Consider the following 72089-nt stretch of genomic DNA (forward strand, 5'->3'; position numbering starts at 1 on the left):
AGAACGCCATCACCAATCAACCACACCAGATCCAAACCCAGACCCTCTCCACAGATAAATTACAGACACCATCCAGTAGCCAAACCATGGTGGCACCTCCGGATGCTGCACCCCCCTGCAATCCCTACACAGATCTGGCTGGCACAGGCCACAAAACCACAGCTCGCCCCTATACACGAAGCCAAGCCAGAGCACAACTAATTTCAGTACAGCCATCTTCTCAGAAAAACTCTTCACAAAGTTCAAGAGGTCAAGACACAAAGGCCTTAGCAACTAATCCACACCTAATGACCCACCTAAGTGGTACTCAGGATATCACTCAAGAAATCACTCAAGATATCCCTCAAGTAATTAAGGAACAAAAGAAGAAAAGGCACACTAGCCTGGGAACTTCCTCTCTGCCCAGAACATTGGAGGCTATACACCACACCTCCTCTACAGTATTTATAGGAACTCAAACACTGAGATCCTGCTCTGTTCCAGTAACAAGAAGCCGAAAGCACCAGCCTGAAGATGACGAGTGAGACCTCGTCGAAACGTCGCCTAGACACCCCATCTTTTACACGGGAAGACACCCGAAGACACCAAAACCTGCATATATATATATATATATATATATCACATTTATACCCTGCACTCCCCGGCTCAGGTGTACAGTAGTCTAATCTGCAGGTGACTACTGCATGGATCACCATGGCTAGGTTGGAAAGGGACAGGTACGGTACCGATCGCCTAAGCTGACATAGATTCAAAAATTCCAGTTTGGCTACATTTGTGACCAATGCCTCCATAGAGAGTTAAGAGAGTTAAAATACCGCCGCTCAGACCCTGGAAATGGGCTGCTAGGAGGATCGATGGCTTTTGGAACATTCATTGACAGGTAGCGAAATAAGAGAATACATTGTTTCTACTGTTCCCGGCTGCTTTTAAAGAGGAGTAAAAGTAACTGAAAACTCAAACTAACTTTGGATTATTGGAACATTGTTTAAAAGAGGACAGTACTGACTAATACAAATAGAAACTGTTTCCCCTAGTGGAAGTTTTTGAAATTGGTTGTTCCATAGGAGCTGGGCTAGGGGAATTTCCAGCTGCAAGATAAGAAGTGTGAGACTCTGGGATTGACCTTGAGTCTCTTAAGTGATATGGCAAATGGAAAGGAAAAAATAGACGAAATGTCGACAGAAGAGGCCTTAGTAGTCGCATTATTGAAAATAAACGATTCGCTGGAACAGCTTCACAAGAAAACAGATTTGATGAATGTGAAAGTAAATGCTGCAAATATTAAAATAGACTTAATGGTAGAAAGTTTAAATAATCTGGGACAAAAGGTGAATACCAATACAGAAACCATCCAGAAATTGATACAGGAATCTACTCTGATACGGCAAACTGCGGATGAAGTTAAGGAGAAAACCCTTGCTGCTGAATTTAAAGCAATTCAACTGGAGAGAGAGAGAGTTCCATCCATACAAGGACAAATTGATGAACATAAGCTGACATTTGCTATGATTGAACTTAAAGAGAAACAGATGAATTTGAGGATCAGAGCCCTACTTGAGGAAAAGGAAAGTTTGACTGAGTTCCAGGAGGACATAGGACTAACATCGGTGGAGAAAGAGAGGTTTTGTGGGGTTAGTATGACCGCCAGAAATGTGAGTTTATTTAAGGACAACTGTGAAGGACGTTGGATTGAAGAGAAGGGGGATTTGGAAATATGGCCAAATCTGAAGCTGTTATTGTTGGGCCGAGCTGCTGTGGTGGGAATGAGGGTTGCTGTGTTCTCAGGGATGTTGCTTTTGTTTCAAACATTGCAAGCTTTGGATGGGATGGATTGTTCCAGGAGGTGGCAGAGGGACGTCTCTAGATTTGTTTGGCAGGGCAGGAAGCCACGAGTAAAATTTAAGATATTGACGGATGCCAAAGAAGGAGGTGGACCTGCCCTGCCAGACCCCTAAACTTCGTTGTGAACCATCTGCTTTTTGCTGGCTGAGAGAATGGTTGCTGCTTGAAAGCACTGAAGGGTTGGATAATGGCAGATGAAGTTGATGGACTATATGGAATTGGCGGAAATGACTGGCAAGATCCGAGACCAGGGAGAAGAGTCGGGGGAAGAAGACTGGAAAAAGTTTAAAGACTATTTATAGAAATATGGTAAAATTAATGAATGTTAGAAGAATGTTGGAATGAAGTTATATGGCTTTAGTAGAAATGTTATAAGGAATTAAGTATAAATAGATTAATAGAAAATTAAAGAAAAAAATAAGGCAAGAATGTGTTAAGATAATTATAGGATAGAAAACAGAGGAAGATGGAAAGGAATTGCTGAAACAATAAATAGAAGTGGAACACAAAAAGGGAGGTGTGAGGAGGTCGTTGGAAATAAGCGAATGAAAGATAGGATATTGAAAATGTTTGAGGTGTTTTTAAATTGTTTTTGTTTTGTTTTGTATGTAGTGTTTTTGTATTGTATTCATATTGTTCTTTTTTCTTTTTTCTTTTTTCTTGTAGTGTTGTGTTGAAGTTGTTTGAAAAGTAATAAATATCATTTAAAAAAAAAAAACAACCGTTAGGATCCATGCGGATCCGTGCTTCGAAACGACGGTTTTGGGCCATGGCGTTGCCAGATAACCGTGGATCCGAGTTTTCTGTGGTGCAGGTTGTGCCCCTGGCCATGATGTGTGATTTGACGGTGAGTTTGGGTTGGCCCAATGCAAAAAGCGTGAGGATCCATGAGGATCCGTGCTTCAAAACCACGTTTTTGGGCCACAGTATGACCAGGAAGCCGTGGATCCGTGATTTTTGTGGGGTAGGCAGTGCCCCTGGGCATGATGTGTGATTTGGCGGTGAATTTGGGGTGGCCCAATGCAAAAAGCATGAGGATCCATGAGGATTTGTGCTTCAAAACCACGTTTTTGGGCCACGGTATGACCAGGAAGCCGTGGATCTGAGTTTTTTGTGGTGCAGGCTGTGCCCCTGGACATGATGTGTGATTTGATGGTGAGTTTGGGGTGGCCCAATGCAAAAAGCGTTAGGATCCATGAGGATCCATGCTTCAAAACCACGTATTTGGGCCATGCCGTTGCCAGATAACCGTGGATCTGAGTTTTCTGTGGTGCAGGCTGTGCCCCTGGCTATGATGTGTGACTTGACGGTGACTTTGGGCTGATCAAAAATCATGAGGATCTATGCTTCAGAACCACGTTTTTGGGCCACGGTATAGCCAGGAAACCGTGGATCCATGATTTTTATGTTGCATGCTGTGCTCCTGGCCATGATATTTGATCTGATGGTGACTTTGGGCTGATCTAGTTCAAAAAGCGTGAGGGTCCATGAGGATCCGTGCTTCAAAACCACGTTTTTGGGCCACGGTATGGCCAGGAAGCCGTGGATCCGTGATTTTTGTGTTGCATGCTGTGCCCCTGGACATGATGTGTAATTTGACGGTGAGTTTGGGCTGATCTAGTGCAGAAATCATGAGGATCCACGAGGATCCGTGTTTTTTAACCATGTTTTTGCGCCATTGTGGCACCACGAAACAGTGGGTGTGTGATTTTTTTGGTTCTGCCTACAGACTAAGATGTCGTCTACAGTATCATGGTGTTTTTATTTTGTTTCAATATAAAAATCATATGAATTCATGAGGATCCGTGCCTCGGATCCATGTTTTTGTGGTGCTGCAGCGCGGCAAAGTGTTGGATCCACGTTTTTTATAGTCCAGTTTGTAGGCGTGCCTTCTAGGTGTGATTTGACACTGCATTTGTTGGAGTTATTTTTTAAAAAGTGGAGGATCCATGAGGATCCGCCTTTTACCCAGACCCCGCAAAAACACACACACACCACGTTAAGCGACAGCAATGGGGGGGGGGGGGAGAGAAAAGCCGCGCTCCTGCCGTGCACGGCTGGCTCCACGGAGCAGAATGACAGCAAGGCATATATATGTATTTCTCTCTCTCTCTCTCTCTCTCTCTCTCTCTGTGTGTGTGTGTGTGTGTGTATGTTTCAGACTAGTCAGAGCCAACAGAGGGTCACACTTTTATAGTATGTTCTGCCAGAAGTGGGTTCTGGCTTGACAACTCCCACGTCTCCTTAAAGAAATACCTTTGTGTCACTGGGATCTTCCTGCTGAAGGTTGTGCTTGTCTTATCTGTCTTCCTGCAGGTGGTGAGGGAAGCTGCCTACACTCAGACATCTCAAGCCCCGGCTAAGTGGCATCCAGTGGTGCAGCAAAACAGACATGCTGAGCAGCTAGTCTTCCCATTGCAACAAGAGAGTGTGAATGTCACGGCCATTGAAGAAGTGATAAATGGATGGCAGGTGGGTGTTGGTTGACCTCAGCAAGAAGTGAGAATTAGGCTTGAGCTGGACCCAGCTGTTGCACAGTGCTCTTGCCTCATGTTCAAGCCAAGCTATGCCCCTAGGAGTGTAGGAAGCTGCTCTTCTACTGTGTCCCATCTAACTTAATATTTTCTGCATTGACTGCCAGCAGCTCTCCAGGGTTTCAGGCACAGTTCTCTCCCAGCCCTACCTGGAGGTGTGTGGGTGTGCCAATCATCTACTGTGGCTTTTGTAGCTTGTGGTCTGGTAGACGGAATTCTGACTTAGCTATTCAACCTCTTAGCTCTGATCTCCTATTTGAGCAGAACTTACCAAGTGGCTGCATATAAGTGACAGAATTACAAGCCTGGTAGATGAAGGGAACACAGTGGATGTAGCCTACCTTAATAATAATAATAATAATAATAATAAATTTTATTTATATCCTGCCCTCCCCAGCCGAAGCCGGGCTCAGGGCAGCTAACAACACTAAAACAGTGCAACATTATAAAAACATTATAAAAATTAATTAAAATACAAATTGATGGCAACCATAAACTAAAGTTTTGTAAAGATTGCCAAAGGAGGGAGTCAGGCTGCGCCCTGACCAAAGGCCTGGTGGAACAGCTCTGTCTTACAGGCCCTGCGAAAAGATGTCAAGTCCTGCAGGGCCCTTGTCTCTTGCGACAGAGCGTTCTACCAGGTTGGAGCCGCAGCCGAAAAAGCTCTGGCTCTAGTTGAGGCCAGCCTAACCTCTCTGTGGCCTGGGACCTTCAAGATGTTTTTATTTGAAGACCGTAAGTTCCTCTGTGGGGCATACCAGGAGAGGCGGTCCCGTAGGTACGAGGGTCCTAAGCCGTATAGGGCTTTGAAGGTTAAAACCAGCACCTTAAACCTGATCCTGTACTCCACTGGGAGCCAGTGCAGCTGGTATAGCACCGGATGAATGTGATCTTGCAGCGAAGACCCCGTAAGGAGTCTCGCTGCGGCATTCTGCACCCGCTGGAGTTTCTGGGTCAGTCTCAAGGGCAGCCCCACGTAGAGCGAGTTACAATAATCCAGTCTGGAGGTGACCGTCGCGTGGATCACAGTGGCTAGGTCAGGGCGAGAGAGGTAAGGAGCCAACTGCTTAGCTTGGCGGAGATGAAAAAATGCCGCCTTTGTTATAGCTGCAATCTGCGCCTCCATGGAGAGGGAGGTATCAAAGATTACACCCAAACTCTTAACGGACGGTGCTGGCACTAATTGCACCCCCGCAAGAGATGGGAGTTGCCCCCTCAATCTCATATCGTCCCGTCCCAGCCAGAGGACCTCTGTCTTCGAAGGATTTAACTTCAACCGGCTCCCACGTAACCATCCAGCCACAGCTTCCAAGCATCTGATCAATCAGTGTGTCTGAGGCCGAGTCAGGATGGCCATCCATCAACAGATAGAGTTGGGTGTCATCAGCATACTGATGGCAGCCCAGCCCAAAACTCCGGACAAGCTGGGCAAGGGGGCGCATAAAGATGTTAAAAAGCATTGGGGAGAGTATCGCACCCTGGGGCACTCCACACACCAAGGAGTGGCGGGATGACAATTCCCCCCCAAGCGCCACCCTCTGTCCCCGACCAGAGAGAAACGAGCACAGCCATTGAAGGACTGTGCCCTGGTGTGATGGCCTGGGATTCCGATTCGGAGGATGAAACAGAGGAATCCCAGCCTGCACAGGAGTCCCCGCCTCCAGGGCCGGCTGAACTGGGGCAAGGCCTAGATGCTGAAGAGCCTGCACCTGTGGCAGTGCATCAGGAGCTGGCCCCAGGTGAAGCCCTTCTGGCCCCAGAGGGGCTTGATGACTCAGTGGCCACAGGTGAGCCTCCTCCAGGGCCCAGTAACCCTTCGGCCTCTCCTGATCTGCAGAGGCTTAGGGCAGAGAGGCGAAGGGAACTGGTTGCCCCCAGGAGGAGTGCTCGCCTTAAGGCCAGAGGAGGCGGGGCTCCTGGGGGCCGGGACCGCCCCTGGCCTTAGAAGAGGATAAAAGCCCAGTCAGCCTGGCCCCAGGTTGCGGGAGCAACGTCGTTGTTGGCTTCGGACCTTCCTGTGTTCCTGATCCCTGCTCGGCCTCCTGTTCCTGACTATCCGGTACTCCTGTTCCCTGCTCGGCTTCCTGTTCCTGACTATCCGGTACTCCTGTTCCCTGCTCGGCCTCCTGTTCCCGACCATCCGGTGTTCCTGTTACCTGCTCAGCCTTCTGTTCCAGCGTTCCTGTTCCCCGCCCGGCTCTGAGCATCGGATCTCGCCCCTCTTTGTGTGGACTCTGCTACACCCACGGTACCTTACCCCCGGGACCAGCACAGTTTGCTCCCGCCACACCCGCACTCCCCCTTCGTAGGGGTGCGTTCGGGAAGAGCCAGAGGCCATGGCTGACCAGGCGGCTGCACTGGTGGCTTTGGCCCAGGAGAACCAGGCCTTGACTCACACCGTGCAGCAGCTCAGTGACGCGGTTGTGGCACTTCAGCAACGCTTGGAAGCCCTACCGGCTCCTGGGGCCGACGCCCCGGCTCCTGGCAAGTACCCAGTGGCTTTGCCTGAGAAATTTGATGGAGCCCCGGCCAGCTTTCCCATGTTCCTGGCCCAGGCCAGGCTGTATATTCAGGGGCGAGCCCGGAACTTTCCTGACGACCGCACCAAGGTGCACTTTTTGATTAGTTTGTTAAAGGACCAGGCGGCCAAGTGGGCGTTGCCGCTACTCAGGCAAGACTCCCCCTTGCTGGCAGACTATACGGGGTTTTGCAATCGTTTGGAGGCCGCGTTCGGCAACCCCCAGAAAGGGAGTCAAGCCAACCGGGCGATTCGGCGTTTGAAACAGGGCAAGTCCACGGTGGCCGCATATACCACGGAGTTTCGGCTGTTGGCACAGGACTTGACCTGGAATGATTCAGCACTGCGGGACCAGTATCTCGAAGGGCTTTCGGACGAGGTACTGGACCAGTTGGCCACAATGGAACGCCCCACCACGCTAGACACTCTCATTCAACGGAGTCTACAAATAGACGACCGGTTGGAGGATCGTCGTCAGGCCCGGGGTCGCCGACACTTCCAGTTCACGGCATCAGCTTTTTCCGGCAGCCCCACGGTCACAACTGATTTAACGGAGGAGCCTATGCAGCTCGGGGCAGTGCGGCCACGCCTTTCCCCCGCAGAGAAGGCGCGGCGTCGGGAGGGAAATCTCTGTCTTTACTGTGGAGGAAGTGGACACTTCGCTCGGTCCTGCCCTGAGAAACGCCAGCCGCAGGGAAACCGCCAACCCCAGTAGCTGATGGCCCTAGCTACCGGGGGTCCCAAACCGCGCAGAATGGGCCTGCACCAATGGACTTGCAACATCTTATGGTTTCAGTACTTTTATACCCTCCAGGTGGGCCCTGGATCCTCACCCATGCTTTGGTAGATTCAGGGGCAACCCGCTCCTATATGGACGCTGCTTTTGCCGCCCATCATCAGGTGCCACTTCGGAACAAGCCAGTACCGGTCCAGGTGGAAGCGATTGACGGACGACTTCTGCGTTCAGGTGCCGTTACTCAGGAGACCCAGCCCCTGGTCCTGTGTTTCCAGCAGCACCGGGAGTTGCGAACTTTGGACATTGCCTCTATGCCCCGCTTCCCCCTGGTGCTCGGGATGGACTGGCTGGAAGCCCACAACGTTCAGATTGACTGGGTCAAACGGACCGTGCACTTCCCAGACCCATGTTCCCATGCTCAATCCGGGACGCTGGCGGCCGCGCCCTCAGAGGAGGCAGCACCCACGCTCCCAGCCGTGTATCAGGACTACCAGGACGTGTTCGAGGAACGGGGGGCAGACCAGCTGCCGCCGCATCGGCCTTTTGACTGCGGCATAGACCTCCAACCCGGAGCGCCTTTACCAGTGAGTCGCTTATATTCTCTAACAGAGCCAGAGCGCGAGGCTTTGCAGGACTTCTTGCGCAAGAACCTGGAGCGTGGGTTCATTAGGCCTTCCACCTCGCCTACCGCGGCACCAGTGCTTTTCGTTAAGAAGAAATGTGGGGAACTCCGCCCTTGCCATGATTACCGAGCCCTGAACAAAATTACCGTCCCAGACCGGTACCCCTTGCCCCTTATCTCGGAGCTGCTGGAGCGGGTGCAAGGGGCACAGGTGTTCACCAAGCTGGACCTCCGGGGGGCCTACAACTTGATTCGGATCCGAGCCGGGGATGAGTGGAAGACAGCGTTTGGGACCCGGTACGGGCAGTTCGAATATTTGGTTATGCCTTTCGGTTTGTGCAACGCGCCTGCTGTGTTCCAACGCTACATCAACCACGTGTTTCAGGACTTGTTAGACAAGTACGTGGTGGTGTATTTGGATGACATACTGATTTACTCCCGTGACCCGGCTCGCCATGAGGGACATGTCCGGACCGTGCTGCAGCGCTTGCGTGAGCACCGTTTATACGCAAAGCTCAGCAAGTGCGAGTTCCATCAGCGGACTGTGGACTTCCTTGGTCACCGGCTCTCTCCGGATGGGGTGCAAATGGACCCGGGGAAGGTGACAGCGGTTCAAGAATGGGCGGCACCCCGGAACCGCAAGGACCTACAACGTTTCCTGGGGTTCGCCAATTACTACCGGACCTTCATCGCTGATTATGCTCATCGCACCACCCCGTTGACCCGGCTACTGCGCCCAAAGACGCCGTTTTCCTGGGACAAGGAGGCAGAGGAGGCGTTTCAGGGGTTGAAGGCCTGTTTCCAGAGGGCACCAATCTTACAACATCCTGACCCCTCTCGACCCTTTGTGGTGGAGACCGACGCCTCCAGTACGGCTCTCGGTGCCGTCTTGTCTCAACAGATTGGTCCTGAAGCGCCACTCTTACCCTGTGCCTTCTATTCCCGCCAGCTCCTACCAGCGGAGCGTAACTATACTGTGTGGGAGCGGGAACTACTGGCCATCAAGGTAGCCTTTGAGGTCTGGCGCCACCATCTTGAGGGGGCACGACATCCGGTGGAGGTGAGAACCGACCACCGGAACCTGGAGTACCTCCAGACCACCCGCAAGCTGAACCAAAGACAGATCCGGTGGGCGTTGTTCTTTTCCCGGTTCCAGTTTCGGATCCGCTACATCCCTAGCTCTCAGAATCAGAAGGCGGATGCCCTGTCCCGGAAACCTGAAGACAACGCAGACACGGTACAGCAAGCAGAACCCACCACGATCCTACCTCCGGCTGCATTCCTGGCCACCCAGGAGGCGCAGCCACTGCAGGTTCGGGTGCGGGAACAGCAGCGGGTCGACGCTTGGGCCCAGGAACGACTCCGGGAGCTGGCTGAAGGGTCCAGCCCACAGTATCCGGGGCTGGTCCTGCATCAGGGCCTTCTGCTGCACCACGGTCATCTGTACATCCCGCCAGGGCCACTACGGCTGGAGGTTCTCCGGATGGCCCATGATGCCCCAGCAGCGGGGCACTTTGGACGGTATCGGACCACCCATCTGGTCAGTCGTGAGTTTTGGTGGCCCCGCCTGAAGGCTGACGTGGCTCGCTACGTTGCTGGTTGTGATGTCTGCCGGCGCGCCAAGGGACCTACCGGGCGACCCCCCGGCCTACTTCAGCCATTGCCAGTTCCACCGCGCCCTTGGCACACGGTTTCGTTGGACTTTGTAGTGGACTTACCCTCGTCTCGTGGTTGTACCTGCCTTCTGGTTTTCTCCGACCATTTCACCAAGATGGTGCACTGCGCTCCCTGTCCATCTGTACCCACAGCCAAGGAAACTGCTCAGCTGTACCTTCAGCACGTCTTCCGCCTGCATGGACTACCTGAGCGCGTGGTGTCCGACCGGGGCGTTCAGTTCACATCCCGGTTCTGGCGAGCATTACACCAGACCCTCGGGACAGAGGTCTGCCTCTCGTCAGCCTACCACCCACAGACCGATGGCCAGACGGAACGGGCGAACGCGGTGCTGGAGCAGTACCTCCGGTGTTACTGCAGCTACCAGCAGGATGACTGGGTCGACCACCTGGCATTGGCGGAGTTCGCCTATAACAACGCGGTGAATGCGTCCACCCAGCAGACCCCGTTCCAGGCCAGTTATGGTTATCATCCACGGCTGTTTCCTGAGGTGCTGCCGGCATCCGCGGTCCCGGCGGTGACGGAGTGGCTTCAAGAGCTCCAGTCCCAGCAACAGCTTTTGGTGGAGCAACTGCACCAGGCCAAGGAAGCGTACAAAGCCCAGGCCGACCGCCACCGCCAGGTGGGGCCGGAACTTCGCGTCGGTGACCTGGTTTGGCTCTCCACTCGCCACCTCCACCCCTCTCGACCTTCGCGGAAGTTGGACGCCCGCTTCACCGGCCCGTTCCCTATCGTAGACCAAGTCTCTCCTGTGGCATTCCGTCTCCGGTTACCCGCAACCCTGAAGGTTCACCCGGTCTTCCACAGGTCCCTTTTGAGTCCGGTGGCCCCACCCGACGAGTTCCACCCGAACCGTCCCCGACCGCAGCCAGTGTTGGTTCGGGGAGAGCCTGAGTACGAGGTGGAACGCATCCTGGACTCCCGATACCGCAGGGGAAAGCTGCAGTATCTCATTGACTGGAAGGGGTACGGACCGGAGGACCGTTCCTGGGAACCAGCGGCCAACGTCCACGCACCTGCCTGCCTCCAAGAGTTCCATGCGACGTACCCCGGCAAGCCGGGTCCGGACCCTCGGTTGAGGGGGGGGCCTGGGAGGGGGGATGGTGTGATGGCCTGGGATTCCGATTCGGAGGATGAAACAGAGGAATCCCAGCCTGCACAGGAGTCCCCGCCTCCAGGGCCGGCTGAACTGGGGCAAGGCCTAGATGCTGAAGAGCCTGCACCTGTGGCAGTGCATCAGGAGCTGGCCCCAGGTGAAGCCCTTCTGGCCCCAGAGGGGCTTGATGACTCAGTGGCCACAGGTGAGCCTCCTCCAGGGCCCAGTAACCCTTCGGCCTCTCCTGATCTGCAGAGGCTTAGGGCAGAGAGGCGAAGGGAACTGGTTGCCCCCAGGAGGAGTGCTCGCCTTAAGGCCAGAGGAGGCGGGGCTCCTGGGGGCCGGGACCGCCCCTGGCCTTAGAAGAGGATAAAAGCCCAGTCAGCCTGGCCCCAGGTTGCGGGAGCAACGTCGTTGTTGGCTTCGGACCTTCCTGTGTTCCTGATCCCTGCTCGGCCTCCTGTTCCTGACTATCCGGTACTCCTGTTCCCTGCTCGGCTTCCTGTTCCTGACTATCCGGTACTCCTGTTCCCTGCTCGGCCTCCTGTTCCCGACCATCCGGTGTTCCTGTTACCTGCTCAGCCTTCTGTTCCAGCGTTCCTGTTCCCCGCCCGGCTCTGAGCATCGGATCTCGCCCCTCTTTGTGTGGACTCTGCTACACCCACAGTACCTTACCCCCGGGACCAGCACACCTGGATCCCCACATCGGCAAGGCGGTGGTGCAGGAGTTTGTGATCGACCATGTCGAAGGCTGCTGACAGGTCTAGAAGAATCAGCAGCCCCGACCCGCCTCAATCCAGCTGCCTGTGGAGATCATCTGTTAAGGCGACCAGAGCCGTCTCAGTCCCATGACCAGCGCGGAAGCCGGACTGGAAAGGATCCAGAGCCGATGTTTCATCCAGAAACCTACCAATCTGTTCCGCAACCGCTCTCTCAATCACCTTACCCAGGAATGGAAGATTCGAAACCGGGCGGTAATTGGATAGATCTAAGGGATCTAATGATGTTTTCTTTAAAAGCGGGCGCACCACTGCCTCCTTCAGTTCCCCTGGGAATGTCCCGGTGCCAAGGGACAAATTGATGATATCCCCCAGGGGGGCCCGCACCTCGTCTGGACACGCTCTAATCAGCCAGGACGGGCACGGGTCGAGAGGACAAGTGGTGGGCTTTCCAGCTTGGAGGAGTCTGTCCACATCGGCTGGGGATATCCGGTCAAAGTGGTCCAATACTGGACCCGAGGACAGTCGAGGGGCCTCCAGTTCCTTTATTGTATCCAAATTGGCGGGGAGGTCATGGCGGAGCAACAGGACCTTCTCCGCAAAAAAGCTCGCAAATGCCTCACAGCTGTGTGTCAAATTGTTATTTAAATTTGGCTGTCCGAGGGACGTTAAAGACCGAATTATACTAAATAATTGCGCCGGGCGAGAGCTGGCGGATGCAATGGAGGCCGAGAAGTAAGACTTCTTAGCGGCCTTCACTGCCATCTCGTAAGTTTTCATAAAAACCCTATAAGATGTTCTTGAAGCTCCGTCACGGGCACCCCGCCATACTCGCTCTAGCCGTCTGAGGTCCCGCTTCATTTTCCAGAGCTCCTCGGTAAACCAGGGAGCCCGGTTTCTGCGGGGTCGCAGAGGGCGCTTAGGTGCGATCTCATTGATGGCTGCCAGGAGCTGGGCATTCCAGCCCTCAACAAGCTCAGTCAATGAGTCGCCAGGGGGAGAAAGGTCCCGCAAGGCTTGACGGAATCTATCAGGGTCCATCAGCCTCTGCGGGCGAGCCCAAATCGGCTCGCCACCTAAGCAGGGTGGGGGTGGAACGTCAATCCTGGCTTTCAGAGCGTAGTGATCAGACCATGGCACCTTCATCGAAGGAAACATGATCACATCTATACCGACGCCAAAGATCAAATCCAGCGTGTGGCCTGCTTGATGTGTGGGGCCCGAAACAAACTGGGAGAGCCCTAGTGTCGCCATGGAAGACACCAGGTCCAGAGCCTGTGAGGAGGGAGTGGCATCAGCATGGATGTTGAAGTCCCCCAATACCAGTAGGTTAGGGAACTCCAAGGCCCAGCCGGCCACCGCCTCCAGCAGGCCTGACAGGGTGGCTGCTGGTGCGCTAGGTGGCCGGTACACCAGCCAGACAGCCAAGCTCACCTCGGAGCCCCACACTAGGCCAACACATTCAATGCCGGGGATCGATGGCGATGGTAGAGCCCTGAAAGAACAATCTTCCCGGATTAATAATGCCACCCCTCCCCCCCGGCCCACAGTCCGCGACTAGTGGAGGACGGAGAAACCCGGGGGCGCCATCTCTCGTAAGGTAACAGTATCCCCTTTGCGCACCCAGGTCTCCGTCACACAAGCCAGGTCGACCCCCTGCGAGATGAAGAAATCTCGCAGGGTGGCGGTTTTGTTGCCTATAGACCTGGCATTGCACAACACCAGTAACGGAGGTGAGTAATCCTTGCTCACCCTACCCTCGTCTCTCGGGATGGGGCACAGATTGGAAGGGGTACGAGCATATCCGTATCTCGATCCCCTTCGCCTATGACATCTGCCCCCACCGCCATACCTCCCTCGCCCCTCCACAGTAGGAATCCTAAGCCTCATATTCGCCTCCATTTACAAAATATAAAAGCAAACAAACAAAAAACAATTACACCAAAACAAAACCAATCCCCACCCCACTCAACAACCAGCCCACCCCAACCCAAAATAAAACAAAACAAAATAAAAATACATGGATAAAGCCACCGTTTATGGTGGTACAACAAAATAAAAAGTAAAAACACCTTTAAAACACTTTAAAATATATAAAAACATTTAAAAAAATTTGCTGCAGCAGCACCAGTGTCCTTAAAGTTGTGGCGGTGGTGAGTGTGGGCCCCGCCCCCCGGGCCCAAGGTGGAGAATGGGCTTGCAGGGGGAAGAGCCCTCCCCACAAACTCACGGCAGAGCGGCAGCAGCCTTGATTTCAGCAAGGCATTCGACAAGGTGCCCCATGATATTCTTGTAAAGAAGCTGGTAAAATGCGGTCTTGACTATGGTACTGCTCAGTGGATTTGTAACTGGCTGACTGACTGAACCCAAAGGGTGCTCACCAATGGTTCCTCTTCATCAGGGAGAAGAGTGACTAGTGGGGTGCCACAGGGTTCTGTCTTGGGCCCGGTCTTATTCAACATCTTTATCAACGACTTGGATGATGGACTCAAGGGCATCCTGATCAAATTTGCAGATGACACCAAACTGGGAGGGGTGGCTAACACCCCAGAGGACAGGATCACACTTCAAAACGACCTTGACAGATTAGAGAACTGGGCCAAAACAAACAAGATGAACTTTAACAGGGAGAAATGTAAAGTATTGCACTTGGGCAAAAAAAGAGAGGCACAAATACAAGATGGGTGACACCTGGCTTGAGAGCAGTACATGTGAAAAGGATCTAGGAGTCTTGGTTGACCACAAACTTGACATGAGCCAACAGTGTGACGTGGCAGCTAAAAAAGCCAATGCAATTCTGGGCTGCATCAATAGGAGTATAGCATCTAGATCAAGGGAAGTAATAGTGCCACTGTATTCTGCTCTGGTCAGACCTCACCTGGAGTACTGTGTCCAGTTCTGGGCACCACAGTTCAAGAAGGACACTGACAAACTGGAATGTGTCCAGAGGAGGGCAACCAAAATGGTCAAAGGCCTGGAAACGATGCCTTATGAGGAACGGCTAAGGGAGCTGGGCATGTTTAGCCTGGAGAAGAGGAGGTTAAGGGGTGATATGATAGCCATGTTCAAATATATGAAAGGATGTCATATAGAGGAGGGAGAAAGGTTGTTTTCTGCTGCTCCAGAGAAGCGGACACGGAGCAATGGATCCAAACTACAAGAAAGAAGATTCCACCTAAACATTAGGAAGAACTTCCTGACAGTAAGAGCTGTTCGACAGTGGAATTTGCTGCCAAGGAGTGTGGTGGAGTCTCCTTCTTTGGAGGTCTTTAAGCAGAGGCTTGACAACCATATGTCAGGAGTGCTCTGATGGTGTTTCCTGCTTGGCAGGGGGTTGGACTCGATGGCCCTTGTGGTCTATTCCAACTCTATGATTCTATTCTATTCTATTCTATGATTCTATGACCCTCTCTATCTCAGTTCCTCATCTGAAAAAAAAGAAAAAAGGAAGATTAATACCATATAAGTTGTTAGGCAATCCAATGTTACTATGCAGTTACATACCCATTCAAAAACAAAGGAAACCCCAAAACCATATAACTTCTAGCATAAAATTTAATATGGTTCATACGTGTATATGAAACAGGGAAAAGAAAAACAGCCCAAACAACACTTAACTGTCAGAATATTTTCATTAAGGTTTTGTTGTGGGAAATGAATATCTATGAACTGTTTCTGTTATTGTTTTATTCATATTAGCCAATAAGCAAGCTAAATAACACTCAAAAGACCTTCCTGGATATTTTAGTCAGACAGGAATAAATCTGCTTTGCTCATATCTTTAAAAAATACAAAAATAATACCTATTAGGATTTCTATCGCTCCATCCCCACGGAGGGCAGAATTGTTCATTGTAAGAAAACCCCAATAGGCAGTTAAAGCAATTAAATTTGGACCTAGAGAAGATGAGCCAATATTTGGGAACAGTCACATTATCCATATATTTGGAACAACCCTTGAAGCAGTCAGTGGACAAATCAAGATAAATTGGGGAGCAGGTTTTATAAGCAGCAGTCACTGAGAAATTTGCATCAATATCTTTAACCTGAAGTTTAAGAATACATTTTGCCCAGTAGTGGTACTGAGTAGGAAAAAAATCAACAAAAGTCTGATAACTGTAATTTATTGATACAGGCTTTGGAATTTTCTTCTTCTTTTTTGTTGTTGCTAGAAATAATATATGGCAATTATGGGGTAACGCTATCTTATATGGGTTATCCAGTTCCAGCTGATCTTTATCCATACCTCTGAGTTACTTTTAAAAGACAGCTGAAGAAAAATCTAGAGAATTTAGCCACAGGTGCATTTTTCTGGAAGAAAAGTACCCTTCTGAAAGTTTTATAAGTGTTTACATTTTACTTAAGATGATGTGGCACTTTGAAAACTGGAAAGTGCAACAGAAAAGGAAAAGGTAGCAACCAACCACTTCCCTCTGTTTCTGTGCCCATTCACACTCTGTTGCTTTAACTGCTCTTCCTGCCTCTATCATGCTATTTGGTCTCCATGAGCCTGTTCTTTTATACAGCTTTGCCATTTCAGCCAAGGCAGCCCTCCCTCTCAACATGTTTGGAGAGCACTCATTCTTAAAACTTCCTGTCTGTATTGGAACTAAAACCTATCCTTACTAAAGACTCTGAAAGGTGTGGAATTCTCCCTCTCTTGAAAGGAGGGTCCTGTAGAAATTATTCAAGAATTGTTCTTCAGTAGGGGTAACAAATGAATAATAATAATAATACATTTTATCTAGCTATCTAGCTATCTGCCTGCTATGGTTTTTGCTCAGCCAATAACTAACATTCTCTTGGTACGATAAAAGCAGTGAAACAATAAAATAGGAAATAAGTTCTAAAAAGTAGTATTACAACAGTATGCATAGGGACAGAGAAAAGCTAAAACCATAACAACAGCATCTAATCACAAACTAAAACATTTCAGGGGTAAAATAAACAGAGTTTGAATGCCTGGGGGGGTGTTCCTCCCTTTTAAAGACTTTGCCTGGTTCTAAAACAACATTAGAGTTCAAGCAATCCTCTTTTGTGGAGGGTCTCATGCAAGTTGGGGCCACTGCAGAGAAGGCCCTTTTACCTGGTGGTCTTCTCATCATAAGTTTGCTGGCATAGGTTTTGCAGAAAAGGCCCTCCAATGATAATCTCAGGGCACTTGTGGGTACACAGTGAGATGAAGCAGTCCTTCAGATATTGCAGCCCTAACCCATGAAGGGCTTGAAATGTCAAAACCAGTCGAGCCTTGGAACTAACTTGGAGCCAGTGAATATGAGAAAGCACCTGTGTAACATGCTCATAACTTCGTTAGTTCCTATGTTGCCTCAAGTTTCCAGATAGTCTCCAGAGGCAGCAATGACAAGCATAGTCTGCGAAGGAGAGGTAGCATCCCTTCACCTAAAATCAGACTGGCAAATAAAGTGTTGTGAGGTCGGGGGGTGGGGTCCCCTGTTTTGTTAGTGACCTTTTGCAACCTTGTTGGACTAGTCTTTAGAGTAAGCTGAAACTTACCTCTCTGTGTCCATTCTTCCCTCTTCTCACCCGCTCTAAGGCACAAAAACCCCTGGAGCAAGAAATCTTTAATATTCTACGCAAAGGAAAGCAGCCAGTGAAGGACCCACTCCTGACGCCACAGAAGTCCTCACTGCAGGCCATGAGTCTGGAGGAGGTGAGTCTAGATCTAGCTGTTTCTTTCCCATTCTCCATCTCTCCCTCCCTCCTGGATCCCACACTGCCTTGCTCTGTAAGCTTTTACAGTCAGCCCTTCTCTCCGTTTTTGCGCATTTCAGGCACAGTTGCGACGTATGCAGCACCAGAGGGCTCGAGTCCTGCAGTCCTACTACAAGGCTAAGGCACAACGTCAGCGGAAGATCAAGAGCAAAAGGTAAGCAATTGTTGTAGAGCAGCAGCTGGGAACCTACAGTCCCATTAGTTCTGATAGCCGACCACAAAACTTTCCCCCAACCCCCCACAAGCACAGTTACCTGCTCCATACTTGATATTAAATTTTACATTGGGTAAAGACATGGCTGTGGAAGAACAATTGGGAAGCTGCATAGTATGCTCCCAGTTGTTCCTGTTCCAATAAAGGCTTGCTGTTAGTGCTGATCAGATGATTGGTCACGACAGCAAGGCTTGCAGGGATTGGTTGCACTGCAGAGTTCTTGAAGAACTCCTTAGTTCAACTGATCCTTGCCCAAAGCAGGCATTGCTGTAAGTGCTGATCAGCTGACTTAAGTTGGAGAAAATTTGTGAACAGCCATCCAACCCACCTTCACCCTTTTAAGTTGGCTGCCGAAAAGAAATGAGGGTAGGTGGAAAAAGTCCTCTTCTCACTTTTGTGGATGAGCCCTGTTCAGTTCCTGCATAGTTCCTTGCAGCCCAGAAAGGACTAGGCATCTTGCGACTTGCTACACTGGGCTCCTTTGGGAGGGAAGGGCAAGACATAAATGGAATTTAAAAAAAAATTAAATAATAAATAACAGGTGTGGGCTCTGTCTGTTTATTTTTTACACTTTTCTTCCAATGATCTCTCGAGAAGATGGTGTACATTGCTCTCCCTCTCTCAACGCCCCCATGCCCATTTTATCTTTATCCTGTGAGGTGGGTAAGGCAGAGACAGTGACTCAGTCAGGGTAACCTATTGAGCTAGACAGCTAGCAGGGGTTTGAAACTGAGACTTTCTGGCATTAGGCTGATACTCCAAACAAGGGGTGGGGAACTAGTAGTCCTCAATAAGTTGTTGGATTCCAACCCCTATCATCCCTGGCCATTGGTTGTACTGGCTGAAGTTGAGGGGAGGGCAGCAACATTTAGAGTCACAGTTTTCTTGTCCCTTCTCTAACCGCTTCACTGACACTGCTGCAGGCTCTGGCCCTCCAGATGTTGCTGAACTACAATTCCCATCAGCCTCAACAAGCATTGCCAATGGCCAGGGCAAACAGCTCTATTTCAGAGATGTCAGTTAGCTGTGTGTCCTTTCCCTCTGGCCTGGCTGTTCAAACCTCTGACATTGCTATCTTCCTCTTCCTGAAGGCATCACAGAATGCTTAGGAAGATCAGGAAACGCAAGGTGCTGAAAGAATTCGAAATGTTGTGGAAAAGTAACCCTGAGGCAGCTCTAGAAGAGCTAGCTAAAATTGAGAAAGTGCGTATTGAGGTGGGTGCAGCCCTCTTCCTGTGGTACTGTCACTGGGCTGCCAGGGAACGCCCCGGAACTGAGGGAGGGGGAGAAACAGGAGCCTGTAGAAGACACAGGAGAAGCAGAGGAGGAAAAGCAAGGGGGAGGGCCTCAAGCGGCGAGAATGCTCTCTGATGCTGAAGAGCAGCAACACCACTCTACCAGTTCAGGGACAGAGGGAGAGGCGGTGCCCATTCTTTCAGCACAGGACAGTTAAAGCGTAGGGAACAGAGGTGGCACTTGGGACTTCCCAGGCTCCTCTGCTGGAAGAGGAGCCGAAAGCCCCCACTTCCTGGATCTGCTACCGAGGACTCGGACGCATGAAGCATGTTCTGTACCTTGTAAATACTATGTGAATAAAGACTGTAAATATATCTCTGAGTGAGCAGAGGTATTCCTTGCCAAAGGCTTCTAAAACCATCACAGGTACCGAGATGAGGCCCCTCTGCCTAGTGGAGGGCGCTCTCTTACTGTACTCCATCATAGTGACATTTTGCCTTACTTCTCTGTGCAGGAGAGGATGAGCCTGAAACACCAGAACAAGGGCAAGTGGGCCAAATCTACAGTCCTCATGGCAAAGTACAACCTAGAGGTAAGAGATGTGTGGAGGGAGGAGGCTTTATCAGCCAAACCCCACTCTTAACATGTAATTAAACCAAGGCAGGTGCTTGAGAGATTTGATCGAGCTGAAATGTAGCTTCCAGAAAAGGGTTGGCTGAAAATATCAGGCTATTCCCATAGAAGTGCTTTTTAGAGCACCTTTAACAACATTTGCAAGTGGGTGATAAAAGACATTTCTTTTGTCCGCTTGCCTTCCTGCCATTGGGTGGATTTACATCCAAAGCCAAAAACAGATGGCAAATCATTTTCTGGCCAGTTGCAATTCATACCCTTTCTCCTGGGAAATTGACTTTCTCTGGAGAGTATTGTTTAAAATTCTTGGGAGGGGGAGGAAATAGTAGTGAATTATTGTAAGTTGGGCTGTTAAACATTTTACTTGCTTCCTGGAGGGTTATTAGAGGGGTGTATGCTTTGCTGGTCCTCTTGTGGCTGAAAATACGGGATACTGTAAGTCAGGGGAGGGCCAATGATAGATCTACAATCTACTGGTAGATTGTTGGACAATTTGCAGTAGATCAGCAAGCGTTTCTGACTTCTGATTGTTTAACAACAGCTATGTCAAAAAGAATCCTCCAGCACCAGATTGTTCAAGCTCTTATCTGAAATAATACAGAAACAGGTTTGTCTAGGCAAACCATCCCAGTATCTATGTTGGCTTTTGGGGTGCAGCAGATAACTGTCTCCTCCCCCTAAGCCTCCATTTTGCATATGGCGACACCTTCAAAGGTAGAGTTGTCATATTTCAAAAAGTGAAAATCCGGACACAAAAGTTGTTGAGATTTTGGGTGGTTGTTTTTTTGCCAGAGTTGTTGAGCTGTGTATGTATGTGTATGTGTGTGACAGACTTTTTAAAGCTATTTTATGGAAAATAGGCAAAAACGACACTGCTGACATGAGTTACCGTATGTCCAGATTTTTCTGGACATGTTGCCGATTTCCACCTGGACACGGCTTCCAACTGCAGTATTCCAGATATGTCCAGGAAATTCCAGATGTATGGCAACCCTATTCAAAGGCTCTACTCTTTGCACCTGGCTTTGGGGGTTGGATGGACCTGGGGTGGTTCTAGTGAAGAAGCAAATAATAGATTTTGTAAGCCTAAGGTCTGCAAGTAAAGGCTATTGCCTGCCTGCATTTCTAGGCTAGGCAAGCCATGCAGGAGCAGCTGGCCCAGAACAAAGAACTGACCCAGAAAGTACGCCCAGCATCTGATAGTGAGGAAGGTGGCAACGACGCTGACGCAGAGGGGGATCTCGTGCCAAGTGTTGTCAATGAGAGGCCTGCTGGGCTGGATCCAGACAACCCCTGGATGTTAGGATGGCCCCACACAGAGCCCAAGGAGGACCTTCCAGCTGCACCAGAAGACAGTGAAGAGAGTGACGAAGAGAAGGGGCCACCTGCAACCAAGGAGGAGACTTTGCTGCAAGGCTTCGTTGCAGGTCAGCAGGGCCAGGGCCATAAAACAATGCATGGTGTGGGGGAAATGAACAGATAAGGTGCTTTTATTCCTTGTATAATACGAGGGCAGGGTCATCCAGTGAAAATGATAGGCTGTATATTCAGGATATTATTATTATTATTATTATTATTATTATTATTATTATTATTATATTAATTTTCATTTCTCATAACAATTATTCAATATTGTTAGGGAACTGCCATCAGCTCAGAGGCTGTGTAAGCAACTCGGCTATTCGCTTAGAACTCAATACCCCCTCCTTTGAGATCCTGATGTGGAGACATGCCTTTAATTACTGGCTGTCCCTTTGGCATAAATTGCCCAATTACCATCTTATTCAGTGCCTTTGGAGAGATGAATTTACCAGCCCATGGGCAACAAAAATCCATTCCAAACTGTTGTCTTATGGAATCTCTCCTTCCGATATACTAAAGCTAGATCTAATTACAGCAAAAAAGGTCATCAAACAAAGATTGGAGGAGGTTGAATTGCAACAAAATCTTACTACAGGTGGAGGTACATGTTCCCCGATAAATCAGGGCATTACATTTATGTCCCAGATACCTCGATATCTGTCTACCTTATCGGTTGCGTCGCATAGATTCGCTTTTGTTAGAGCCAGATTTAATGTGTTCCCCTCAAATGTGCTGAGCAATAGATTTTCTAACGGTAAAACCTCTGTTTTATGCGCATGTGACAACAAATCAATAGAATCCCTTTATCATATCTTGTTTAATTGTCCTTTATATATTGTTCCCCGATCAAGGATTCTGAGTTCAATCATTTTGGAAACTGTTGCTAAACCACCTGAATCACATCTAGCCTATCTACTCCAGGACATTGACTCTTATAGAACATTACAGGTTGCCAGATTCCTGAATTCAGTTCTTTCATATAAAAGACTTCATGGAATGCTGCATGACTATTAAGAATCTAGTAAACTCTATCCACCATCTTTATATTCAAGGCCACAATATGGTACATCTAGAGATTGTATGTAACGTGAAGGAGATTATGCGTTGAAATATTTTAGTTGATATTTTAGAATGTAAAATGCTATTTTATTTATTGATTGGTTTTACCTTGTGGGCTTATAGCCGAATAAAGTATTATCTATCTATCTATCTATCAGAGGCGAGAGGTGGAAGGGCAGTTGAGTTACAGGGAGTCTCTGAAGATCAGATCGTGAGAAGCAGCACTTCCTCCGCGGAGGAGGAAAGCCATGCCTCCAGTGGGGAAGGGGTGCAGGTCTCGGAGGATGCAAGGGAGAGACACAGCACCGAGCATGAACAAAGCGGGGGGGAGGCAGGTCCCCCTCTGCCCACGCCCTCTCTGCGCAGTCAGTTTATGCGCAGAGAGGGGAGGCGTAGGATGGGGGTCAAAAGACTGCTATGCTGGGGAAAGTTTAAGGACCGCCCACTCCCAGATTCTGCTAGCGACTGAGCAGACATGGAATTGAGACGCTCTGCACTGTAAATGCTTTGCACAGATAATAAAGCCTTGAAAAGACCGGTGGGAGTCTTGCCTCTTTGCTCTCGAGCAACCACTCTGGCATACATAACAAATATCATCATTTAACATCCGTTTTCTAGTTTTCCCCCTCCCTGTTGACTTCCCCCAACTTCTATTTCTGGTTTGTTACACCAAATGTTACATTCTGTTTATACATAATGTTCTGTTATCACTAATTCTATTTCTTGTTCTCTGTAAATAAAGTTGTGAATGTTTATTTAAATCCTGCCAACGAGTCCATTTTTTGTTTTGTTTCTGCAAGTATGTTGTAAAGGGTTCCCATTCTCTTCCAAAGTCACTATTGTCCTTTTCACACAGTTTGTCCGTTAATTTTGCCAGTTCTGCATAGTTCATCAATTTTTCTTTTTTCTTTTTTTAAATAATTTTTATTAATTTTCCAAGCATATAATAAAAACAAACAATCAAACAAAACAAACAAAACATACAAACATATAAACATGTATACTTTTGTAATCTTATCTTCCTACACCTTGCTTCCCGGACTTCCCCATACCTCCCCTTTTCTGCATCCTTGTTTTTGCCTTTCTTCAGCAACCCTCCAACTAATTAATTAATTCACTTTCATTCTAATTTCCTTAACTTGTTGTTTACAGCTGCAATTCTCTATTTCTTAACACCTTAACATCTCATTACACTTCAATTTTACAACAATTTTTAAGGTAAGTTTTAAATTTCTTCCAGTCTTCTTCCACTGTCTCTTTCCCCTGGTCACGGATTCTGCCGGTCATCTCTGCCAATCCCATGTAGTCGATCACCTTCGCTTGCCATTCTTCCAGAGTGGGTAACTCTTGTGTCTTCCAATACTTTGCCAAAAGAATTCTTGCTGCTGCAGTAGCATACATAAAAAACGTCCTATCCTTCCTTGTCACCAATTGGCCAACCATGCCCAGGAGAAAAGCCTCAGGCTTTTTAGAGAAGGTCCATTTAAGAACCTTCTTAATTTCATTATAGATCATTTCCCAAAAGGCTTTAATCTTTGGGCATGTCCACCAAAGGTGATAAAAGGTACCTTCAGTCTCATTACATTTCCAGCATTTGTTGTTGGGCAAGTGATAAATTTTTGCAAGCTTGACTGGGGTCATGTACCACCTGTAAATCATTTTCATAATGTTTTCTCTTAATGCATTACATGCCGTAAACTTAACACCAGTATTCCATAACTGTTCCCAGTCAGCAAACATAATATCATGACCAATGTCTTGTGCCCATTTAATCATAGCTGATTTAACCGTTTCATCCTGTGTATTCCATTTCAACAGCAAATTATACATTCTTGACAAGTTCTTAGTATTGGATTCTAACAGTTCTGTTTCTAGTTTTGACCTCTCCATCTGGAAACCTATTTTCCTGTCCTGTTTAAATACCTCGTTTATCTGGAGGTAATGCAACCAGTCTCTTACCTTAGATTTTAATTTCTCATAACTCTGTAGTTTAACTCTTTCTCCGTCTTGTTCTAAGATTTCACAGTATTTTGGCCATTTCGACTCCATATTAAGTTTTTTAGTCTCTTTAGCTTCCATTGGTGATAACCACCTGGGAGTTTTGCTTTCCAATAGGTCTTTGTATCTTATCCACACATTGTATAATGCTTTCCTAACAATATGGTTTTTAAAGCCTTTATGCGATTTTACCTTGTCATACCATATATATGCATGCCAACCAAATCTATTGTCATACCCTTCCAGATCCAAAATGTCTGTATTCTCAAGAAGCAGCCATTGTTTCAACCAGCAGAAAGCTGCCAATTCATAGTAGAGTCTTAAGTCCGGCAGGGCAAACCCCCCTCTATCTTTTGCGTCAGTTAAAATCTTAAATTTTATTCTGGGCTTTTTGCCCTGCCAGACAAATTTGGATATGTCTTTCTGCCACTTCTTGAAACAGTCCATCTTATCCATGATCTGGAGTGTCTGAAATAAAAACAGCATTCTAGGCAATACATTCATCTTAATGACAGCAATTCGGCCTAACAAGGAAAGTCTCAATCTTGACCATATTTCTAGATCTTTCTTTACTTCTGTCCAACATTTGTCATTGTTGTCCTTAAATAAGTTTACATTCTTAGATGTCAGATTTACCCCCAGGTACTTCACTTTTTTTGTGATCTCTAAACCTGTTTCACTCTGAAACTTCTCTTTTTCAGCCATTGTTAGATTTTTCTCCAACACTTTTGTTTTCTGTTTGTTCAGTTTAAATCCTGCTACTTGACCAAATATCTCAATTAGTTCTAATACTCTTTTGGTACTAGTATCTGGCTGTTGCAAAGTCAATACTAGGTCATCTGCAAATGCCCTTAGTTTGTAATGTCTGGCTCCGACCTGAACTCCTTTAACCAACTGGTCCTTTCTAATCATATTTAACAAGACCTCCAGGACTGATATAAAAAGTAAAGGGGATATTGGGCATCCCTGTCGTGTACCTTTTTCTATAGGTATTTCTTCCGTAACCACATTATTTACAATTAACTTTGCTTTTTGTTTAGAATATATAGCACCTATACCGTTTTCAAAACCTTGGCCTACCCCCATCCCTTGGAGATTCTTCTTCATAAAACTCCAGCAAATGTTATCAAAGGCTTTCTCCGCATCCACAAAAATTAAAACAGCTTTCCTATTAATGTCCACTTCTAACAATTCCAAAATGTCTATAATGTTCCTCACATTATCTGACATATGTCTCCCTGGAAGAAAGCCAGTTTGGTCCTTGTGAATCTCCCCTACCAACACTCTCTTCAGTCTTTTTGCCAAAATGTCTGCAAAAATTTTGTAATCCACATTAAGTAGTGATATAGGGCGGTAGTTTTTAACCTGGTTCTTTTCAGTCTCAGTTTTCGGTATAAGTGAGATGAAAGCTTCTTTCCACGATTCAGGTGCCTTTTCCCCCTCCAAAATTTCATTGCAAACTTCCATCAGTGGTTGTACTAGCCATTCCTTCAATGCTTTATAATATTTAGCCGTCAAACCATCTGGTCCTGGAGATTTTCCCAATTGCATATTCTGAATGGCACCCTCTATTTCTTGTCCTGTTATTTTCTCATTCAAAATCATTTTGCTTTGCTCTGAAATCTTTGGTAATCCATACTTCTTGATAAATTCTTCTATTTCTTGTTCGTTGACTGGCCCTTGTGCATATAATTTCCTTAAAAAACTTTGAAAGCAATTACTTATCTCATTTGGTTTGTGGATTATCTTTCTGTCCATTTCCAGACTTGTCACAGTGTTCAGTTTTTGCCTCTTTTTCAGTTGCCATGACAGAAGTTTCCCACATTTATCTGCCGATTCAAATGTCTTTTGTCTCATTTGCTTTATTTTCCATTCTATCTCTTGATTCATCAATTCCATGTATTGCATCTGGTAGTACTTTATTTCCCTCAAAATCTCATGAGACTTTGGTTTAGACCTCAATTTCTTTTCACCTTCTTTCATTTTTTCCAAGATTTTCTCTTTCCTCTCATTCTGCTTTTTCCTCTTTATGGAATTTTGTTGTATTAGGAAACCTCGCATCACGGCCTTGCTTGCGTCCCAAATTGTTCTTTTCTCCACATTAGTTCTCAAGTTTATCTCAAAGTAATCTTTCAATGCCTTTTGGGCCTTCTTGTAGATCTCCTCATCTTTAAATAGGGTGTCATTCATCCTCCATCTAAAGGTTCCAGTTGTTGCTAGCTTCATCTCCATCTTCACAGCATTATGGTCGGAGCAATTCTTTGGGCAGATTCCAACTTTTTTTATCCTTGGCGCCATACTACTAGTTACCCAAATTTGGTCGATCCTTGTCCATGTCATTTTTGCTTCAGAGAAAAAAGTTCCCTCTCTCTCAAGAGGGTTCCTTACTCTCCAAATATCGATCAAGTCCAGTGTTTCAGTCATTTCAAAAAAGGTCTTTGGTAGTCTCCCTTCCTTAGAAATTGTTTGTCTCTGTGCCTTGTCCATGTTTGTAGAAACAACACCGTTCATGTCTCCCATCATTATAATTTTGTAGTCCAAATAATCCATTAAAGTCTCGTGCAACTTCTTAAAGAATTCCGCCTTCCCCTCATTTGGTGCATATATTCCCACTATCAAATTTTTTTCTCCTTGTACTTGTACTTCTATTGCCAGGTATCTTCCTTGTTCATCTTTGAATATCATTTTAGGAGCCAATCTTTCTTTTGCATAAATCACTACGCCTCTTTTCTTAACTTTATCTGATGAAATAAATTCTTGTCCAAGTCTCTTATTTACAAGTAGTTTTCTATGTGTCCTGGTCACATGCGTTTCTTGTAGACATATTAAGTCTAATTGCTCTCTCTTCAATATGTGAAAAACTTGGCGTCTTTTTCTGGGAAGGTTAAGACCATTACAATTCCAGCTGAGAAGTTGCAGAGACATTTTGCTACTATGTGCCTGTTCCTCCAACTGCTCCAAGCTTTTGTTCCTCCTCTGATGGTGGTATAAGTCCAAATGATAGGTTTGCAATGTCTGTCGATCCTTTGTCTAGTGTTGTTTCTACTGTTCCTTTCTGCAGGTCCTCCTGATATCTTTCCAAGAACTGTTCTTTATCTTGGACTGTTCTTATTTTGACCTTCCTTCCTGTGTAGTTAAAGGATAGTCCTTGTGGAAACTCCCACCTGAAGAGTATGTCGTTTTTCTTCAGCAGGTAGACCAAATCTTTATAGAAGGCTCTCACCTCCAAAATATATTTAGGGATATCTTTAAAGATTTGCACTTGACTATTCCCAATCTCGAGGGCCTTATGGTAATGTAAGTTCAGTATTTTATCCCTTTCTTCTTTAGATCTCAGTGTAATCAGACAATCCCTAGGTTTCTTACCTTGCCTCCTGCCCAGCCGAAAAGCTGTTGTTATTTCAAATTCTTCCTCCTGTATTTCGTCTTGCCAAAATTCTAAAATGTTCTGTGTGAGGAATTCCACAAGGTTATCTTTCTCATTCTCTGGAACTAATCTTAATTTCAGATTTTTCTCCTTTCTCTGAAGTTCCAATAAGGATAAAGTTGCGTCATGCTCATTCACTTTTTTTGTGATTGGCACAAGCTCCTTCTTTGTCTCATCTGCAGTATTTTTTGCACCTTCAGCAATTTTTCGTGTTTCAGAATTTTCTTGAATCAATTTATTTATAGATTCTGTGTTAGACGTTACACTTGCCGTATTCAGGTCCAGTCTTGTTGTCAAGTCATTCAGTTTCTTCGAATTTTCTGTTGACAGTTTTGTCAATGTTTCCAAAGATTGGTTTATTTTAAGCAGTGCCTGTGTCATTGATTCCATAGATGCTGTTGTAACTTTTTCCTGTCCAGCTGGTGTTGTGCCTGATATTGAGCCCCTTTTCTTTTGAGTTTGCTGAGTTAGTTTTGCTTTTGATCTAGTTGTTATCTCATCTGCTGGGCCACTCATATCCTCAAGGTCAATTCCCACAGGAAAGACTTGCAAGTGGAGAATTCCACTGTTTTCCTTTCCCTGTAACAATTTCTCTTTGTACCCTCTAGAGGGAGCATTCAATTGTATCCAAGTGAAGAGAACAAAGAAACATGAGACAAAGAACAAAGAGTCCAAAAGTCCACAGTAAAAGTCCACAGTAAAAGTTTCTGTAACACTTTCAAAAGTCAGAAATTCAACAAAGTAATTCCATCAAAGTCCAATAACTTTGTTTCAGACAAAACCCCAACTTTGTATCCAATCTAAACTGACAGTTCACTTTCCCGGTGCCTTGCTCCGGCAGCCCGTCCCGGGGTTTTGACAGTGGAAAATCTTTTTCCTCACTTTACTTCAAGCAGGTTTACAATGTCCAATTTTCCTTCCCCCCTTCTCCTGCTTACTGGGGGGAAGTTTAAGTCAGATGTCGGGTTTTGACAGCCTAAAAGTTAGCCTTCTTTTAAGTGCAGCTTTGCTCTTTCGTTGCTTTGATTGCCATGCAGACTTCCTTACTTTATGCCTTTCCCGTTTTCAGCCAAATTTCCAAAATTTAATTTAAGTGTCCCGTTCACGTCTGTCAGTCTTACTCACGGGTTTTATGGTCAAATTCCAGTTTCAGGAAGGAATCGGCGCTCTCCGTTTATGGCGACGCGGCTTCACTCCGCGGGCTGGGTTGCAACTCTCAGCACCGTGCTCACACCCGATGCCGCTCCGGAGCCTTTAAAAAGGCTCTTTCGCAGTACCGGGGGGGCGCAAAGGTGCCCGCCGAGTCTCCTTGTTCACAGGCTTCAGCGCCTGTGATTTTAGGGGTCCCCCGCTCGCCGTAGCGGGTCAGACCCGAACTCGCGGAGCAGTCCTGCTTCGGAGCTCGAAGCAAGGACCGCCATTAAACGCTGGCGCCGACCGGAAGTCAGTTCATTAATTTTTCTTGCCAGTGTTCTTTAGATGGTATTTCTCCAGTCTTTTTTTTTTTTTTTTTTTGTAATCTAAGCATGGATGGTTTTTTTTAACTTTTAATTTTTTTAATCATTTTTTCAATACAAACAACAATCGCAAAAGACACAAAAAACAAAACCATAATAACACTAATAATACAATTTGACAATTCAGATTTGAATACACTGATATACCTATGACTACACCTTTTTAACAATATTTTCCCACCTCTCTCTCCTCCCCCTACTTCCCACCACTATCCGCCTTATCGCTTAAATATTCCTTCCAGATTTCTTCATATTTATCCATTTTTAATTTGCTTTGACATGCAATTTGTTCATATGTAGCTAGTCTGTCCATATTTTCAATCCATGTGCTCAATGGAATCTTTTTCCGGCTCTTCCAATTCATCAAAACAAGTTTTTTCGCTTCTAATATAGCACGGTACACCCATATTTTTTTTGACCCCTTGTATTTTCCCACATTTTCGGAATATAATTTAGAATTAAATTTAATTCCACTAAATAACAATTTCTTTTTATTACTTTTGCTATAAATATCCTCAACTCACACCAAAATGATCTTATCATCGGGCAGTTAATCATCATATGTACTAAGTTCGAATTTTTACTTCCACATCTCCAGCAGTTGTCTGCACTTGTTATTTTCATCTGGTGTAGTTTTGCTGGAGTCCAGTAGACTCTAAATATTATTTTCTGTTGAATAAGTCTTAGCCTTAGATCCATAGAGGCTATTTCTGTTGATTTTGTACTTGACTCCCATATATCATTTGTTATCTGTACCCCTAACTCTTCACTCCATTTTTGTCTATAATATTCTAAATCATATTTCTTCCTGTTGAGTAGGGTTTTATATAGTGCAAGTGTAGAGTTTTTTGTTTTGGTTGCAGAGATTAAATCTTGTAGCAGCATGGGTGTTTCCGATGCTGCTATAGCATCAGAGCCAAATTGCCTTTCCAACATATGTTTCAACTGGATGTACTTCCATTGTGTTTCACTGGTTAATCCATACTTTACTTGCAAAGTCATATATTCCACAAGTTTTTAATTTTCATCAATTAATTGATTCTATGTCAAAATACCTTTTTTAATCCAATTTTGCCAAATTATTACTTGATTTCAAATTTTTAATTTTGGGTTGGCCCAAATTTTTAGTTTCTCATGCTGATAGGGGTCATCCTTATTATTTTTATTTTTATTCATCCAAATTTTTATAGGTGCTTTAATAGTCTCCAGGATAATAGGATATTTCATAAAATTGGAGCCCAGTTTAGTCCACCCTAGAAGAGGTTCAAAGAAACTATATTCGAAGGTTTCAGAATGAGACAGGATTAACTGTGGTTAAGAAAGTGAAATATCTGGGGATAAATATGACAGCTAAAAATGTGAACTTATTTAAAGACAATTATGAGAAATCCTGGACAGAAGTGAAAAAAGATTTAGAAATCTGGTCGAATTTGAAGCTTTCCTTGTTGGGTCGAATTGCGGTTATAAAGATGAATGTATTGCCTAGAATGTTATTTTTGTTTCAAACATTGCAAATAGTGGACAAGATGGATTGTTTCAAGAAGTGGCAGAAAGATATTTCGAAATTTGTCTGGCAGGGCAAGAATCCCAGAATTAAATTTAAGATTTTAACTGATGCAAAGGAAAGGGGGGGGGGATTTGCCCTGCCAGACCTTAAACTGTATTATGAATCAGCAGCTTTCTGCTGGTTGAAAGACTGGCTACTTCTTGAGAACACAGACATTTTGGACTTAGAAGGTTTTAACAATACTTTTGGGTGGCATGCATATTTGTGGTATGACAAGGTTAAAGCTCACAAAGCCTTTAAAAATCATATTGTCAGGAAAGCACTATATAACGTCTGGATTAGATACAAAGATTTGTTGGAAAATAAAACTCCAAGGTGGTTGTCGCCAATGGAGGCAAAGGCTGGGAAAAAACTCAATATGGAGTCTAAATGGCTGAGATATTGGGAAATTTTAGAACAGGAAGGGGACAGATTGAAATTGCAGAGTTTTGAGAAACTAAAAGATAAAGTGAGAGATTGGCTTCACTATTATCAAATAATGGAGGTTTTTAAAATGGACAGGAAAATTGGCTTCCAGGTGGAAAAATCAAAATTAGAGACAGAATTGCTAGAATCCAATACTAAAAATCTGTCAAAAATGTATAACTTGCTGTTGAAATGGAATACATAAGATGAAACGGTTAAATCAGCAATGATTAAGTGGGCACAGGATATTGGTCATAACATTATGTTTGCTGACTGGGAAAAGTTGTGGACCACCGGGATGAAATTTACGGCATGTAATGCCCTAAGAGAAAATATTATGAAAATGATTTATAGGTGGTACATGACCCCAGTCAAGCTTGCAGAAATTTATCACTTGCCTGATAATAAATGTTGGAAATGTAAAGAAAATGAAGGTACATTCTTTTACCTTTGGTGGACGTGCCCAAAGATTAAGGCGTTCTGGGAAATGATATATAATGAATTGAAAAAGGTATTTAAATATACCTTTCTGAAGAAACCAGAGGCCTTTCTCTTGGGTATTGTCGGCCAAGTGGTGCCAAAGAAGGATAGAACATTCTTTATGTACGCTACAACAGCAGCAAGAATACTTATTGCAAAGTATTGGAAGACACAAGATCTACCCACCTTGGAAGAATGGCAGATGAAGGTGATAGACTATATGGGACTGGCAGAGATGACTGGCAGATTCCGAAACCAGGGAAGAGAAACAGCGGAAGAAGATTGGAAGAAATTTAAGGACTATTTAAAGAAATATTGTAAAATTAATGAATGTTAGAAAGACGTTGGGTCAGAAAGTATGTGGTTATCAGCGGTAATGGATAAGTAAAAAAGAAAAGAAAGGTCAAAAATTAAGTGGAAAACAAGGGAAGGATTTGCTGAATAATAAATTAGAAATTGGAATACAGAAAGGGGAGGTATGAGGAAGTCGGGGAAGTAAGTTATAAGAAAATAAGGGTCGAAATTATACTTGTTTTTTATTTTCTGTTTGTTTGTTCTATTGTATTGTTCTGTTTTGTTGTTATAAAAAACTTCTGAAACTTTAATAAAAATTTTATAAAAAAACAAAACAAAAAAACTATATTCGAGAGTAGCCCAATTGGGATTCCTGCTAGCTCTCCAATCATTAGTCTTACTCAGCAGGTAGGCCTGGTGATATAGTTCCAGATTTGGGAGACCAAAGTCACCTTCCTTAGTTGCATTTTATGTAGTGATATTTTTGGTGGCTTTGTACCCCACAGGCACGATCTAAATAGTTGATTTCTTTTTTGGAAGTAAAATTTGGGAATATGTATTGGTAATCCTCTTAAGAATGTATAAAAGCTTTGCAACACCATTCATTTTGAGGACATTAACTTTTCCCCAAAGGGTCAGGTTTAGAGGTCCCCACCTTTCAATATCAAAAGAAATATCATTTATAATTTGATTCAAATTAAATTTTATAATTTGGTTTATATCTGATGAAATCATTATACCCAACTATTTAATAAAGTCTTTGCACATCCTAAATTGATGGTTTCTATACAATGTAGCCCTTGGCCCAATTGGTAAAATATCTGATTTTGTCCAATTTATAGAATATCCCTATATTCTGCCAAAGGTTTTTATTTTCTCCATAATTTTTGGAATTGTGTCTTCTGGTTTTGTAATAAATAAAAGGATACCATCCGAAAATTATACAATTTTGTAATTATCTTTGTTGTGTTTTACACCCTTGATATGCTCATCCTGAATTATTGCTCTTGTTAATGGTTCCAGGCACAGATTAAATAATAACCGAGAAAGAGGACAAATTCTTCCATTTGTAACAATCCGGGACGTTGGGTTTTTATAAATCATTTAGATCCAATTACAGTATTCTATAGGGAAACCAAATTTACGTAACACAAACCATATGAATTCTTTATATATTCTGTCAAAAGCCTTTTTTGCATCTAATGACAATATCATAAACTCCTCTTCATCTTTGTTTAAATTTATCAAATCTATTGTTAATCTGATGTTATCTGTAGCTTGTCTTGTTTTTATAAAACCTGTTTGATTATTAGGTATTCTTGAATAACTTTTTGTAATTTTGCCGCCAATATTGCATTCAAAATCTTTGCATCAACATTCATTAACGATATTGGTCTATAATTTGCACATTTAGTAGGGTCTTTTTTTAAAAAAAATATTTTATTACAATTTTTTGAGAAAAGAAAATCACCAAGTATATAACACCAAATATATAATAAACACAGATATTATAAAAAAAGCAAAAGAAAAGAAATAACAAATCACATCCTTTCATGTATTTTTTCAAAATCTTCTGGACTTCCTCACGTCTCCCTTTCTTGCGTTCCCCGAACAAAAATTATGATCCGCAATTTATTACCTTATTTCAGATCTTATGTTCTAATTCTCATATGTTATTCCTCTAGCTTTAAATATTTCCATCAGATATTTAACTACTTAGTTTAGATATAACCTTACTTCAAATCTCATCTTTATGATTCAACTTATTCTCATACATTTCTCATCTAGATTACTGATGCCAGATTTTTTCCTTTCATGCACTTTCTCAACATTCAAACAGTTTATAAAATCTTTGTAAATAATCTTTAAATTTCTTCCAGTCCTCTTCCACCTCCTCCTTTCCCAGGTCTCGAATTCTGCCGGTCATCTCGGCTAACTCCATATAGTCTATCAGTTGCATTTGCCATTCTTCCAGTGTGGGCAAATCTTGTGTCTTCCAATGCTTTGCAATGAGTATTTTTGCTGCTGTTGTTGCATACATAAAAAAGGTTCTATCCTTCTTTAACACCTTCTGGTCGACAATACCCAGAAGGAAGGCCTCTGGTTTCTTAGGGAAGGTATACTTAAATACCTTTTTTAGTTCATTATAGATCATTTCCCAGAAGGCCTTCACTCTCGGGCAGGTCCACCATAGGTGAAAGAATGTTCCTTCAGTCTCCTTACACTTCCAACATTTATTGTCATGCACATGATATATTTTTGCAAGCTTGACTGGGGTCATGTACCACCTATATATCATTTTCATAATATTTTCTTTCAAGGCATTACATGCCGTGAACTTCACACCTGTGGTCCATAACCTTTCCCAGTCAGCAAACATAATGTTATATCCAATGTCCTGTGCCCATTTTATCATAGCTGATTTAACCGTTTCATCCTGCGTATTCCATTTCAACAGCAAGTTATACATTCTTGAGAGCACCTTAGTCTTAGGTTCTAACAATTCTGTTTCTAATTTCGATTTTTCCACCTGGAATCCTATCTTTTTATCCATATTAAAAACCTCTTTAATCTGAGCATAATGTAACCAGTCTCGCACTTTATCCTTTAATTTCTCCAAACTCTGCAGTCTCCAAGTTTCTCCAACTTTTTCAATTATTTCCTAATATTTCGGCCATTCGGCCTCCATATTGAGTCTTTTCCGAGCCTTGGCCTCCATAGGTGACAACCACCTCGGAGTCTTGTTTTCTAGTAAGTCCTTGTATTTTGACCAGACATTAAATATTGCTTTCCTGACAATATGATTCTTAAACATTTTATGAACCTTTACCTTGTCGTACCACAAATACGCATGCCAACCAAAAGCATTGTTAAACCCTTCCAGATCCAGGACATCAGTGTTCTCAAGAAGTAACCAATCCTTCATCCAGCAGAAAGCTGCAGCTTCGTAATATAACCTTAAGTCCGGCAGGGCAAACCCCCCTCTTTCCTTTGCATCTGTTAATATTTTAAATTTTATTCTGGGCTTTTTGCCCTGCCAGACAAACTTAGAGATATCTTTCTGCCACTTTCCAAAACATTTAGTAGGGTCTTTGTTAGGTTTTGTTATAATTATTATTAAAGCTTTATTGAATGTTGTAGAAGATATACTTTTATGAGCTATTTCGTCATAGACCTCTAGTCTGGGGACTAGTATATTTTTGAATATTTTATACCATTCTGTAGGAAAACAGTCTGGTCCAGGTGATTTCCCATTCCCCATTGTTTCTATTACATTCTCAATATCTAATATATTTAGGGGTGCTGACAGCATATCTTTTTTATCTTCTTCAATGCTTGGTATTTTGATATTTTGAAAGAAGTTCTCCATCTCATCCTCTGATATATTTTCTGGCCCTTCATATAATTTTTTGTAGAATTAAAAAAAATCATTATTGATATCTATTGATGAGGTCGCTGCGATGTTATTTTCATTTCTTATTAAGGGTATTATTTGGTTCGCTTTCTTTTGATTTAGACAATTAGCTAGAATTTTTGTTGGTCTTTCTCCCTATTCCCAATATATTTGTCTTAGACTTAGGCTGAACTCATTTTTTTAGCTAGTATATTATTCAGTTCTAATGTTAGTTGTTGTAGTCTTTCACATGTAACATTAGATGGGTTATTTGCCATATTGCCCCATAGTGTTTTTAAAGAATTTTTTAGATTATTTTCTTTTAATCTTTGCAGCTTGGCTTTGTTGGCAGAGAAGGATATTATCTTCCCTCTGATGTAAGCTTTATATCCTTCCCATTCCATCAGTCTTCATGTTGAAGCTTTGGAGTTATTTTTAAAATATATTTCTCCAGTCTTCCAGTTTTCTGCTATTAGGATTCTTGCTGCCATAGGTAGCGTACATGAATAATGTCCAATTTTTCTCTGGCATTTCTTGTCCTAGAATACCTAACGAAAAGGCTTCTGGTTTTTCCACAAAGGTTATTTTAAACATTTTTTTCAATTCATTATATATCATTGCCCAATTTTTAAAAATAATCTTACAATCCCACCACATGTGATAAAATGTACCTTCCCCTTCTTTACATCTCCAACAGTTCTTTTGTTCTGTTTTGTACATTTTGGCCAGTTTTAATGGTGTAATGTACCACCTGTACATCATTTTCATATAATTGTCTTTCAACAATATACAATCCGTAAATTTCAAGTTCACTTTCCAAAGCCTTATCCAATCCTCAAATTGTATGTTATGACCTATGTCCTGTGCCCACTTGATCATTACTGCTTCAATTTCCTCAGCTTTAGTTTCCCATTCCAACAGAATATTGTACGCCTTCTTTAACAATTTAGAATGATCATCTATGATATCCTTTTGGAATTTTGAAACTGTAAGTGAATCCTCTCTTGTTATCTTCCGTGAAGATTTCATTTAATTGCCTATAAGGCAACCAACTCTGAAGGTGTTCCTTTATCTCATTGTAATCTTTCAATTTCCACTTTGCTTCTTGTTCTACTGATAAATCTCTATATGTTGGCCACATTCCTTTCATTGTTAACGTTTTAAGTGATAATGCCACTACCGAATATCAGGAGGGGGTGGGGTTGCGGGCTCACGACCCCGCCCACTCTCCCGCGGGGCTGTCCCCAGCCTCGCGGGAGCCAGGGATTCCCCTTACTTAACATATCCTCCCGCCGCCAGCCAATCGGCTGGCGGTGGGGGCGGGCCTACCTGGGGCCATTTAAGGCCAGGGCAGCCCTCGGCTCGCCCCTTTTCTCTTCATTCCCCACGCGTTTTGCATCTTCTCCGTCACCGGAGTTCTTTGGTTGGATCACCGCGCGGTTCTTGGAGCCTTTAGAACCAGCTAGCCTCAGCTCCGTGGATCCTCGCTGCCGCTCGATTCTTTGTTTTCGGAGCGTAATTACTAACGGAGAATTCTCGTTCGGCTGGGGGGGGTCTTATTCTCGTAGCTAGTCGCAGCATCTGGAGCTACTGCAGCGTGGGGCCATCTTCTGCGCTTCCTTCGGCCCCGCTGGCAAGCGGCAACGGTCACGGCAGCAGGAGCCGTTAGCGGCGCACGCATCCCGCCGGCCAGCTGATTGCAATCTACCGCCGGCCAGCCGATCGCGCTCGACTGCCTCCCTTCCCAGCCTCTCGGTATCGCTGCAGTTTGCCATCCGTTCAGGTCGTATCCTACTTTCTGCTTCATTTAGTGGTCTTTGTACATCGGGTCGAGGGGTTGCGGGTTTTGCGGCTCCCGTCTGCGCGCGGGCGTGCGGGGGGATCTTGGGGCTGCGGATATACTGTTCGCTCAGCTGGTGCTGCGCTTCGCATTGTGCCCACGTGTTTCTCAGGGCCTCTACATTGTTGAGCTACGTTAAAGTTACAGCCTTAGCGTTCCTTGCACAGTTTGTGCGTGGGGTAGCTGTGTCGCCGGTTAGCGTTCCTCCTCGTTGCTAGGAGTCCGGCGCCATTTTGAGTGTCACGTGGCTTGCCTGGCGGCCGCCATTTTAGTAGAGGATATAACACCGTGGGATTATTCCCTTCCTTGGCAGCCGCGGCGCTTCTGTTTGCAGGGGCACAGTAAATAAGCAAGAATTAGATCCTCCGTTAAAATTATCTGCTCCTTTCCACGGCTATCAGTGCTTTTAAGCAGGGCCTGAAGCGTTCATTTAAGCAGAGGTTTATTCAACCGGCAGTGCTCCTTATTGATTCCTGAATTCAATTCTAAGTTAAAGGAGCGTTCTTAGAAGCAACCAGCGAGTTTATTATTTGTTTGTATTCACAAGGCAATTAAGGAGAATAATTAAGTAATAATAATAATAATTGCAAGAATAGTATAGTAATAATAATATTAAAAATAATAAATAAATAAATAAATAAATAAACAAATAAATAAAATTATACATAAATAAATAAATAAATAAAAATAAATAAATAAAAATAAAATATATAAATAGATAAATAAATAAATAGTAAGAAGTCTAATAAGAAGGGTATTAAAAAAAAATAAAAAAAACACCTAATAATAATAGGAACTTTGAACAGTGAAAATAGCAATTGAATATCAGGACAAGCAAAGCAAATCAGAGCAGGGCAGTGCAAGCAGTTAGATAATCAGGTACCGTATAGGTAGTGGGTGGCGCTGTGGGTTAAACCATAGAGCCAGGACTTGGGGTCAATAGGTTGGGGGTTCAAAAACCCCTTACGTGATCGCAAGCTCTTGTGCATACACGCGTATACGCTCCCGCGGATTGCTATAATATGGAGGGCGGCAGCAACCCCCAAGTGCCACAGCACGGCAACGCCCTAGTGCCTATGGGTCCATGCAACCCGCAGGCAATGGCTCAACTTTTCTCAGCGCTGCAGGCATTTTATGCGCAATGTAGGACCCCTATTACCCCTTCGCCGAACATAGTGGAGGTGTCCCAGGATTGCATTCCGGATACGCCTCCCAGCCAACAATGTCAGGATGGTCCTTCCACAAGCACAGCTGGCACTGAACAACAGGCCATCGGTAGGCCCCAGACACGCCAGCAGACTGCGCGTGCACTTAAATCTAAGGCGGGCCCCCAAAAGGGGAAGGCGCCCGCTAAAAAACCTAAAGCTAGTGCAAAAAAGGCAGGGCCTTCAGTGCCTGCCCGCGCTGCGCCCCGTCCAGAGGTCATAGATGTCCCCAGTGTCTTTCAGGATAACCCAGCTGAACAGAGTTCTTCGGACGGGTCGACATCGGAGGAGGAGCTTCCCCCGCAGCAGGCGGTCCCGGCTGTCAGTGACCCGGAGCCGCGGAATGTAGGTTCGCATGGAGGGAAGCGGAAGTCGAAGAAGAAGCACAGGTCCAAGAAGAGCAGGAAACAGGACACGTCGGATTCCGACAATGAGACAGGTACTTCTTCTTCCTCTGAGGAGGATAGTGATGCGCCGTTGGGGACGTACTGGGGGGAGGGGGAAGACACGGGACTTCCCCAGTGGATGCACGAAAGGCGGGCCAATTCCCATCGGAAGGCCTTCAACGGCACCCTCGATTGGAAAGGCGGGGCGTTAGTGGAAGACGTTAAAGTCTCCACTCACTTGGCCACCGACTTTGTCCCGGGGAACCACCTTTCTAAGCGTAAGAGGGACAAGATCCTTAATGGTGATTTCATTGACATGTTTTCCTTGCTACCTATCAAAACACCAGTTCACTAGGGTCTTGCGCAAAGCGATCGCAGCCATCGGTCTCCCTCAGGAGGAGTACGCTGCGCACTCCTTTCGCATTGGGGCAGCGACCACCGCGGTCCACATGGGTTTGCCGGCCGAAAGGATAATGGATATGGGGCGTTGGAAATCTAACGCGTACAAGGGTTACATCCGTTAGCTTAGCGTATACCCCCCCCAGCCGCCTCCCTAACCCTATACCGCGCCCCCCCTATCTTGTCACTAGTATCTTCATTACCCTGACCTGGCCCTCTTGTTCTCTCATTCCAGGTACCCGTGTGGTCCGGTTGTGGCTTATCGGCCACAGCATAGTTTACTGGGCCAAGCAGCGTGCGGAGAACAGGGGCTGGGATGCTGATCTGGGCTTACCCGGTAACGTCGTGGTGTCCTGGATCTCTAGGCGCGGCATGCGCTGGGAAGAATTCCTCCCAGCAGTCGCAAAGAAAATCGCGGCTGAAGGGGCCCCTGACGCTATGGTCATTCAACTGGGCGAGAACGACCTTGCTTACAGGAAGGGGGTAGACCTAATGTGGAACATTATCAATGATCTTGAGGGTTTGAAGGCAGCCCACGTTAACATCACAATACTCTGGTCATCTTTGCTGCAAAGGAGATGTTGGCGGGACGCGCTGAATCCCGTGGCTGTGGATAAAGCCAGGAGGATCGTGGAGCGCTCGGTGGCGCGTAGAGTGCTGGCGTTGGGTGGTTGGGTCATCGGGCACCCACGCATCCAGTATGACAATCTACCACTCTATCGCGGGGATGGCGTGCATCTATCTGATGCTGGCAATGATATCTGGTTAGCTGACATTTTTCAGGGCATTAGGGATTGGTTACAGGCGGAGGGTATTGGCGGCGAGCCGCTTTGAGGCGGCCCGTGTGGCGGTAGGCATTGGCAGGGGTATTGTCATGCAGATGAGATCGGGGGGGAGGAGCGCCATCACCTCCCCCAAGGCTTGGAGGGTAGTTCGTTAAAGGACTCCGAGGGGCGTCGCCTCGTCCGAAACCTACGGAGGCTAGGGCCTAAAGCGCGCCCCCGAGCGGTAACCCCTCGGGGAGCGCCTAGGGATATGCATCTCGGGTGGCTCCCCCTGTTGGTGCTTAACCCTCACCGGTTAGACCGGTTAGTCTGGTAGGGCCAATGCCTAAAGCCAATACCACTCTTGCCTGTAATCAATAAAGTTGTGGCCATTTTCGCCCATTAACCTAAAATTCTGGTGTCCTGTGTCTTTATTTACCATTAGTGGAGGGGGAGGGAATAGCCACGCAATGCCACTACCGAATATCAGGAGGGGGTGGGGTTGCGGGCTCACGACCCCGCCCACTCTCCCGCGGGGCTGTCCCCAGCCTCGCGGGAGCCAGGGATTCCCCTTACTTAACATATCCTCCCGCCGCCAGCCAATCGGCTGGCGGTGGGGGAGGGGCCTACCTGGGGCCATTTAAGGCCAGGGCAGCCCTCGGCTCGCCCCTTTTCTCTTCATTCCCCACGCGTTTTCCCACCTACCCGCCCTTTAGGTTTGCCCTTGACTTTGCTATGGGTTTCGACTGGTCGCCGCAAGGGGCCTGGTAGGAGTTTTTCCATTTGGCTAATTGGCTGGATTTTAAGCCACTTGGTTTTTTCGCCTACCTCGTAGCAAAACGTCACAACTCTGGGGTTGGCGGTAGGCATTGGCAGGGGTATTGTCATGCAGATGAGATCGGGGGGGGAGGAGCGCCATCACCTCCCCCAAGGCTTGGAGGGTAGTTCGTTAAAGGACTCCGAGGGGCGTCGCCTCGTCCGAAACCTACGGAGGCTAGGGCCTAAAGCGCGCCCCCGAGCGGTAACCCCTCGGGGAGCGCCTAGGGATATGCATATCGGGTGGCTCCCCCTGTTGGTGCTTAACCCTCACCGGTTAGACCGGTTAGTCTGGTAGGGCCAATGCCTAAAGCCAATACCACTCTTGCCTGTAATCAATAAAGTTGTGGCCATTTTCGCCCATTAACCTAAAATTCTGGTGTCCTGTGTCTTTATTTACCATTAGTGGAGGGGGAGGGAATAGCCACGCAATGCTTCAGTAGGTGACAACCACCACTGAGTTTTGGATTCCAGTAATTCTTTGTATTTTTCCCATACCCTTATCAGGGACTTTCTAATTATGTGATTGTGGAATCCTTTGTGTACCTTTGCTTTTCCATACCACAGGTATGAATGCCAACTGAATCTGTTGTCGTGTCCTTCTAAGTCTATTGCCTCCTTTTTTTCCAATTTAATCCAATCCCAAATCCAAGTAAGGCATGCTGCTTCGTTGTAAATTTTAAAATCTGGAAGAGAAAAGCCTCCTCACTGTTTTAAGTCTGTAAGTATTTTGTGCTTTATTCTTGGCCTTTTCCCATTCCAGATAAATTTTGAAATATCTTGCTGCCATTTTTTGAAGCAAGCATTATTACTTATCGGTATTAGAATAGAACACTTTCATAGAATCATAGAGTTGGAATAGACCACAAGGGCCATCGAGTCCAACCCCGTGCCAAGCAGGAAACACCATCAGAGCACTCCTGACATATGGTTGTCAAGCCTCTGCTTAAAGACCTCCAAAGACGGAGACTCCACCACACTCCTTGGCAGCAAATTCCACTGTCGAACAGCTCTTACTGTCAGGAAGTTCTTCCTAATGTTTAGGTGGAATCTTCTTTCTTGTAGTTTGGATCCATTGCTCCGTGTCCGCTTCTCTGGAGCAGCAGAAAACAACCTTTCTCCCTCCTCTATATGACATCCTTTCATATATTTGAACATGGCTATCATATCACCCCTTAACCTCCTCTTCTCCAGGCTAAACATGCCCAGCTCCCTTAGCCGTTCCTCATAAGGCATCGTTTCCAGGCCTTTGACCATTTTGGTTGCCCTCCTCTGGACACGTTCCAGTTTGTCAGTGTCCTTCTTGAACTGTGGTGCCCAGAACTGGACACAGTACTCCAGGTGAGGTCTGACCAGAGCAGAATACAGTGGCACTATTACTTCCCTTGATCTAGATGCTATACTCCTATTGATGCAGCCCAGAATTGCATTGGCTTTTTTAGCTGCCACGTCACACTGTTGGCTCATGTCAAGTTTGTGGTCAACCAAGACTCCTAGATCCTTTTCACACGTACTGCTCTCAAGCCAGGTGTCACCCATCTTGTATTTGTGCCTCTCATTTTTTTTGCCCAAGTGCAATACTTTACATTTCTCCCTGTTAAAGTTCATATTGTTTGTTTTGGCCCAGTTCTCTAATCTGTCAAGGTCGTTTTGAAGTGTGATCCTGTCCTCTGGGGTGTTAGCCACCCCTCCCAGTTTGGTGTCATCTGCAAATTTGATCAGGATGCCCTTGAGTCCATCATCCAAGTCGTTGATAAAGATGTTGAATAAGACCGGGCCCAAGACAGAACCCTGTGGCACCCCACTAGTCACTCTTCTCCAGGATGAAGAGGAACCATTGATGAGCACCCTTTGGGTTCGGTCAGTCAGCCAGTTACAAATCCACTGAGCAGTACCATAGTCAAGACCGCATTTTACCAGCTTCTTTACAAGAATATCATGGGGCACCCATTGTCTGAAAAAGGAATAGCATTTTTAGCAATACATTCATTTTTATTGCAGCAATTCATCCTAAGAAAGAGAGGTTCATACTATTCCATATTTCCAAATTCCTTTTTATTTCATTCTAATTTTTTTTCATAATTGACTTTGTAAATATTAAGATTCTTTATCGTCAGCCATATTCCTAAATACTTTACCTTCTTGTGGATTTCTATATAGAGTCTGATAGTTCTTTCTTTTCTGATTCTTTAAGATTTTTAACTAACAGTTTGGTTTGGTTTTTATTAAGTTTAAAACCTGCCACTTGTCCAAACTTTTGAATTTTTTCTATTACTCTAGGGAGAGAACTACAGTAATAACCAAATTGTCCGTGAAGGCTTTCAATTTGTGTTCATTTTTCTTTATTCTTATTCCTGCTACTTCTTTATCCATTCTAATATTCCTTGCCAGAACCTCCAGGACCAGAATGAACAAAAGTGATGATAACTATAAACATAAATGCTGCTTGTTTTTCATTTTGCACTTCCAGGTATTCAATTATGTTTAAAACATTTCTGATAATATCTTTCATTTGTCTACCTGGAAAAAATCCTGCTTGGTCTTGGTGTATATGTTCCTCCAAAGAACTTTTCATTCTGTTAGCAAGGATATATGCAAACAGTTTGTAATCATTGTTTAATAGTGAGATGGGCCTATAATATTTTACTAGTGTTATATCTGAATCTTGTTTTGGTATTAATGTTATATAGGCCTCTTTCCATGTTTCTGGGACTTCCCCTGTTTTTAAAATCTCATTCATCATATCTTTTAAGGGAATCACAAGCTGTTCATTTGATTTTTTATAATACTTTGCTGAAATTCCATCTGGTCATGGGGATTTGCCTTTCTTTGCTTGATTTATTTCATCTAATATTTCCTGCAATGTTATTTCAGCATTTAATAATAACCGTTTTTCATCTTTTATTTTTGGGAGATTGCTGCTTTTTATATATTCTTCCATCAGTGTCTTCTTTACAATTCTTTTTTTATAAAAATCTGTAAAGTACTTTCTAATTGTGTAACAATTTGTGAATTTCCAATTGATCTTCCATAAGTTTTCCCATTGGGCCATGGTTATTGAATGGCCAAAATCTTGTGACCACCTCACCATTGCCACTGTTACCTCCTCCTCCTCCTTGACTGTCCAGTCAAGAAAGAGTCGATAAGTTTTGGAAAGAGTTTTTCTTTTAGAGTTTACAAGATCAGATTCGAATCGGGAAATTTCTGTTGAGAACCCCTTTTGTTTGTCAGATTTAAATTTTTCAAATAACTGATGGTATTGGAACCAGTCTGAGATGTGTTCTCTTATTTCCTCAAAGTTTTTTAATTTTATTTGGTTATCTTCATTTTTTAGAAGTGTTTTATATGTTGGCCAGCTTTCCTAAGTATTTTTCCGTTTTACTGCTATGGCTTCTATTGGAGAAGTCCACCACGGGACTTTAGGCTCCATCAGGTCTTTATATTTTTTCCATACAGCAAAGAGTGGCTTTCTTATTATATGGTTGGTAAATTTTTTATGAATTTTCACTTTTCCATATATCAGGTAGGCGTGCCATCCCCAACGTTTGTCAAAACCTTCCAGATCCAGGAGGTCCGGATCCTGCAATGTGCACCAATCTTTTAGCCAGGTGAAACAGGCTGCCTCGTAGTAAAGTTTTAGGTCGGGTAGAGAAAAGCCTCCTCTCTCTTTTATGTCTATTAAGATCAGGTGTTTAATCCTAGGTTTCTTCCCTTCCCACAGGAATTTGGAAATTTCTCTTTGTCATATCATGAGACAACCTGCTTCACTCAGTATTGGAATCATTTGAAATAAAAAGATTAATTTTGGAAGCACATTCATCTTTATAATGGAAATCCTACCCAGAAATGTTAATTTTAATTTACTCCAGGTTTCAAAGTTTTTTTCTAATCTCTAACCAAGTTTTGGTGTAATTATCCTGAAATAAGTTTATGTTCTTGGGGGTGATCCCAATACCCAGGTATTTCGCTTTTGAGGAGATTTTCAGGCCCAATATTTTTTCTAAGTCGTCCTTTTCTTTCGTGATTACATTTTTAACAAGCATTTTTGTTTTTGTTATTGTCAGGGGTTCAGGAGCAGAGGCAAGGGCAAGGGAGGAAACAGAGAGCGAAGGGGAGGAGGCAGAAGAAAAGATGAGTGATGACGACGACCCGAGATCTCCGAGTCTTTCCAGTGAATCGGAGGATTCACAGAAAGGAGCACCAGTGGCCAAGGCAAGGGGGGAGTTTAGGGGGGCACCCCAGGAAGATAGAGCCAGAGGGGACTCAGAGGAGAGCAGTTGGAGATCGGGACCAGCGTCACCGCCAGAGAACAGGGAAGAGGAAGGGAGCCAGGGGGCAAGCGCTGGCAGCTCACAACAGGAGGGAGGGCACGAGTCAGGGGTGGCCACACCTCCATCTGGGAGCGAAGAGACGGTTAGACGGAAGGTGGAAGGTTGGGCGCGCGCGCCAAGTTCAAATGCACAGGAAGGCGGCGCAGTAGGCAGCCCGGAAAGGGAGCCAGGTCCTAAAGCCCGGCGCAAGGAGACAGGAGGGTCCGGGGGGTCAGCGTCAGAAGAATCCCGGAAGGAAGAGACCCAGGGGGGCAGAGGGACCCAGAGAAGAACAGTCAGGCGGAAAAGGTGGAGCAGGGCTAGGATATTAAGTTGGTGTACAAGGGGCGGAGATTCAGACGGAGCTTCGCCGATCTAGCTACTAGACGTAGAGTTGCACGCAGCAGCTTGAGAATGGAAACTGTAACTCAATAAAGACTTTTACTTAATGACCGTTGGCTAGCGTGATCCTCTGTGAGCTAGGATCTTGAAGCAACTCTGACAGTAAGCTCCGTCTCAAAGAATTGTGGGCATCTACAGCCTCGAGGAGAGGAGAGAAGCAGGTGCCTACTAGCGAGCTCACGAACGGCAGCCGACATGACGGCTGAACAGCAGATAGCGGAACTCAGAGAAGCAGTGTCACAGCTGAATGCCGAGGCTCTCGCATCCCGGAAGAGAGAGGAGGACGCAGCTGCCGCCTACAGGGATCTCCAGGTCAGGTTGGAAGTGCTTACGAAGCAAGGGCAACAGACACCCAAACCAGAGGGGATTGGTTTGGGGAGACGCACAGGCGGTCTGGTCTCTCACTTCGATGGGAACCTGCAACAGTATCCCAATTTTAGAGCAGACGTGCTGTGTGCACTGCAACTGCTGAATAAAGATTTTAGAGATGAGCAGGAGAAAGTGGGATTCATCATGTCCTATTTGCATGGGGATGCCAGGGCATGGCTGCGCAATTTGTGGAGGGATAACGATCCGGCGCTCCAAAATGCGAAGGCCTTTATTAAAGCGATGGATGGGTGTTTTTTATCAAGCATTGACGTGGATCTTGCTCGGCAACAGATTCATGGACTGAAGCAGGGAAGGGCCAGCGTACGGCAGTACCATGCCCGCTTTTTCGCCTTGGCCAGTGCCCTAGAATGGGACAGAGATGCGGCTCCTGTAAGAGACCTGTTCTGGGAGGGATTAAACAGCTCTGTGAAAGATGAAATTGCGAGGGGGGAGAGACCCCGGACCACCCAGGAGGTCGTGCAGAGGGCGCTGGCAGTGGGGGTACGGCTGGAAGGACGTCCGTGGAGCAGGGACGAAGGGCGTGGAGGGCGCGAACCAGCCAGGGGCTCCTCCTTCTTTCCCAGAGAAGCAGCACGTACGCAATCCACGCCTCCGCCAGGAGGAGGAGCTGAACCGATGGAGGTTGGAGGTGCCAGGGCTCAGTCAGCAACCAGAGCCCTAGCACCAGCAGCAGTGAAAGCGAAGCCTCCTAGAGGGAACAGGAAGTGTTACGTCTGTGAGGAGCCAGGGCATATGGCGAAAGAGTGTCCCCAGAGGCTCCGCAAGCTCACTGCAGCCTCAGCAATGGCGACTGCAGCAACGCAGCAAGGAGAACCACAGCAGGGAAACGACGCAGTCTGGCTGGAGGAGGAGGCACTGGGGCCCAGCCAGACGTATTAATGATGCAGTCCCCAGAGATTTTACAGCCCGTGAACCCCCTCCCGCCCAAACCAGTGGTGAGGCTCACCGCATCGCTCCAGCTGCCCAATGGCATCACCATGGACGTGCCAATCACCATTGTCTCAGGCAGCAATGCGGACTTTATAGGGCAGGACTTTGTCAACAAGCATGCTATACAGTTGCTGCCGGCCACACTGCCCCTGCAGGTTGTCACGGTGGATGGCAGGGAGCTGCTAGGGGGGCAAGTGGTGCAGCAGACGCCACCAATGGTGATGCGACTTGGGAATCACAAAGAAGTCATCAGCTTCAACGTCACTCAATTGTCGGACACGCCCATTGTGTTGGGCATGAGTTGGCTGGACAAGCACAGCCCAACGCTGGCTTGGTACCAGAGGCAGCTGACCTTCGGCTCTTCCTTTTGTGCTGAACACTGCATCGTGCCCAGGCAGGAAGGAGAGGAAGAAGAGTCACAGCTGCTGCTAGGCACGCTGCAAGCGATTCCCCACAAGTACGCAGAATTTTTGGAAGTTTTCTGCGAGAAGGAGGCAGACAGGCTACCCCCTCACAGGCCATATGACTGCAAGATTGACCTGCTGCCAGGGGCGGCGCTGCCTAAGGGGAGACTGTATTCCATGTCAGAGGACGAACTGCAAGAACTCAAAGAGTTCATAGATCATAATTTGGAGCGCGGTTTCATCCGAGAGTCCGAGGCGGCGGGAGGCAGCCCGGTGTTCTTCGTTAAGAAGCGGGATACGCCCCAAAAGAGACTCGTAGTGGATTACAGGATCTTGAACAGTGTGACTAAGCCGTCGGACTTCCCCATGCCCCGAATTGACGACCTCCTCGCAAAGGTGCGGAAGGGCAGAGTGTTCACCAAGTTGGACCTGCGAGGGGCGTACAACCTCATTCGCATGCGGGAGGGAGATGAGTGGAAAACAGCCATGTTCACGCCACTGGGGACCTACGAATATAGAGTTATGCCTTTTGGATTGCAAAATGGCTCCCACGTTTTTCAAGCATTCATGCATCACGTGTTGGCGGGACTTCTCTACAAGACGTGCGTCTGTTTCTTAGATGACATCCTGATCTTTTCGGAGTCGCAACAGGAGCATGACAAACACGTCAAGGAAGTGCTGAACAGGCTAAAGCAACATAGGCTCTACGCCAAGCTGGAGAAGTGCCAATTTGACGTGACGGAGGTGGATTTTCTGGGCTACAAGCTGTCTGACAAGGGGCTCGCCATGGACAGCGCCAAGGTTCGAGCGGTGTTGGATTGGAAGAGCCCGCGCAACCGGAAGGAGGTCCAACGGTTTGTCGGCTTTGCGAACTTCTATCGCAAGTTTATCAAGGGCTTCGCTATGCAGACGGCGGCCATCACTGACACGCTTAGCTCCAAGAAAAAGAAGTTCATTTGGACAGAGCAGGCGGAACAGTCCTTTCAGGCACTCAAGCGTCTCTTCGCGTCGGAAGAGCAGCTGCTTCATGTCAACCCCAGCAAGCCGATGAGGGTGGAGACAGACACCTCGGACAGAGCCGTGGGGGCGGTCCTGCTGCAGAAAGACCCGCAGGGGGTGTGGCGACCGGGAGCGTTTTACTCCAGGAAGCTCAGCAAGTCCGAGCAGAACTACACCATATCGGACAGGGAGTTGCTGGCCATTCATGCAGCGTTCAAGGCGTGGAGGCACTTTCTGATCGGCGCCAAGCACACGGTGCAGGTTTGCACGGACCACAAGAACCTAGAGCACTGGCGCACGGCACAGTTCCTGAACCAAAGGCAGATACGTTGGGCTGAGTTCTTTGCGAACTTCGACTTCCGAATAGAGTATGTCCCGGGGGACACCAACATCATGGCGGACGCTCTCTCTCGCAAGCCACAGTATCTGGAGGACGCAACGCCAGCGGCCGCCATGCACATCTTCGCACCAACAGTGTGGGCGTGCGCCGCGGCAACCGTGGATCTGGAGGCGGTGCGATGAGCGTTGCAGGGGGACTCCTTCGCGCAAGCAAAGATGGCAGAGGTGCAAAGGGGCAAGGCAGCGGCCGACGGTTTCCAGCTAAGAGATGGATTACTCATCCGTAAAGGGGCCATCTACGTGCCGGGAGACGAACTTCGCGCCAAGGTGCTGCAGCAGCTGCACGACGCGCCCACTGCAGGGCACTTCGGCAAGGAGAAGACGGTGGAATTAGTCGCCAGGGATTTCTGGTGGCCTGGAATGAGAGGGGAGGTCGCGGACTACGTGGCGAGGTGTGACACCTGCCAGAGGGCGAAGCCAGTGCTTAGACCGCCGGCCGGACTGTTGGAACCGCTGCAAACTCCGGTCGAACCTTGGGAGAGAGTGGCCCTGGACTTTGTCACGGATCTGCCCAGCTCGAGGGGCAAGACGGCAGTGCTGGTGGTGGTGGACTTGTTCTCCAAGATGGCACATTTCATTCCGTGTGCGAAGGTGGCCACGGCGGAGCAAACCGCCAAACTGTTCATAGACCACGTGTTCAAGGTTCACGGTCTGCCACGGTCTATTCTGTCCGACCGGGGGCGGCAGTTCATCTCGAATTTCTGGCAGAGGCTGATGGGCTTCCTGAACGTCAAGATCAACCTGGCGTCGGCGAGACACCCGCAGACCAACGGGCAAGCGGAGCGGGTCAATGCCATCATGCAGCAGTACTTGAGGTGTTATGCAAATCAACAGCCTGCGACGTGGGTGGATTACCTGCCGCTCGCCGAGTTCGCCTACAACAACACGAAGCACGTGTCCACGGGGGTCACGCCGTTCTTCGCCAACAACGGGAGGCACCCCAGAACCTTCCCGGGACTGGAAAGGCTGGGGGAGGGGGAGCCGCAGACGGCAGATGCGTTCGCGTCGGAGCTGCAGGAAGTCCACGATCAGCTGAGGCGCCACCTGGAGCTGGCCAAGCACGCATACAAGGTACAAGCGGACAAACGCAGAAGGGTTGGCGAAGAGCTCCACGTGGGAGACTGGGTCTGGTTAGCAGCCCACGCAGTGCCGGCCAGGTCGTTGGCCAAGAAGAAACTAGGGCATAAGCAACTGGGGCCCTATCAAGTCGAAGAGCAGGTCAACCCGGTGGCCTTCAGGCTGGCGCTTCCGGAGGGTTCCAGAATGCATCCGGTGTTCCACAGATCGGTGCTCACTCCCTACAAGGCACCGCACAGGTTTCAGGAACCCGGAACGGCGCCGAGTCCGGTCAGAGACAGAACAGGGCACGCAGGAGTGGCACAGAAGGAGCGCATCAACGAAGTCACAGAAATTTTGGATTCCAGATGGGGGGAAGAAGGGGTAGAATACTTTCTCGCCAAGGAGGGCACCCCGGCCAGTGCGAACAGCTGGGTGCCGGGCTACGCCTTGGACGAACCTCTGCTCAAAGACGAGTTTCATGCCCTCTTCCCACATAGACCGATGCCAGCAGACTTTTTCGACGACTGGCTTTTCACGCCCACGCTTTCGGCCAGCACGTTCCGGGGGTTCGACTCGGACGAGGACCCGACACGAGACGTCCGTTCCCCGGAGGGGTCACCCTCGGGATCTGCCTCAGAACCCTCGTATTGGTGGGACGACAGACCAGAGGAGCAGTGGCGCAGGAAGTGGCAAGAAGGTCCAGGACGAGCAACGCCGCCAGGAGGAAGTGAGGGAGAGACGGACATGGACGTTTTCGGGGACGACCCAGGTTTCGAGCACGGCGGCACAGAGATGGAAGCAGAGGTGACCGTCGTCGACGAGAGCAGGGAGGAAGAACCGGAAGACTTCGGATGGAGGCCCGCTACGGGAAGCGAACGGTACCCGACATTCGTCCCCTTGACACAGCAGCACCCAGCTCCAGCACCGGAAGGAGGGGAAGGGGGAGTGGGGGGCTTCGAGGGGGGGATGGATGTCAGGGGTTCAGGAGCAGAGGCAAGGGCAAGGGAGGAAACAGAGAGCGAAGGGGAGGAGGCAGAAGAAAAGATGAGTGATGACGACGACCCGAGATCTCCGAGTCTTTCCAGTGAATCGGAGGATTCACAGAAAGGAGCACCAGTGGCCAAGGCAAGGGGGGAGTTTAGGGGGGCACCCCAGGAAGATAGAGCCAGAGGGGACTCAGAGGAGAGCAGTTGGAGATCGGGACCAGCGTCACCGCCAGAGAACAGGGAAGAGGAAGGGAGCCAGGGGGCAAGCGCTGGCAGCTCACAACAGGAGGGAGGGCACGAGTCAGGGGTGGCCACACCTCCATCTGGGAGCGAAGAGACGGTTAGACGGAAGGTGGAAGGTTGGGCGCGCGCGCCAAGTTCAAATGCACAGGAAGGCGGCGCAGTAGGCAGCCCGGAAAGGGAGCCAGGTCCTAAAGCCCGGCGCAAGGAGACAGGAGGGTCCGGGGGGTCAGCGTCAGAAGAATCCCGGAAGGAAGAGACCCAGGGGGGCAGAGGGACCCAGAGAAGAACAGTCAGGCGGAAAAGGTGGAGCAGGGCTAGGATATTAAGTTGGTGTACAAGGGGCGGAGATTCAGACGGAGCTTCGCCGATCTAGCTACTAGACGTAGAGTTGCACGCAGCAGCTTGAGAATGGAAACTGTAACTCAATAAAGACTTTTACTTAATGACCGTTGGCTAGCGTGATCCTCTGTGAGCTAGGATCTTGAAGCAACTCTGACAGTTATGTTCAGCTTAAAGCCTGACACTTCTCTGTAAAGTACTTAATGAAGGCTTCCCATATTTCCTTTGGTTTGTCAGTGATCTTACCATTATGTTTTGTCTTATTTATATAATTTTTTTGCTCACTTTTCCTCATTTGCCATGCCAGTAATTTCCCTGGCTTGTTGGCATGTTCAAAATACTTTTGTTTCATCATTTTAATTTTCCAGCTTATTTCCTCATTAATCAACATTGAGTATTGAATTTCTAATAGTTTAATTGCCTGTTTAACTGTGTCTTTACTGGGGTTTTTTATTAATTATTTTTCTTTCTCTGAAATTTCATCTAAAATTTCTTTCTTTTTCTTTTCTCTTGCCTTTTTCTTAATTGGGTTTTGTTGTATAAACAGTCCCCTCATGACTGCTTTGCTAGTGTCCCATACTGTTTGCAGCCTGGTTCTATTATTAAGATTTAATTCAAAGTAATCTCCCAGAACCTTTTTTGCCTTTTCTAACAAGATTTTATCATCTAATAGATCTTCATTCTATCTCCATCTAAAGGTGTTTTGCCTTTCTTTCAGAATTTCCATTATTATAGGACTATGATCCGACAATGCTCTGGGATCTATTTCAATTTTTTAAACTTTTGATTCTAATTCTTTTGAAATCCAAACTGCATCCAGTCTGGCACTACTGCCATGTACATGTGAAAAAAGGTTAACTGTTTATCAAGCACATGTTTTACTCTCCAGATATCTATTAAATTCAATGTCTCTGTCATATCAAAAAAGGTTTTGGGTAGCCTACCTTCTTTGGTGTGTTTTTTCCTAATTGTTCTCTCCATCTTTAATGATGGTACCCCATTCAGATCTGCCATTAGTATTACCTTCTCATCTGCAATCTCCAAAAGATCTGTTTCAAAGTTTTGAAAGAATTTTGATTTATTTTCATTTGGTGCATATATTCCCACCAATACTAACTTTTCTCCTTGGACTTTGATTTGTACCATTAGAATCCTCCCTTTATCGTCTTTTTGGATTAGCTTGGGTTCAAGTGCAGGTTTAACGTAAAATACTACACCACGTCTTTTAGCATTGTCTGCTGAATTAAAATCCATCCCTAATTCTTTTATTAATCAGAATTCTTTTGTGTTTGTTTGCTACGTGTGTTTCCTTCAGGGGAAAAAAGCATATTTTGACTGCTGTAAGAAGCAATCATTTTATTTAGCTAGTTGACAAATGTTTGCATTTATTTTAAAACTCAAAATAATGGATGTATTAAAATGATATGCCTGCGTAGGCTTGCTGGGGGGGGGGTGTATTCAAAAAAGTTGATTAGTTAAATGTTTGGGTCTGCTGATATTAACCATGATGGCAATATGGAGCATCCACATTCCAAGGCAATGTACCCTTGAGTACCAGTTGCTGAAGAGCAGCAACGGGGAGAGAGCCTTGGTTTTCCTACCCTGCAGGATGCTGGGCTAGAGTGATGTCTGATCCAGCAGTGCCCTTCAGATGCTATGATAATTTGTGTCGTGTTCTTGCTTCAGGTCTTAACGGTGAGGAAGCAATGCCCAAGATGATGGACGTGCTTTTACCAGCACCTCCAAGTCATGTGCCAGAGGGGCCACTCCTGAGTGAGAAGCTGGAACGGCTTCATACCTTAGAGGATATGGAGGCCATGGAGCCAGAGGAAGTCCCACGGGAAAACAGAATGCTGGAAGTCAACGGTGCTGAACTTCAGCAGCCTCTGGAAGCTGAGTCATCGCTACAGCCCAAGGATAGCAAGACCCAGACCTCCAATAAGACAGCCAAGCACAAGGCTCTGATTGATCTGAAGGCAGTGCTGGCTCAACCACTTCGTCCCATGCAGTGTCCGTTTTTGCCTTCTGCTGTACAGGATGAGGTGAGCACCATTAGGAGGGGTTAATCAGGGTTTCCATGGATCTGGAAGAGCTAAGTGCTAACGCTTTACTTGCACTGTGTCCCTTCAGGCTAACGACATGGGAAGTGTTCATCTTTGAAAGCTCCCCAATGGGAGAAAGCTAGTGTGTCAGGGAGAAGGTTTAATCTCCTTGGCGTGTTTGTTTTCCAGCTGCAGGGAGCCTTATCCCAATGCATCAGGGAAGAGACCAATGGTAGAGAGTATGCTTTACATTAGGGATGGGGCAGGGCTGTGGCCCTCCAGATGTCATTAGTCAACACCCATCAGCTCCAGTTAGCATAGCCAACTATGCTAAGGGTAGTTGTAGTCCAATAACATCAGGAGGTCCACAGGTTCCCCTTGCATCACATGTAGAAGAGCTTTGGTTCATTCCTTGTTTTGTTTCTTGTTAAAAACTGATATTGGGTAGCAGAGTTGGAAGCAGTATTTGCCTAGAGTTATTGGAGAGCCAGCACTGAGCTAAAAGGACCAACTGTCTGACTGTATGAGAAAGCCAATCATTGCCTTCACAGATTAGATTTTTCAGAGTAGGCTAGCCCAGTTCAGAAATGAATGGCAAACTAGGGTTTGTTGTTAGAAGAAGAAACCTGAGGCTCATGCACTCCTCCACATGTATGAAAGGAGGATGAAAGCTTCTACTTTACCCCTTTAAAAAATGTTTTTATTTGAATGCACACACATTTTGTGTGTGTGTATGTGTGTGTGCACGTACACACATACATACATACATACATACATACATACATACATACTAATAGAGTATTAAGAATGAATAATAACCTGGTGAAAGCACATAAACATCAACAACAGCAATTACAAAAAACAAAAACTAGGCTATTAACATTAGTACAATTTATATGCCTAGAGAAACTTAGACATTAAAATAGGAGTAACTAATAATACAATGGTACCTTGGTTCTCAGACAAAATCCGTTCGCTTTTTCAAAAACCGAGGCACGGCTTCTCATTGGTTTCAAGAGCTTCTTCCACTCAGCGGAAGCCATGTTGTACGTTCAGGTTCCGAAAAGCGTTCGAAAACGGAAGCATTTACTTCCGGATTTTCGGTGTTCAAGAACCGAAACGTACAACAACGGAGGTGTTCGGGAACCGAGGTTCCACTGTATAACCAAAGGGACATTATTATGCTTTCACCGTTGAATTAATCACAGTTCCCTGTTAAGTCCAAACTTGAGGAACTGTGGTTAGATGTCTTCAATATGCTAGTTTATTTTTTAACGAGCAGCAGATAAAACAAATTTCTGTTCCACAAGTTCAGACATAACAGGGCTTACAAGCAGGTAATTTCAACCTGCTTTCACATAAAGAAGGGGAGAGAGGAAGGGACAGCAGCAGCACACTGACGATAATAGAATCGTAGAAAGGAACCATGGAAGGAACCGTGAGGGTAATCTAGTCCAACCCCCTGCAATGCAGGACTCTTGCCCAACATGGGGCTCGAACCCGCAACCCTGAGATTAAGAGTCTCTTGTTATGCAAGTGTATTGTTATCTGATCAGCCTTCCAGGTGGTGTTTGACTATGGCTCCCATTATCTGTAAGCATTGGGTTTGCTAACTGGGGGATGATGGGATTTGGAGTCCATCAGTATCGGGGGGGGGGGGGGCACATTGGGGTAGGCTGCAATGTGACAAAGCATGCTTTGTCATTTAGTTTGAATCATGCCAGCATGTCTCAAGCAGACAGCTTGTGTACTACAGGAAAGTATTTGAGGACCAAACTGCTCCAGAGAATTCTTGCAAGCGAGCTGAGTCACATGCTGCTGGGAAAGGGAAGGAGGTGTTTTAAAATCCAAACACCAGAGCTCCTGGACAGTCCTCTGGGCAGAGAAATTCCTTCCTGCTCCAAATCCCTGCACTGAGTCAGACTCTGTGAGCAGAAGCAATTCAGCAATCTCCTCGAATGAGCTTTCATTGGATGCAGTTCCTTGCCACACAGCAGTATCTTGCTCCTTGTTGGTTAAGGATGCAAAGTGGGGAGGAGACTCATTTGTCTGTTCTCTTTGTTCATTTTGTCTTTTGGCTCCAGCAGGGCCTTCAAAAAAGCTTGACAGCACTTTCCGTAAAACAATTACATTTCCAATTGAGCATCAAGATCACTGTTAGATTATACTCTTCCTGTGTTAGTTACCTATTGTCTGGAAATCCTGTGAGACTCCTTGTCCACCTGCCTGCTGATCTTTTTCTCCCTTGCAGCTAGGGATGGGCAAAGACCAGCGACAGGTGATCCGGGAGGCCTTTGCAAGTGACAACGTTGTTGCCAACTTTATGAAAGAAAAGCGTCGGGCAGAGCAAAACAGCAAACCGAAAGTTATCAATCTGGTGCTTCCAGGATGGGGCGAGTGGGGAGGTGCAGGACTACGGCCGAGTAAGATGAAGAAGAGATGGTATGTTCAGGGTGGAAGCTTAATGGTCTGGCACTGCCAACTGTTACCTGCTTCACCTACCTTCTTCCTTTTTTTTTTTTTTTTTTTGCCTTCTAGGTTCCTTATCAAACCAGCAGCTGGGTCCCCAAGGAAAAACAGGCACCTGCCCAATGTTATCCTGAGTGAACAGCGCAATATTTTAGCAGGGGTGCATCAGGTGAGTTTATCACTCTGGCCTAGGAGGCTGCTGTTCACGCTTTCAGCTGCAGAAACAATGTGGGGAAAAGAAGATACAGTATAAATGTTCTTAGACTCATAGAATTCTAAGATGTTAGAATTGACTTCTTCTTAATTATATAGTTGGAAGGGACCTCAAGGGTTGTCTAGTCTAACTCCCTGCAATGCAGGAATGTAATTAAACTCTGTGAATTTAACTGAGGAAAGACAGCTCAATCAGGAGAGCATCTGCTCTGCATGCAGAAAGTCCCAGCTTCCATCCCCTGCCTCGCCAGTTTAAAAGGATGAAGTGATGGGAAAGGTGTGTGCGTGGATTGCTGAGAAGTAGACAGTTCTGGGACAGATGGATAAATAGTCCAACCTGTTATAAGGCAAATTCCTATGTACTTGATTGGGTATGTACAGGCAACACCCTGTTTGCATGGGGTTGTGTTCTGGGTTATTGCACACGTCAGCAGTTGTGCATAAGCCCGTTCTGCCCTTTTCTGGGGCCAAAAGCAGCACGCATGTTGGTGGCCAGACGACAGTCAGATGTGCAGAAAATGGTCACTGCCTGTACTGTGTACCTGATACCAATTCTTTTCTTTTGGTATTTTTTTATGAGGATTGTTTTATCTGCCTGAAGGTTGATAGAGCAGGTTGGAACTACAAAATAATAAAATGCAAGCAGCTCACCAAGACTTTGTGCACGTGCCCCCTCACCCCCAAGAACTGCCTGCTTAGCTGTGTGTTGTTCCTAGCCTTCCACTTTCAGGGTGCCATTAAACTACTTCTTCACTACACTGCAGGTGAACCAGCTGCCCTTCCCCTTTGAGAACAGCAAGCAATTTGAACGCAGCATCCAAGCACCCATGGGCCCCACTTGGAACACCCAGCGTGCTTTTCAGCGTCTGACAGCTCCTCACATTGTCACCCAGCCTGGCCACATCATCCAGCCCATCAGTGCTGAGGACAGTGAGCTGCTCTGCAAAGTGGAAAAGGCAAAAGCCATGGGAAGGGAGCCGGATTTGGCACTATCATTGTCACCCCACAATCATCACCCACACCATGCCTCAAAGAGGAAGGCTCGGCGGAGCTAAGTCCTACAGGGGCTCTGCCATACAGGCCAGACTCCTTGGGCTAACTGGCACTGTTGTCTTCTTATTTTCTTCAGTCAATTTTATTGATTGTCAGTATATAACACAGAAACACATACAACAAATGTCTTCGTTTCCCATCCCTCCCTCCCTCCCTCCCTCAGTTTATTCCCACAGAACAAATCAGTTTATTAAATTCTGCCAGAGTCCATTGAGTGAATCAGGTGGATGCCAGTCATCAGGGTTATCATTTTGAAAACCCAATGAAAGGATGACAAGTTTCAGTAAAGTCATCTATGTCTTCTGTGCTGTTCAGTGCTTGTATTCTCCTTGTTCGTTTTTCCAGTAAGGCAAATTGTCTGTGCATCTTGCTTCCACACAGAATTCTGTAAATGATCCAGTCTTTTCCATTTCTGTGCCACCAAGTGGAAAGTGAATCAATTAACTATTTGTATAAAATCATGGAACAGTAGAGTTTGAAGGGATCTCCCAGGGTGACCTAGTCTAACCCCCTGCAATGTAGGAATCTCAACACGCTGTCCCTTGTCCAATTTGAAACCATACCAGACCCTGCTCAGCTTTACAAATGTGTTAGTAGTTTTGTTGCTGCAATTGAAATTAAGCTTTTCTTCCCTGGAAATGGTTAACAGGCCTAAACTTGATGTGCATTCTGCATGTTGCCCCTTGATGTTGCTTCCCCCACCCCACCCTGTGAACAACTTTTGCCAAAAAGGATGTACATAAGTCACATGTGGAACATTGTACCAATTGTATTGCCAGCTTACAAACACAAGTATGATAATGATTTATTAATATAGCTGCATGTTAGTGGTGTCAGATGCCATTTATGTAACGGCTTAAATGTAATCACTCATATGAGTTGAGACTGATGCTAAGGGTTTTTTGGCCCATGAATTATTCCAATCCATGTCTTCACTTTCTATGCTAAATACGTTTTGTTAAAGTTTGTGGGTCGTAAATCCTTTGACTCACGGAGTTTGCTGCAACGGCACTGCAATAAATCTGATTTATTGGCACTCTGACAAACTTCTTTTTTAAAAAATAAATTTTATTTTCAATGCAAAATTATAGCAAAAATTACAAACATTGAATCCAAACTAATACTATACAAACAAGAAAAAAAACTGAACGCAAAAAAACCAAAAGAAAAAACAAAAGAAAAAGCGCACATCTACAAATAAAACCATATATTCAGTCTAATCTAGTCATTACATACATATACACATATTGACTTCATTTCTTTCTTCTAAGACCTCAAAATTTTTACTCTTACTAAATTGTTGTGTCTAATGTAGATTACTTCTATCTTTATACTTTTTTACACCATTTTTCTTTTTCTTTAAGCCTGTAAAGCATCATTCATTATATATGCTTACTCTAGAACAATGCTTTTTCATATACTCTTTAGCACATCCCCATACTTTTAATAATTTCTGGTCCTATTGTCCCCTTATGAATGCTGTGAGTCTTGCCAGATTTATATATTCACAAAAATTAATTTGCCATTCTTTCATTGACGGAATTTTTCTCCTTTTCCAATTTTTTGCTATAAGCATCCTGGCGGCTGTTGTTGCATAAAGGAATACTTTCCTTTGATTGTCAGGAATATCGTTTGTGATTATGCCTAAAGGGAATGCCTCCGGTTTTTTACTGAAAGATATTTTAAACATCTTTTTGATTTCTTCATATACTTCATTCCAAAATTATTTAATAGGTCGGCATTCCCACCACATATGAAACATTGTTCCTATTTCTTTCTTGCATCCCCAACAGGTATTTGATTTTAATTTGTAAATTTTTGCCAATTTTACCGGAGTTAAGTACCATTGGTACACCATTTTCATCAAATTTTCTCTGATTGTATAACATGCCATAAATTTAATACCACATTTCCATAATTTCTCCCACTGGTCCAGCCGAATTGTGTAACATATATCACATGCCCATTTAGTCATAACTTCTTTTACTTCTTCATCCTTTAACTCCCATTCTAATAATAAATTATACATTTTGGATATACTCTTTTTCGAGTTTTGTAATAATACTTTTTGTAATTTTGATTCTTCTTTTTCAAATCCTGTTGCTTTATCCTGATTAAATATTTGGGCAATTAGATGATACTGTTGTTGGGATACTGCCAGGGAGACGGAGGCATCAGGCAGGCCCCCAGTTGTCTCCGGACGATCACCGGTCTCCCGTGGAACAGCATCAGTCAATTAGCGACACGAGCCTCAGAGACATTCCAAGGCCCGTGCACACCCTTTCAGCAGTCTCCACAACGAAAGATGTAGACATGAGAGCATATTTACAGCTTTATTCAACGTAGTTCAGAACAAAGGAAAAACATGACTGCTTGCCTCCATGTCCAGGAAAACAGCCGGAACAAAAGCTATATATAAAATGGAAGTTCCCAGAAGACAGTGCTGGGAGTAAACAGGCATGTGATACACAACAATCATGCCTGACCCTTTAAGGTGGAACGGAACTGTATCCTAATATCCTCCCCTTTCCGTGTAATCTGTAGTACCTGTGGTTCAACCCAATTGCAACCTCTGTACATAAACCTTAAGTTGTTCTCTGTTAACAACCTTAGACAACAGATCTGCAGGAATTTCGTTTCCTGGCATGTAGGACACCTGAATGAGTCCTTTCTGAATACACTCTCTTGCACAATGTAACTTAATCTGCAAGTACTTGGTTCTTTGCTTGCAACTCTCTGAGTTCAGCAAAGCCAAACAGGATCTATTGTCTTGATACACCTGTATAGGACATTTCACAGAAACTCTGATGTCCTGAAACCATTCACAATCCATGAGTGAAAATGACAGGGCATTGAGTTCTGCTTCACAGGAACTTAGGCTTACTGTCGTCTGCTTTTTGCACAGCCAGTCAAACAGACAATGGTTGTACATGTAGCATACTCCAGAAGTGCTTGTACCATCCGTGGTGTCACTTCCAAAACTAGCATCTGCAAAGATTTCAAGACCTCCAGTCTTCTGACTAGTGAACCTCAGCCTGTAGTGCAACGTCCCCTTCAAATAGCAGGCTATGCGCTTCAGAGCTTTACAATCCTGAACAGTTGGATTGTTGGCATGTCTGCTAAGCAGATTAGTGCTTACAGCTTGAACATCTAGCAATGAAATTCAGCTTGCCTAGAATGCATCTGTACAGTGTAGTGTCAGAAAACGCTTCAGCAGTATAATCTACCTGGTAACCTGTCACCATCGGTGTGTCTGCTGGGTTTGCATCAACCAAATTCAACCTGGTTAACACATCAACAACTTCCGGGTTGGCGCCATCACCGAATGGCGGATTCCCTCCGAGCTCCGGAGGGAATCTGCTTGGCAGGGGTCGGGTTCTGCCGCGCCGGCGACGTGGGGACCCTCAAAAACCACGGGCGCGGATGCCCGTGGACCTGGTGACTCGGCGGGCACCGTTTGCGCCCTCCCGACCCGCGAAGGAGCCTTTTTAAAGGCTACGGAGCGGGGGACGGGGAGCGGCGCGGTGCTGTGAGTCTTCTGCTTCCCCTGCCGAGCGAAGCCGCATGCCATTCGATGGAGAGCGCTGACTTCTTCTTCTAAAAAATTGGACTAACTAGAAACAAGAACCCGTGAGTAATTGGGAAATTGGACTAAAAATCTTTTTTGGATTCGGTACGAGCGGGGGAGGTGCAAAGAGGAAGTCCGTCTCCCCCTAATTGTAAACAATTTAAAGCAAGGATTTGACAACTAAGGTCGAGTGAAGAGCCTTTCTTTATTGGAGAAAAATCATTAATTGCACGGATTGATAGTATAAGTAATTGTGCTGGAGGATGAGCTAACTTTTTGAGTGAAATTGCCACCCCCCCCCCCCCCGGGACCGGGAGTGATCCGTGAGAGGAGCCTGCTGAGGAGATATAGAAGATTTTGACAGCTGTCAGATTAGGAAAAATAGAGAACTTTATTTCTGATGTTTTTGCTGGTTAAAATAGACACAATATAGTTACAAGTTGCTGAAAATAAGAAGGATTGAAACAAACTAACTTGACTTTTGGGCTGGAAAGTGAAAGGAATATTGAACAATCAGAATCCCTCTAGAGGGGGTTCAGAGACATTGCAAGAATGGAAATAGGTCGGAAAATACTAGCTGACCTGGACGAGGTTGCTTTTCTCATGAGAAAGTTGCAAAAGTTGTATGAGCAAGGTCATGTTTTGTCTACAAGTGATGTAACTTCGAAGTCAATAGCAATTGTATCCACTGAGTTGGAAAAGGATTTGAGCTACAAAACCCAGGCAGCTGAACAAGAAAATGAACAAGAGGAACAGGAAGGAGGGGCTGCAGAACAGCAGAAGGTAAAGGAGAGCCGGAGGCCTGCCAACATGGATGAAAATAAAGATTGGAAGAGGAAAATTTGGTCTGAATTTAAAAAGGAGGAATGGAAAGATCTCCTTTTGTGGGGATCTGAAGACCTATGGACCATAAATTTGAACAAGGTGGAAGTTGGAGCTTTTGGACTATTTGGACCTAAAACGATTAAAGAACAAGATTTTAGCTCCAACTCTAAACAGGGAGGTCCGGCTGGAAAGAACATGGACATTATAGGGACAGTGCCCCTCCGAGAGCTGGTGTTAAATACAAAGGACTTCCAAAGAAACCGGCAGAGAGGGACTGAGGGAGATTTGAGAGCCTCGGACGTGAGGTTGCCAGGCTGATAGTAGAGGGATTAATGGATTTTGGCTTGGGGATCGAAACCGGGGAAGGGAGGGTGGGGTTTGGAAATCCAAAGGGTGTCTGAATCTTTCTTTTACATTTTTCTTCTTAATTTTTTGTTGTTATTAGTATAAAGATGGGGAATTCGTGGAAGGGAAATTGGGTCGACCTTAGGAAAATTTCTAAGCATAAATGATTGATGTTTATGAGTTAAAAGTTGATATATAAATTGAATTAAATATAATAACAAATTAAGGTTAAAAATTTAGGGTTAAGAACTTGTTGGATAATTATCTTGGACATGGAATACAAGAAGGGGAGGTGAGGGGAAGGTCTGGAAAGAAGTTACTGAAAATCTGGAATGTAATGAATGAATTATCTTTTTCTTTTTTCTTTTTGTTTGTTTGTTTTTTGTTTTTTGTAATTCTTTTTTGAAACTTTAATAAATATTATTTAAAAAAACAACAACACATCAACAATTTTCTGTGTTTGGTGTACCAGAAAATTAACTGCTTGGTCCTTCCCCACCTGCAGAGAAAGATAGTTGGAAACCTCACCAAGATCCTTCTTGTCAAAGTGCTCCTTCAGCTGAGCGAGGGTGCTTTGGTACAAAGCCTGTACAAAACAGAAGAAGATAATCAACAAAACATAAACAATACAGTTTGTTTTGCCCCTCCTCCTTGACAAACACATGGATCAGCTTTGCCTTGGTGAAAACCTAGAGAAAGCAATGTCTCAGTGAGTTTTGTGTTCCAACACCTGGCACTCTGCTTGAGACCATATAAGGATTTCCGTAGTTTACAGACCATTCCTTTCTGTGTCTGCATTCCATCAGGTGGAAGCATATACAGCTCCTCCCCCAAAATCCCATGCAAAAAAGCTGTGTTCACATCATGATGAGAAACATGCAGTTTCTCCTCTGCAGCAGTCTTGAGCATTAGCCTAATGCTCTCATACTTGACGGTGGGTGAGTAGGTCTCATGGTAATCCTGTCCTGGTACCTGTGAAAAACCTCTGGCAACCAATCTGGCTTTGTGCCTGAAAACCTTGCCAGTCTGGTCTGTCTTGGCCTTGAAGACCCATTTGCTGCCAACCAGTCTCATTCCTGGGACTACTGGGACTAGCTCCCAGGTTTGGTTCCTATCCAAGGAATCAACTTCAGTCTTCATGGCATTAAGCCATGGCTCAGCATCTTTAGAGGTTAACTCCTGAACCTCTTTGAAGCTTGAAGGTTCCCACACCTTCTCTGAGCTACTAAGAACAGCAGTTGCTGTCTTAGCAAACTCATCAGCAAATCTCTTTGGAGGTTTGCCTTTTGTGGCCCTTTCAGATCTGCGTACTAGACGCAACTCTTCTTCACTCACCTCCTCTTTCTTAGGAGAAAAGTGGCCAATGGTGAACAGTGGTTCTTCCAGTTCAGTGTCAGACGCATCAGATGGTCTGATTGAGGCCTTTGCGCTCTTGTAGTCTGCTGTGTCATCACTGTCACTGACAACAGCAGCAGCACTGCTCACTGAGCTGGAATCCGAACTCTGATCATCATCCTCAGCTTCCCCATCTTTCTTATCATCATCTTCTTCTTCCTAATAATAATAATAATAATAATAATAATAATTTATTATTTATACCCCGCCCATCTGGCTGACTTTCCCCAGCCACTCTGCGCGGCCCCCAATCAAGTGTTAAAAACAGTACAGCGTTAAATATTAAAAACTTCCCTTCAGATGTCTTTTAAAGATAGGATAGCTGCTTATTTCCTTCACATCTGAAGGGAGGATGTTCCACTGGGTGGGCGCCACTACCGAGAAGGCCCTCTGTCTGGTTCCCTGTAACCTCACTTCTCGCAATGAGGGAACCGCCAGAAGGCCCTCAGCGCTGGATCTCAGTGTCCGGGCTGAACGATGGGGGTGAAGACGCTCCTTCAGGTATACAGGGCCGAGGCCGTTTAGGGCTTTAAAGGTCAGCACCAACACTTTGAATTGTGCTCGGAAACGTACTGGGAGCCAATGCAGACCTCTCAGGACCGGTGTTATGTGGTCCCGGCTGCCACTCCCAGTCACCAGTCTAGCTGCCGCATTCTGGATTAATTGCAGTTTCCGGGTCACCTTCAAAGGTAGCCCCACATAGAGCGCGTTGCAGTAGTCCAAGCGGGAGATAATGCATGCACCACTCTGGCGAGACAGTCTGCAGGCAGGTAGGGTCTTAGCCTGCGTACCAGGTGGAGCTGGTAGACAGCTGCCCTGCGCCCCCATGGACAGCTGTGAGTCCAAAATGACTCCCAGGCTGCGCACCTGGTCCTTCAGGGGCACAGTTACCCCATTCAGGACCAGGTAGTCCTCCACACCAGCCCGCCCCCTGTCCCCCAAGAACAGTACTTCTGTCTTGTCAGGATTCATCCTCAATCTGTTGGCTGCCATCCATCCTCTAATCGCCTCCAGGCACTCACACAGGACTTTCACCGCCTTCACTGGTTCTGATTTAAAGGAGAGGTAGAGCTGGGTGTCATCTGCATACTGATGAACACCCAGCCCAAACCCCCTGATTATCTTTCCCAGCGGCTTCATATAGATATTAAAAGCATGGGGGAGAGGACAGAACCCTGAGGCACCCCACAAGTGAGAGCCCAGGGGTCTGAACACTCACCCCCCAACACCACTTTCTGGACACGGCCCAGGAGAAAGGAGCGGAACCACCGTATAACAGTGCCCCCAGCTCCCAGCCCCTCTAGACAGTCTAGAAGGATGTTATGGTCGATGGTTTCAAAGGCCGCTGAGAGATCCAGCAGAACTAGGAAACAGCTCTCACCTGTGTCCTTAGCCCTCCGGAGATCATCAACCAGCGCGACCAAGGCAGTTTCAGTCCCATGGTGAGGTCTGAATCCCAATTGGAAGGGATCCAAATGGTCCGCATCCTCCAGGATGCTTGGAGTTGTTCGGCAACTACCCGCTCAATCACCTTGCCCAAGAATGGAAGATTTGAGACTGGGCGCTAGTTGGTCAAATTGGCCGGGTCGGCGGTTCAAATCCCTGTGGCGGGGTGCGCTCCCGTTGCTTGGTCCCAGCGCCTGCCAACCTAGCAGTTCGAAAGCACCCCCGGGTGCAAGTAGATAAATAGGGACCGCTTACTAGCGAGAAGGTAAACGGCGTTCCGTGTGCTGCGCTGGCTCGCCAGATGCAGCTTGTCACGCTGGCCACGTGACCCGGAAGTGTCTGCGGACAGCGCTGGCCCCCGGCCTATAGAGTGAGATGGGCGCACAACCCTACAGTCTGTCAAGACTGGCCTGTATGGGCAGGGGTACCTTTACCTTTACCTTAAAGATGTTTTTTTAAGAAGCGGTTTAATGACTACCTCTTTCAGCGGGTCTGGGAAGGCTCCCTCACAGAGGGAAGCATTCACCACCCCGCAGAGCCCATCGCCCAGCCCTTCCAGGCTCGCTTTTATCAGCCAGGATGGGCAAGGATCAAGGAGACAGGTGGTCGGTTTCACTTGTCCAAGCAGCCTGTCCACATCCTTGGAGGTAACAGTTTGGAATTGATCCCATGTAACAGGACTAGACAGAACTCTAGCACTCTCCCGCCCTGGCCCTGCTCCCACGGTGGAGTCTACCTCCTTCTGAATCTGAGCAACTTTATCTGCAAAAAACTTTATAAAAGCACTGCAGGAGATCTTGGGGTCCCTACCAGGCCCCGGTGGTGCAGGTGGTTCCGATAGATTGCGAACCACCTGAAAAAGTCTCCTGCTGCTGTTTCTGCAGATGCAACGGAGGCGGTGAAGAAGGCCCTCTTCGCCGTCGCCATTGCCACTTGGTAGGCTCAACGTTGAGCTCTAGCCCGTGTCCGGTCTGATTCAGAATGAGTTTTCTGCCACCGGCGCTCTAGCCATCTCAACGATTGTTTCATCGCCCTCAGCTCCGGGGAAAACCACGGGGTTGTCCGGGCTCCATGGAATCGGAGAGGGCGCTTTGGAGCCAGACAGTCAATAGCCCTGGTTAACTCCACATTCCAGCGGGCCACCAGGGAATCAGCTGAAAGGCCATCAACTTGGGATAAAACATCCCCTACCACTCTCTGGAAGCCCATTGGATCCATTAAGTGGTGGGGGCGGACCATCCAAATCGGTCCCACCTCCCTGCAGAGGGGAAGGGTCGCATAGAAGTCCAGTTGCACCAGGAAGTGATCTGACCATGGCACTTCTTTTGTTTCACTTTTACTTAGTGTCAGATCACCTACTTCACTAGAGGTGAACACCAGGTCTAAGGCATGTCCGTGACTATGAGTTGGGCCAAACTTATTCAGGGACAGCCCCATGGAGGCCATGCTTTCCACGAAGTCCCGAGCGGCCCCTTGTAAGGTCGTGTCAGCATGGATGTTAAAATCCCCCAGGACAACCAAGCTAGGTGTCTCCAGGAGCATATCCGCCACGACCTGAAGCAGCTCGGGCAGGGAATCCTTGGTGCAGCGGGGAGGTCGGTAAACCAATAGGAATCCTGTACTGCCCCTATTGCCCAACTTCCAGAACATGCACTCAGAAAACTGGGTCTTCCCAATAGGACGCCTGGTGCAGACTAATGACTTCCTAAAAATCACTGCAACCCCCCCTCCACGCCCACATGACCTGGGTTGCTGTGCGTAAGAGAAACCTGGTGGGCAAGCAGCAACAAGGACAGGCCCATCTGCTTCATTCAACCAGGTCTCTGTCACACATGCCAGGTCAAATCCTCCATCCACAATCAGGTCGTGGATGGCAGTGGTTTTATTCATCCTTGACCTGGCATTGCACAGCAACACTTTCAGGTCATGTGGGTTTCCCTTGCTGATTTCAGTATCCTTCCAGTCAGGACCAGACCCGGAGGCAGGAATAGTCCTCAAACGACGACTAAACCTGCCTCCTCGGTAATGACATGGTCTGGTCTTAGTATAACTCCTCCTTCTGCCCATGATCACTGAGATCGGGTGTCCCAATACATCCCCCCCCCTGTGGAACCTGCCCCAGCCATTCTATTGGCTGAGGCCCACTCCCAGGCAGCCCTGACCCTTCCCCTTAAAAAGCAAAATACAAACTATATAATAACTTAACAGAATAATAAAAATAAAATCAAAGCAAGAAACAATAGTGCTCTAATTAAATTACTCCCCACCCTGACTAAATACTTATCCCACCCCAAGCAGAAATAAAATAATAAAATAATATTATAAAAAACAACAACCACCATTTAAGGTGCAGCAAATTAAAAGCACTTAAAACATTTAAAAGTTTGTGGCTCGTAAATCCTTTGCCCATGGAGTCTGCTGCAACGACACTGCAATAAATCTTATTTACTGGCACTCTGACAAACTTCAATGGCACCCACACGCTTCCACTCGTGCGCTGCCACTCTTCTCAGTTGTCGGACGATAGCAGAGTTCACACGCAGCGTAAAATGGCTTTGTCTGTGTCGACGTGGTGTCTTCAATAACTCAGCTCGACACCAGTGCTTCTATTCTATCATTCTTTATTCAGAAGCATATAAACAGAAAGGAAAAATCTACAGAATCTAGCTGCATGTTCACAGCTTTCTGTCTCTAACAAAAATGAAACTACCTTGCTCACATTCTCAGACAGACTGCTCTCCAGAGAGAGCTCAGCCCCCACAGAGCACAGATCAAAGGAAAATGCCCGGGTCATGTGGGCAGTGCACCCAGTGAATCAGAACGCTTCCTGGAGTGTTAACTCTTGACTGTCCAGAACCACAACAAGTTTCCCACAGCCATTTTACAGGATCATGTTGTCCAATTGTTAATTGGCTGAGTATTTTGAAGAGCATAGGTTTTTATTGCATATTATCATTCTAATCGCATTTTGTAGATGAACCGCATCATTATACTTCTGGAAGTGTTGGTAAATCACTGTCAGTCTTAGGTCTTTTGCCTTGATGGACAAACCTTACCAATAATTTTAAGAGTTTCAGTCAATATACAAATAGGAATAGTCTGAAATGAAAACAATTTTTGTAATACCATCATTTTTACCCATAACACTCTTACCATTCATGATAGGTTTAACTTGGGTCTATTACTTACGGTCTTTAACAATATTTTTAGTAATGGTAAAATAGTACTTTTAATGAGTTTTACCCAAGAATTCCTAGATATTTTACACTCTGTGGACGGATCTTAAAGCCTCTGATCACTTTGAATGTATCACAATTTACAGGATAAACTAAAACACAACTACTTGTTCAGAGATAGCCCAGCAATTTTACCATATGCTTTCCATCTCCCTTATGGCCTCTGGCAGTGATTATTCTGGATCAGAGATCATCAGTGCGATATAATCAGCAAATAAATTGAGAGGGTAAGTCTGACCGTTGCGCAGATGACGTCACCACCACCCTGTCTTTTTAAACAAGTGTTATTTGTTTTTTGAGAAATCAATAAACAAATTTAACAAAATACAACTTGCCAGTTGTTCCCTCAATGTCAAATTTTCAATGTCATTTTCTCCTGCTAACTCAACAGCCCATATGCGCGTATATCATGAGGCAAGTGTCAGACCCATCACCAAATTTCCAGCATTTAGCTTTTTGAGGCCAACTGAAGTTTATTCTAGTGTTTAGCTTCTGCTTAACTGAAGAAGCGAGCTGTCTGTGAGTTCAGCCAGTTGTGTTTTGTTGGAGGGAGAGAAGGGAAGGTGGGATAGGGTATTTGTCAGGGCCGCCTCAGGTCCCAGCTCACAAGAGACCAACGCCAAGTCCACTTTATTTACAAAAGTCTTTATTGAAGTACATTGTTTGTTCCACAACCGAGGCGCGCAGCCCCACGTCTGTTACGCTTAGACCGCTGAAGTCCCCTCTGAATCAGTCCTGCCTCTACACCAGTTTAAGAGGCTTGTGCTGGTCCACCTCTTCCTGTCCTTCCTTTTCCGCAGGGTCTTTCTGCCCCCCTGGGTTCCTCCCCTCCTGGATTCCCCTGACGCTGAGTCCCCAGACGCCTGCTCCCCCCTCCTCCGTGCTTTGGGACCAGGCTCCTCCTCCGGGCTCTCCGCATTTCCACGCGCCTCCACATTTGAACTTGGCGCGCGTTCGCTACCTCTGACCTTCCTCTTGACAGTTACACTGCTCTCTGTACTACTCTCCGCCCCTTCCGGCAGGACGTCTTGCCCCGATCTCCTTCCCCTCTCTGCTTCCTGCTCTGCTTCGTCTGTCACACTGGGAACTCCACCCTCTTCACTCCGTTCCGGCGGGGAAGCCGGCCCCGATCTCCAACTCCCACTCGGGGTTCCCCTGCTGCTCCCCTGCTCCTGACGAGTCCCCCCTGTGACTCCCCTTGGCCTGACCAGGGGCACCCCCTTTTGGGAATCCTCCGATTCACTTGAAAGACTCATGGAAACCCTCAAGTCATTGTCATCCTCCTCCTCCTCGTTCCGGGATTCTTCCCCCTCGCTCTCAGTCTCCTCCCTCATCTGTGCCTCTCTCCCTGAACCCCTGACATCCATCCCCCCCTCGAAGCCCCCCCTTCCCCCCTCCCGCCCGTCGGGCGCAGGTTTTTGGAGCCGCGTCTCTGCGGGGGTAGATGCTGGATACAGTTCGTCTACTTCGATTTCCTCTGCTTCCAGCTCAGTGTATGTGTGCTCAAACTCGGGTTCGTCTCCCAAAGTGTTCTCGGTCTCCTCTCCCATTGCTACTTCGTCCGGTGCTGTTGGCCAAGGCCCCTCCCTCCACCTCCTTCGCCAGTCCTCCTCTGGTTGCTCGTCCCACCAATAAGAGGGTTCCGTCTCCACCCCCGAGCACGATCCCCTGGGAGGGCTCGATTCTGGCGTTCCCTCCTCCGCAGAAGAAAACCCCCGGAAAGTGCTGGCTGAAAGTGTGGGAGTAAAAAACCAGTCGTCAAAGTACTCGGCTGGCATGGGCCTGTGTGGGAAAAGGGCATGGAACTCGTCCTTGAGAAGAGGCTCGTCCAAAGCGTAGTCCGGCACCCAACTGTTGGCGCTGGCTGGGGTACCCTCTCTGGCGAGAAAATATTCTACTCCCTCTTCCCCCCATCTCGAGTCCAGAATCTCTGTGACCTTGTTGAGTGGTTCGGCCCTAGGTGACCTCCCCCTCTTGGGTGACTCTCTGCGTGGGTCTGGTGCCGTCCCTGACTCCTGAAATCTGTGTGGGGCCTTGTAGGGGGTGAGCACCGACCTATGAAAGACCGGGTGCATTCTGGAACCTTCGGGGAGGGCCAGTCGAAACGCTACGGGATTGATCCTGGCCTCAACTTGGTATGGCCCTAGCTGCCTGTGTCCTAGCTTCTTCTTAGCTAACGACTTGGCCGGCACCGCTTGGGCCGCTAACCATACCCAGTCCCCCACCTGGATGTCTTCTCCCGCCCTCCTGTGTTTGTCCGCCTGCACTTTATAGGCTTGTTTAGCTAGTTCCAAATGTCTCCGCAGCTCCTCGTGCACCTCTTGCAGTTCTGCTGCGAAATGGTCGGCCCCCTGCGGCGCCCCCTCCCCCGTCGTTACGAACCCCGGGAAGGTTCTGGGATGTCCATTGTTAGCGAAGAACGGCGTCACCCCCGTCGACGCGTGCTTTGTGTTGTAGGCAAACTCAGCCATCGGCAGGTAATCCACCCAAGCTGCGGGTCGCTGATTGGCGTAACATCTCAGGTACTGCTGCATGATAGCGTTGACCCTCTCTGCTTGGCCGTTGGTCTGTGGATGTCTCGCCGACGATAGGTTGATCTTGACGTGCAGGATACCTAGGAGCTTCTGCCAGAAACTGGAAACGAACTGGCGCCCCCTGTCGGACAGGATGGACCGTGGCAGCCCATGCACTCTGAACACGTGGTCAATGAAGAGTTTGGCGGTCTGTTCCGCTGTCGCCACCTTCGCGCAAGGAATGAAGTGCGCCATCTTGGTGAACAGGTCCACAACCACCAGTAACGCCGTCTTGCCTCGGGAACTGGGCAGATCAGTAACAAAGTCCAGCGCTACCCGCTCCCACGGTTGCAGTGGCGTCTCCAGCGGTTCCAGTAGTCCGGCTGGCTTCTGGTGCACTGGCTTGGACCTCTGACAGGTGTCACATCTGGCGACGTAATCCGCGACCTCTCCTCACATTTGGGGCCACCAAAAGTCCCTGGCTACCAGTTCCGCTGTCTTCTCCTTGCCGAAATGGCCCGCGCTGGGTGCGTCGTGCAACTGGTGCAGAACCTTTGTGCGGAGATCGTCCCCTGGCACGTAGAGGGCACCTTTGCGAGTTAACAGCCCGTCGTGTATCTGGAACTCGTCGTCTCTCGTTGTACCTCTGCGCAGCTCTTCCATCTTGGATTGTGCAAACTGATCCGTCTGCAGCGCGCGTCGCACCGCGTCCAGGTCGACGGCGACTGAAGCGCACGCCCACGCCTGCGGTGCGAAAATGTGCTTGGCTGCTACTGTTGCCGCTTCCTCGAGATATTGCGGTTTCCTTGAGAGCGCATCGGCTATGACATTGGAGTCCCCCGGGATGTACTCTATTCGGAAGTCGAAATCCGCGAAGAATTCCGCCCAGCGCATGTGCCTCTGGCTCTGGAGCTTCGCCGTGCGCCAATACTCTAAGTTCTTGTGGTCCGTGCGGACCTGCACGGTGTGCTTGGCTCCTATGAGGAAGTGCCGCCACGCTTTGAAAGCTGCGTGAATGGCCAACAACTCCCTGTCCCAGATGGTGTAGTTTTGTTCCGCCTTGCTGAGCTTCCGGGAGTAGAAAGCACAGGGCCTCCAGTTCCCTTGCAGATCTTCCTGCAAAAGGACGGCCCCTACCGCTCTGTCTGATGCGTCAGTCTCGACCCGCATGGGCCTGCCGGGATTCACGTGCAGCAGCTGTTCCTCGGAGGCGAAGAGGCTTTTAAGCTTCTGAAAAGAGCGCTCCGCCTGGTCCGTCCAAGTGAACTTCTTCTTCTTGGAACTGAGAGTGTCCGTGATTGCTGCTGTCTCCTTCGCGAAACCTCTGATGAACTTGCGGTACAAGTTGGCGAAACCGACGAACCTCTGGACTTCCTTCCGATTGCGCGGGCTCTTCCAGTCCAACACCGCGCGGACCTTGACGCTGTCCATTGCCAGCCCCTTGTCGGACAGCTTGTAGCCCAGGAAATCCACCTCCGTCACATCGAACTGGCACTTCTCCAACTTGGCGTAGAGTCTGTGTTCCCGTAGTCTCTGCAGGACCTCCTTTACGTCCCTCTCGTGAGCCTCCGGCGATTCCGAGAAGATCAGGATGTCGTCGAGGAAGCACACACACTTCTTGTAGAGGAGTCCCGCTAGCACGTGATGCATAAAGGCTTGGAAGCAGTGGGATCCATTTTGGAGACCAAAAGGCATAACTCTGTATTCATACGTGCCCAGAGGCGTGAACATGGCCGTCTTCCACTCATCGCCCTCACGCATGCGTATGAGATTGTACGCTCCGCGCAGATCCAACTTGGTGAAGATCCTCCCCTTCCGCACGGTCGCTAGGAGGTCGTCAATCTTGGGCATGGGAAAGGCCTTGGGCTTTGTCATCGAGTTTATGGCTCGATAGTCCACAATGAGTCTCTTCTGGGGCGTGTCCTTCTTCTTCACAAAAAACACGGGACTGCCCCCCACCGCTTTGGATTCCCGAATGAATCCGCGCTTCAAATTGTGCTCTATGAACTCCCTGAGTTCTTGCATCTCATCTTCAGACATGGAGTACAACTTTG

At 46.7% G+C, this 72089-nt stretch overlaps 1 protein-coding gene across 1 annotated transcript; it reads left to right on the forward strand.

Annotated features, from left to right (window-relative positions):
• The first annotated feature begins 1637 nt into the window (after positions 1–1637).
• Positions 1638–57743, forward strand: LOC144326454 (U3 small nucleolar RNA-associated protein 14 homolog A-like). The gene is made up of 11 exons (XM_077922998.1): positions 1638–1652; positions 4159–4314; positions 17295–17411; positions 17533–17627; positions 18779–18902; positions 19438–19515; positions 20686–20983; positions 52617–52972; positions 55224–55414; positions 55511–55610; positions 56419–57743. Exons 1-11 carry the CDS (start codon positions 1638–1640, stop codon positions 56707–56709), a joined length of 1821 nt encoding a protein of 606 aa, XP_077779124.1. The 3' UTR covers positions 56710–57743.
• The last annotated feature ends 14346 nt before the right edge of the window (positions 57744–72089 follow it).

Source organism: Podarcis muralis, chromosome W, assembly GCF_964188315.1.
Source record: "Podarcis muralis chromosome W, rPodMur119.hap1.1, whole genome shotgun sequence".
NCBI lineage: Eukaryota > Metazoa > Chordata > Lepidosauria > Squamata > Lacertidae > Podarcis > Podarcis muralis.

Coding starts and splice junctions, on each gene's coding strand:
- LOC144326454 (XM_077922998.1), top strand. Junction 17,628..18,778: donor CGGAAGATCAAGAGCAAAAG/GTAAGCAATTGT, acceptor CTCTTCCTGAAG/GCATCACAGAATGCTTAGGA. Junction 19,516..20,685: donor TGGCAAAGTACAACCTAGAG/GTAAGAGATGTG, acceptor CTGCATTTCTAG/GCTAGGCAAGCCATGCAGGA.